Here is a 72,089-nt window from a genome sequence, read left to right on the forward strand (position 1 = left end):
CTAGTTCTTATCCTTTATGGCTTCTCTCACACTGACAGGATGCTCAGGTCACCCAGCAAGCAGTGTCTGCTGCCCTGTGAAGGCAATGGTCCCCTCCTGATCCTTCCCAGCTGCCCAGCACTGGCCAGCACCTCTTCAGCAGTGCCCTGGCATTACCTACTCTCCCTGAGGAATAAGAGGTTACTTGACAGCATCTCACAAGCAGCAAATTAAAAGTGACCTCAACAATGGCCTATTATCATGGACACGACATTTGTGGCCCTTTCTCCTACGTATGTAAAGAAGATATTAATAAAAACAGGGCAGGGACTATATAATGCAGGACAGAGCCACTAAAATCAGCGACATGAAGCCAAATGGGATGGACTGAGCATCTGGCCCTTTTCCAGTGACTTTTCTTTTTGTTCATTTGCCTGTAAAACAACTGCAACAAAAGGAAAATATAACCTGAATACAGGTCAGCTGCCAAACTAATACAGACTTCCCATAAATGACTGGAAGGATTTACAGACATAATGTGTGTACAGCAGAACTCAGCATTGCCATGGAAACAATTACATTCAAGGAGCAAAATGCAATTGATACCATCCATTCGGAAAGCATTTAAAACTTGTTACGCACTTAGAGTACAAGGAAATTAGTTTGCTAATTAACACACTGTTCCCAGCCATTGTGATTTTTTTCTTTAGTGGTGAGAGTGGTATTTGCTGCTTTGCTTTCCCTCCTAATGCTACCTCCAACAAACACATTTAGCTTAAATACAATATTTCAACATTTGTTTCAAGTCACGTAATGAAAGCTCAAACTGCAACTAGTCTTTATCCTTTCTTTTTCAGCCAATGCCTCCAATAGATCCTTTTTAATCTCCCCTAATGTTTCTAATGTAATGAATCCCATATATAATGACATTATAATGGTTAGAAAGTGCTTATGCAAGCCTTCCCAAAAGAAATAGACCTCAGACTCTTTAAACAAAAAGCTCAAACAACAATAACAAACCCCCTCCAATAAAAACACCTTTTAATTAGCTGCAGTTCTCAGGGCACTGCTTGATTACAAATTATGATTTCTAATATCCCAGTTCTGGTTTTGCAAGAGGTCAGTGACTAATTTCCCCAAATTTGCAGCAGAAGAGCCGTTTAATGACCCCAAATGACACCTAGCACTTGGAAATTAAATGCTGCTTGCATTTTAATAGAAAAAATTCTCTTCCTTATGACAATTTTAGCATAAGCTTCCAGAAACCAAGGGCTACTAGGAGAGATGAATTGTGTGGATGGCACTCTCTCTTTGTGCCTCCAAGAAGAGGGACTTTGGTGTATCACACTTGCAAAATTCCAGCATAGCCAGTGAACATACTTCAGGCCATGTAAATTCAGTGCTCTCTGTAGCTCAGGAGATCTTGTTTCATTCCACTGTCCTGCAGGCATCTAAGCAAACCACCGAAAAGGGATGTGCCTTTGCTTAAATGTCTCCTTGAGCCGCTTGACAGAGCTGAAACTCCAGAGAGCAATTCAGATCTCAGCTGGGCTCATGGGCTCTCTGGAGGTTCTTCTGTCTCTACTACCTAGAGAGAGACTGCCACATGATTAACTTCTGTGATGGGGGGTAAGTCCAACCTGAAAGACCACATTACTGAAATAAATAATATTGTCTCCCCTTCGTTTTGTGAGACTCAGGCTCTCAGAGATGCTGGGAGCTGAGTTTTATTAACCAAAGCAAAAGGAGCACATGTTCCCAAATCTCTCATCCCAATAAGTTTTGCAGGAATATAAGATTGCTATCAGTCATTCAGTTACAAATACAGGTTTTGGCACCAGCTGAAATGAAACCAAATCCCAAACCACTTTTATTTCTTCTTTTTCAGACTGCCACATCCCGTCCTGGGCAGAACAGTCTGCAGCAGCTTTTGAATCTGGGTGCAAAGCAGCAACATGTTTCATTTCTTTCTTTCTCTCTTGTCTCAGAGCTGCTGTCTGAGTGAGCATAAACCACTTCCAAGCTTCTCTCATCCATACACTGGTGAGCTGGAGACAGCTGCATTAGCCACATTGCCAACAAACAGCACTCTTAGGGACAAAAGCACCCTTCAATCCTAAATGCTGAAGGTATCCTGTTGGAACACCTCCTACCTGAAATTCTGTCCCACTCCTCACTGCAGGGAAAGAAGCACTGCCATGGGTCACTAAATACAACACTTCCAGGGGTACTACTGGCCCCTAAATGTGTTTAGAGTTGAATAAAATTCTCATGTCTTCCCAAATGTCCATTTTGCATGATGGAATCTAAAAAAGTTAAACATACATCCAAAGTTAAACCTACACCTAAGAGTTTTGCTGGACTGAGAGTTTGGTGCTTAGAGCACTAAGGCAGTCTTTTAGCAATTCCCAAACCAATCTGAGCTACTAGCTTCTAGGAAATGAGCCAAACTAAAATCCAAAGCAACAACCAACATAAAAGGAAAAGTTCACTTGCTGCACTTTGCTATACCACAAAGCCATAATCATCAAGGCAGCTTTCAGGGTTATACTAAAAGACAGGAAAGCAAATCAAGTTCCTGACCTGCACAAAATCCCCTTTTGATAAGAACTGTTTGCAGAATCAGGACTCAAGGCTAAAGAAATTCAGCTATTCAGTCTTAAAACCATAGACTTTCAAATAGCAAACAGAACTACAAGTAATCCTGCAATGTCTAACCATAAGATTACAGATTAGAAGCTCAGCATCACATATGTGATTCTGCTTTGAAGAGTAAGAAAAGGTGGAGTGAAAGTAGCCTAATAATTTTCCTTTTACTTTGGCCAGACTGCAGGAAAAGACAAGGATGATCTCCCACACGTTAATTTCAGAGAATGGAGGAAAACTTATAAACCCCCTTATAAAATCTTCATTTTCTGATTAATTTGGAATGTAACAGAAAATGAAGCCTGCCTCACAGAGAGACCTGCTGGCCATACATGGTTAATGACCATATCCTGACTGTCAGTTCCTCACTATACCTTGGTTGTGCTGTCTGGTCCCAAATTTATTCCAAGATCCCAAAAGCTTAATCTCCCACAGGGGACATTAAATGCAGTTCTCCATCCATCATGCCCCTAACCAAACAAAAATAAACAAGTGAAAAAAAAAGTCCTGAACAAACCACCACCCCAATACCCCCAAAATAGGACAGTAATTTTACTTCTAGCCTTATTATCCTTCTGCTGAGATCCTGTTCTTTGAAGGACAAAGTTTTAGCTAATCATAAGGCATTAGTTATGATCCTGTAACTCTCCCTCTACACGAAAAACCCTTGAAGAAGACTAGAGCATATTTGCAATATATTGTGTCTCTCTTTGGGAGTCAAAAGCTTCTCAGAGGTAACTTAATCACCAATTGTCCATAAACCTGGGGTCAAGCATTGCCACTCAATTTAATTTACTTGCCTACAAAGACTGCCTTCCTGGGGATATCAATATGCAAGATTGGAAACAGCTGGTGAAACCAGAGGAAGAAAACAGAATGAGAGTACATTAGGTGTTTAACTTGCTTATGAAGTACACTCATTGGAACTACCCAGGGAAGGCACAAACCCCAAACGTGGAAGCAGACCTAAAAGAGAAAACAGCTAATACAGGAAAAAGGAGGGATGCATTTAATGCCTCAGCAGCTTGACCTTTACAGTAGAATAACCACAAAGCACAATATCTTGCCTCAGGGAAGAAATAACGTGAGCTCTAAGCACAACCCAATACTCTGACCAGGAGCCTGATGACTCTTATATGCTAGAAGGCTGAAAAGGCCATTACAGGTCAACCAAAAAGTCCCTGAAATGTTTACATTTGACCTTGCCCTTGGGCTTACTTGCAGCTATGGGCCTGAATATTTATTTCTCTGTATTCTGTAGCCTAGGGAAAAAACCCAAATTTCCTTGCTTCCATCAATCTTTTAATTGGCTGCAGCATATCCCAGAAAGGCTGCACTGTGGGCTGCTCACTTCACACATCCCTGCCAGTGGCAGCTGCACAAACAACTCAGGGGAAGCACAGACATCCAAACTCAGCGCCCTGGTCAGGGAATTTGCAACTCACCAGCTCTGTGGATTTCAGTTCCCATCATAGGACAGAGGCAGGTTTTTAATAATTTTCTTCTCTCCCAAGGCAGAATTATTAGAGACTTGGAGCAGGGGCAGCTCCTGCTAGTGCTTTTAGCTCATCTGTAAAGCGCATTCTCTGTTCCTCTGTGAAGACTAAATTAATGCCAACGTGTCAAGCCTGCAGCAGCTCTTATTGAAAAGCTTCAAGGAAGGAGTCCTAAACTTCAAGGACAGAGAAATCATCAAGATTTCTCTAGCACCAAGAGAAGCTCCATCAGCCACTTCAATTCCCCCCCTTTGCAGCTGCAATATGGTGCAAAACACACACCTGTTGTGCTCCTTACCAGTGTAAAGAAGAATTTTCTGTTCTGACAATGGAACTTGACAGGAAAGCTGAGCTGTGCTCATGGAGCCTGGCACAGGACAAGGGTGGGCCAGTTCTGCAAGGGGCACATGGCAATGAACTGTCTCCAAGGTATGGAGGAGACAGAAAAAGTTGAAGCACAACACTAAAAACATGTAACATGCCACCTGCTTTCTTGGGACAGGACAGGTTGGTGGGCGGTGACTATTCTGCTCTCTCCTCAGCAATTTAGAAGAGTTAAAATTTTTAGTACAAGAAACATCCGGGAAAGGTTTTACTCAATTCCAAGAGGTGAAGAGATTGAGTTGACACCTGGGGAGAGGTGTTCAGGTCTCCACAGCCTTCCTGAGCTGCAGCTGAAGGAAGCACTCCACCCACGGTCTAGTTCTCAGTGGTACAACTAGACATGCAACTGAGTTTTCAAAATTATCTATGTTCTCTTTCTTAAACTTCAGATGCTGAACCTCAGGTATCTGCTTAGGCTCCCGCTAAAGTCATTGAAGAAACAAGACAGGGGCCTCCCCCATCCTCAGATTGTTGCTACACACATATTATGGCTGATCAGCACAATTTTCAAGGCACCAAATTGACTTGCAAGCCTCAGTATCAGGGACATCTCACAAGGTGCTTCAGAAAACAGCTCTCAAAGTAAAAATTTTTCTCCTAGTTGGAGTCTGGCCAGCTTGATGTCCTCTACATGGCAGGAAGTCCAAGGGCAGAGTGTCCTCTCCCAGGTAGCTGGTGAATTAATCACTCTACAGAGAGAAAGCAGCATTTATTCCTGAGGTACCCTGGGTTTTCATTCCATTCCCATAATCCCAGTATTCATACAGTCACAGATCTTCACACAAAAGGGACAACAGTGGTTTAAACACAGGTCAGTGCTTTGCCTGCCACCAAGCACTGCTCTTTGTTTTACTGAAGAAAGAAGACATCTTTCTGAAAGAAGACATCAATGACGCTTCTGGAATAAGTAGAAAAGTCTCGCAATAATATTTTTTATTAACAGTTTCAAGATGTGATAGGAGTAAAACTTATTCAGCATTTAAGCTGCAGAATATGCTATCCATGAGTGGGCTGAATGGCAGGAAATACATGATAAGTCAGAGGATATTTAAAGTTAGGTGTGCAATTATCACAATTATCAAGTTGGAGACAGCAGGATGGAAATGGGCAACTCTGCTTAACTGGACAACATCTCTTACCACCCATATTCTGTGAGTTAAAAAGTCAACCTGATCTGCCAGGGTATTGCTAAACTAATTCTCATCTGCCTCTTGAATAGCTCTTGAATATTTGAAAACAATGATTTCTCATATTATCAGCTATTGATTGCTCCTTTCCAGAAAGTAGTTTGGTATCTCAAGATACACATCTGCTGAATTAATATTTTAACTTGCTTTAATGCACTCATAGTCTCTTTACGCAGGGGAAAGGCCCTTTCCTAGCCCTGTATACCGAGACCATGAAAGTCATCTATGCACAAGATTACAACAGTGCCTTCACTTGGCCAGTGTCCTTCTCCTCCTCCTCCTCCTCTTTAACTATTTGAACTGAAACCATACTCTCTCAGCCAAAACCTATCGCACTTTCTTTGAAAGACTCAAAATATCTGTTCTATGAACCCTAATATTCATGATTAACAGATATTTTCAGTTATCTTTTTAAATCATTTTAGTAACTAATTCACAAAGATGCAATTGAAAACTGAAACACACAAAGCAAGCCACTGTTAAGGGTTATTAGAAGTATCCAACATTTGGAACCAAAGAAGAAACCTTAGGATTTAGGTCTCACTCCTACTACTCAGGATAGTGTGTTTGGGAACAGAAATTGCCCTGTCCTTCAAGAAGAATTCTTGTTATTGTATCAGAAGCAGAAAGGAATAAAATATCATGACAGCCCCTCTACATCTTCAAGAACATTAATTTGAGGTCTGGCCTTGGTTTAGGACTATCCTTGGTCATATCCCTGCAACAAGTTTTTGTTTACCTGAATGTTCTTGAAACTCCTTCACTGATTTTTGTCTTGTCTTCCATGTGATGCAATATGACCATGAACAGCGTCCATTGATATTTAAAGATCTTTCTTCCTCCTCATCATTTATTACTTGTTCGGTGAAAAAAAAATATATTCTTTGCTCTGTGGAGTAATGAATCCTTCACATTCCTGTAAAATAAAACAAGAGCTTCAGTGGTACTTCTGGCTGCTCCCTAAATTTCACTACCAGAGCCCATCTTTTATTCCTCTTCGCATAAATCACCCAGCTGATGGCCAAACACACACTGAAGAGCAAACAGGAGATATGTACCACAAGCTTCCCTGCAAGCTGCCTGCAGCTTGGATCAGCCCTCAATGTTAGCTCACAAGTAACTTCTGAAAAAAGAAAATTCAAACCTACTGCCACCTTTAGTGGTGCAAACACTCTCCATTAGCCTTAGTTTCACCACAGCAAACTTTGTCCATTAAAGCAATGTTGGGAGACCTTTCAACACTCAATAATCCAAACTATTCAAATTGTCAGAAGATGCTCACAATCTGTATGGATGTCTTTCTCAAAACCCCTGTCTCTCATCCAGCAAGCCTTGTAAAGGACACTCTGTGTCTCTTCTGTGCTTGGGCTGGGCTCTGGTGGGCATAGTGAGTCCCACACAGTCCCAAAGCAGCCCTTGCTCGTGCTGGAGCATAAAGAGCCCAGTGACTGCTAAACAAGGAAACACAAACATCTTAGCACTTCTTTTATTTAATTGGCTTAGGATAGCATAAACAGTCTGTGGGAACATATTTCAGGGTAAAGTTAGCAAAGCCTTCAGGCAAACTATAGCCAACAAGGGAGGAACACAGCCCAGCATCTCTGCACTGTAAGGGATAAACCATTAGGCCAGGACATCAAATGCCCATTTTGCATTTCAGCCCTATCCTCCACAAGAGAGGGTGTGGAAAGCAGCCTTTGCCTGCTGCTAACCCATGCTGCTTGGGGTTACCACAGCAAATGCTTTTGAGCACCTCTGCTCTGTCCCCACATCAAACGGGTTGTTTGGGGACTGAGAGGAAGAAGGGGCAGATTGCTGCCTCAACACAGTCAAAGGCACTTATCACACCCAAGGGAGTATGATGATACACAACCCATTTTTCTCCAATATTTGGAGGTAAAGGAGTGACGAACAATGAATGAGAGAAAATACCTTCCCCATTAATGCACACCTCAAAGTTATCTGTAACATACACTTGCATCTACAGAGGATAAACTAGACTTGCAATCTCTTCTAAGAGAGCAAGTCCTTGGGGAGCTTTTTCTTTTGTACTCTAAGTAGATATATATGGGAGGAATCACTCTTTCATGCCTAAATGTTTTTGTAGTATTATTTTGCAACAGGATTGCCAGAGTTACATTATTATTGTTCCTGAATTCTTCCTTTTCTCTCCTGGAATATTCCTCTGGGCAAGCTGTGGCTTACTTTGGACTTTTACAGAAGACATTCAGAGGCAGAGGAGATAAAAACCCAGTTAACTTAACAGGCAGTAAAGTGTAGCACTGAAAAACAAGCCTTAAGGAATGCAATAGTTAAGCCAGCAGAAAACAGCACTGTTTTCTGTAGCAATTTAGGACCTTCATAAAAGTCAAGGGAGTCTAATAATGTGCAGCAATGGAGAGGGATGTAAAAGCAAGACATCTCTAAGCCCTACAAATAGCCTCATCCAGCTCTGTGTTTGTAGGCAGGGTCAGCCTGGCAGGCCAGCCAATACCCAACCTCAGCAACAGGCCCACACCTGCCAGGCAGGCTCCTGGCACTGCTTGCCACAATGGGGTGAGCAGTGCCAACACCCTCCTGGCCCCACTCCTGCTGCATGGATCCAAGCAGTGGAGGGGGAAGGACGTGGCTGCACAGCCAGCAGAGCAGCTGAGGAACAGGGACCAGGAGCTGGGACTTGCTGTCCAGCAAGCAGTGAGCCCATGGCATCTGCCATGTCATGGGTGATTAGAGTTGTATCCAAATCTGGCTTCAGCTTATCCACTTGAGCTCAGAAAAGATGGTTATTTCATTGGTGAAAGCATTTTGTAAAGCCTTCATGGTGCAAACAGGGATGATGTGGACATGCTGAGGTACTTTGAAAGGACAGTATGGGTAGGCACAGCAGTGACATGGGCTCCAATAAGCCCATCCTTTAACATAAATGAAGACCAAACTACTAGGTAAAAGCTAACTTGGACATAGATATATATGATGTGCAATTCAATACCTACACCTCAGTGTAAACCAAACAGCAGAAGATCCCAATTTAGCTGCTGGTCTGTCACTGACAAGTTAAGTGTCCTTGAAAAAGTCACACCACTTTCCTAGACCTGTTTAAACTGCAGAGCAGGTACAGGAAAGGCAGTCTGCTATAATGGGACCTTGATCTTGACTGGGATTTCTGATGGCTCAATAATCCCAATAATAAACATTTCAGAATTACCTGGAGTCATCCTCAGGCACTTTACACATTGCACATGTATTTATTCTAATTTAGGCACCTACATGTTAACTGTAGGTGAAGGCATCACCTTATGCTTTTATTACCCAAAGTCCAAAGAAACTGCACATCCTAAAAGCCACCTCATTGGATGAAAGAAGCTGAAACACAGAAGCTGGTAGAATGCCTTTAGCTATAAATCTGCATGGTAAAAACTGGTCTCTCTCTCCTCCAGTCTGTTCAAATTGGCTTTTATCTATATACTGAGAAACCCTGCTCCATACACAGTTTGACGTAAAACATCCATGGTAGGCACTTGGAGCCTCCAGGGGCATTGATAACTGAAATAATTGGCATATTACCACCAGAGACTCAGAAAAGTCACCTTCCAACTACAATGGGTTGCTTCTGACAAAAGTCAACCGAGGCACATCATATCGTTGTTGCTCATTAGCTTTCCATTAATGATAAAATTTCTGATTTCAATATTTAATACACCTCAGAGATCACAGTGCATAATTTAATGTGCAAGCAGATAATTTGCTGATCAAGGTACATGTTTTGCATTAAGGAAAATTGTTGCACGCTTTGGTTTTTAACACACACACATATGAGAAAACTCTCTTCTACCAGCAAAGCATTGTCCTCTCTGGATTTTAGCTGAACCCTCTACATCTCATTCCTTTTGCATGCAGTATAAAAGCTCTGTCATCCCTACTTGAGCTGTTTTCCATCCTCTCTCCTTGCACATGCATAATTTCAGTATATCCTTGTTAAGGGTAAAGCAGCCCATGCTGAGGTTCCTGTGTCACATGCCTCCCAGAATTATCTCTCTCTCAGCAGTTTGTGGATCCACTGGATATACCTGGATCCACTCTTTGCTTGGAATTTTAGACATGGAGAGCAGTGATTTGGGTAGGAACTATGCTTTAGGGATTTCTGCACTTTCACAGCCAGGCATAAAGGCACCTGGCTAAGTGGTAGATACAAATTGCTTTTGAACTGGGATATTCAAGACTTTGTGGAGATGGACATGAACATCACTGTAGAGTTTGGCTAGGGCGGAATTCCAGGTAAAAACCAGAGACAGCAATTCAAAACCATCACTTCACTCCAGGGAGCAGCAAAACCCAGGTAGCAAACCTCACAGTAATTCAAAAACTGGATGGGTAAATTTTTCACTTTCCTGCTCTATTAATTCACATGCTTTTTTTTTAGGGTGAGCAAAGAGCTTAGTCAATGGACAAGTGTTCCTAACTACTCAACAAAATGCAGGGGAAGGAAGCAGGCTAGGGTAGCTAGTGCTGAGTTATAGCCCAGTAGCATTTCAATAGATCTCACTCCTATTATCTGGGCTATATAACTTACAACTGCTGCTGATCAGGGTGATAAACATCCAAAAAAATTTTATTTACACTGTAAAAATTGGACAGAATATCAGCAAGCTCTGGAAGTCCAGATAAAAGGCTAGTTTATTCCTGGAGGTAACATTCCTTCCCTAAAAACAAGGATTAGACATCACAGGGTTTATGCTGAAACCATTCGGCAACATTTTTCCCAATCACTACCCATTAAGAAGCAGGTAAGCCCCTGTGAACCACTTAGCAACTTTTCCCCCCCAAGTATGAATTTGTAAGATTTATCAAGACCACTGTATGCCTGAGATCCCAGAAGGTACCAGCAGCTTGAAGAGGTTTTTATATTTCCTCTCTGTCTTCAAGCTCAGTCAAATTAATAGGACTATATTGGCTCAGCCAATAATGCTGGCAGAAATTGAACTGGCCATTAATGATTTTAAACAGAAGCAGCCCCTGGGCTAGAAGAGGTCCCAGTGGAGCACTGCTCCAAATTTTAGCAAAAGGCAAACTTTTTGTAAATGTTTCACAAACTTTTTTTTTTTTTTTTTACCCTTTCACTGTCAATTCCCCCCCAAATGCTCTCTGTGGGCAGCAGTATTCCTTACCTTCTGTCTGCATGCAAAGTGACTGATCACAAAGAATCACAGATATATTGTCCCTTTTCCTTCTTTCTGCTAAGATATTTGGGAAACTTTTCTCTCCTGAGGATAGCTATAACTGAATGTTCTTCACACATGATTTCATATGACTATTAATCATGACAGGCTTTGTCCTTTTATTATCACACCACTTAAACTTCCTCTCCTTTCAAAGCCAAGGAAAGGCAATCTGTGTTCAGGAAAAAAAAAAAAAAAAGACGAGAACCTGGCAACTCAGCAAGTATAAGAACAAACAAAGGAGGGGGAATTAATTTCCAAAACCCAGGGACAGGTTTACAACAGCTCACTAGTCTGGATATTTCCTTTGTATGCCATCTAATTTTGGGTCAGATGAGGGGAACAGATCTGCTGTTCTTTGTTTCATATGCTGACAGTGCTGGGAAGCAGGCCCTAAGCTGTCCCACTCTGTGCCACCAGAGCATCCTACCTACCATATTACGAAGTCAGGTCCTTGTGCGTGGCCATCCCCTGCCCTCTCCTCCCAGTGACTCCTGAGCATTTTGCTGTGCCCTGGCATGGCTGTCATGCCAGACAGGGTACATTCCTGCTCTGCCTGGTTCCTGGGAGGGGAGAATTCTCCCTGTTTTGGTCTGACTGCTCAGGGTAAGGGGTTTCTCTCTCACCAGTAATGCATTAACATAAAGTTGATTTTTCTAAAGTAAGGCTACAGGCAATGCTCCTATATCAGGCAATCTTCCCATAAACCTCAACACTCCTTTATTTGTGTGGGTCATGCACCCAGATTGAGCTGCCACAGAAGGAAATATGCCTGAGATGGCATGTCTCCAACCTACAATGGAAAAGACAGGGAAGCACAAACCTACATGTGAAGGCAGAGCTTGCTAGAACACTCCAGGCACACAATCCTGTCCTAGCTTGCCAAGCAAATTGTATTCTATTTGCCATCTGTATGGCAGTTGTCTTCTGTTAAGTGGGCAGTTTTCCTTATCTCTTCCACACCCAATCCTTCCTCCGGGGGGGGCAACATCTGCTGATAACAGGCTATTGAATGTCACTGCATGACTGATAAGAACTGTAGCATTCCATTGTGAGATGCTCCACCCAGAGGGAGGAGCCAAGCATTGCTACCTGGATATAATCTGGAGATTCTGGAACACCAGCATGGCTTTTCCACTGGATTTCCCAGAGGAACAGCAGCTGCCGCTTCTTCCACTGGAACTTCAGAGGAAGACTACACCCTTCTACAGGATCCCTGCTCCAGCAGAACCACACCTGACCACAGGAACTGAGCAGCCACATTTCTAATTGGACTGCTACCAATACCCTGACCCACAGGGCGTCAGGTTGTGTTCTGACTCTGTCAGTGTTGTTTTGGTCTACTGCATTGTTTATCTTTTTATTTTCTTCCCTAATAAAGAACTGTTATTCCTGCTCCCATACTTTTTGCCCGAGAGCCCTTTAATTTCAAGTTTATAACATTTCAGGGATAGGGAGTTTATATTTTCCATTTCAGTGGAGGCTCCTGCCTTTCTTAGCAGACACCTATCTTTCTAAACCAAGACACATATTTCTGTCCTGCAAGAACAGTGAGAATAGAAAACCCAGAGATCCAATTCTTACCTGAGTTTCCGGCATTCAACCATTATAACTGCAGAGGCAACAATCCTTACCTACTTCAGGAGTGGCAGAGGGGATCTGATAAGCCCAGCTACATTTCAGAGCAATGCATCTCCTGCCAGTCCTTCCTGGTTATCTGGAATGCACCACAAGGATCATTCCCTCTAGCACACTTTGAGAATTGATGGAGGTACCTGCATTAAGAGCTTCATCTCCCTCTACCCTCTGCAGATTGAGGGTTACTCCAGCCCACTAAATCCCATGGATAGATGTGTTACATTTTTCCCACACCTTGCTCAACTAGGAGAACATCTCATTTATTACTAGTGACTCTATTTCCCTCCTACTAGGATGCTAGAATCAGAAAAGTAATTGTCCCACTACTACCAAGGTCTCAAAACCAAAGTCCAGATCCATCCAAATATTCAGGCATCTACTTTCCACTCAGCCAGCAGCAGACTCATTCCTACAGGAGATGGAGGGCACTGAAGCCCAACAGTGCAACCACCCATCCTCCTGAGCCATCCCTCCCTCCAGCTGTGCCAGCTTAAGTTCAGTGTTTTGCAGGTGTCTGCACAGCAGCCGTCTTCCAACTAAACCACTCTCCAAACCTCTTAAAGTCAGAGATTTTAGGTTTTGAAACCTTAAACGCAAAAAGTGCACTTCACAACAGCTCCTGTGGGTATGATAAGGAGCAAAAAAAATGCTTTTAAGCGCTCTTAAGAGAGAAGAAAATGACAATGAAATTGAGAGGAAATGGAGAAAAAGATAATCGTGCCACAAGTTGCTGCTCTCATCTCCCAACTACTTCCAAGGCAGCAGAGCCCAGGCAGCTGGCAACAGCTGCCACCCTATTAAACTTAACAATTTACAGGTGCTCGGAGGGAGCACTTGCGAGCAATTAGCCGAGCAAATTCACTTACTCCAAGATGCAGGGCCTGCTCTGCTGCCTGTGCCAAGGGGAGCTCTGCCAAGTTCCTCTCGACCAGGGGCTGGAGAGGGAATACACAGCGAGCTGGGAAAGCCTCGCTCAGCACCAGGATCCTACAATGGATTTTACATGGGAAAATCAAATGGGCTTTTCTCACTCTGCAAGTGCTCTCTGTGTATGGAGGGGGTCAGTGCAGAGCATTGAGTCTGTAGGAAAAACATCCCCTGCTCCCTCTCTGGCCTTCGACCCCAAAGCCTTCCATCCCACTGTCTTTTTCCATGCCTAGTATAACGGCCTCTCCTTGCTTCTAGTACTTGACAAAAATGTTAATCAATAGCAATAAGCATTGCCTGGCCAAGACATGGCCACAGTGAGGCCACATATTATCAATTCTTTGCTTACTTGAGCTGGAAAGAAACATGGGTAGTTTGCTGCACACAGTCCTCTGCAACTCAGTGGAACTACTTGCATTTATTCCTTCCTGATGAAAATCCATCCCAGTGATTTAGGAATCAGACAAAAGGAAACTGGGATGATTGTTTCCACTGTGGAATAAATAAATAAGAACACTTCATGCTATGGTGTCTCTCTTTGTGCTACTCTTTCTCTTCCAGTTAATCTCATTATTACAAATTAGGGAGTTTCTCTTGCAGTTAAAAAGGTGTATTCTAACACATACAAAGGAAATAAACAAAGTATTTTTCTTCAGATCTCAGCTGCAGTCCATTTATATTTTGAGCCTCTTAACTTAAAAACCGTAAGACTTTTGTCTTTGCCTGTATCAAAGTCACACACAAATTGAAACAGCCCCTGCTCACATCCACTCAAATTCAGTAACACCACTGCTCTCATTTTGCAATGACCTGAAAATACTTCTGTATTCTCTTTGTTTCTACCTGCTTTTTATTCACATCTTCCAATTAAACAGCAGAAGAATTCAAAGTGCCTTCTAATTGAGGGTAATCCAAAATGAAAGCTGGCTTGAAGGCTGAAATCAAAGAGCTGAACAGGATATCTTTACTTACACCAAACAGTCCCACGATAGCATCTAGGAGAAATGATGGCTTTCCTGCATAAAAGCCAGGGTCATACTTGCTGTATAGGAATACAGAGCCACGGAGCTCAGTGCAATAAAAAATGTTGGAGTATAATCCTCAGCTACTGAAAATTGGCATCCTACTCTTTGGTGTGTGCTCAGTGACAATGCTCCCAGTGCTCAGAAATATCCTTTTCCTCTGAGATTTCCTCAAGTTGGGCAAGTGTGGTGCCTGAGAGTAAGATGAGAGGGACTGATGTTAGAAACTCCTTACTAAATCAATGTTTTATTTAACAGGATAATTAGAGCAAATATCACAGAGATTTTGGATGATGTTGCACATTTAAACCAGCCTGGAAACACTTAAATTTCATGTTTAAAATTGTCAGCACTCAGGGAACTGGCTGTGATGCTGTTTTTAATGTCTTTTTAGCACCTTTAGGAGGAGCCTGGTTCTTGGTCGCTGTGCATGGTGATTTCCTCAAGGTACAGTATGCTCCAAGGGCAAACACCTCTCTGAAGCCAGCAGGGACATGGGCTGTTAGCAGCAGCAGAGCCCCCACACAAATCCATAAAGAGCCAAAACTAAGAATTTCATCTCCCTGAACTCCTACAAACTATGAAGAGGACAATGACCAAGACCTATATAAGTAGGTGCCTTCATTAGACACCTGAAGCTACTGGATGGATCCAGGTGAGGTGCATGGGAACTGCTAAATTTGGCAGTAATGCTGCCTGGCTGTGGAATAACAGGAAAGCAACAAGTGAAGATTTCTGCCCTTTCTGCTGTGACTTACTCAAAGAATTTTGGACTGCCTTAGCCATGGCAAGCAGTCAGTCACATACTGCAGGAGCACTTCCATGTGCTCCAGCTCAATTTATTATGAGATCCAAGAATCAGGTTTCTCATATTGTAACTCTTAACTGAGTGGTAACCCTGAAGCTTCACCTCCTATTTTCATTCTAGCTGCTGTTTATTGGCAGTATCCCAGCAAAAATCCCTTGCTTTATGACACACCAATTCATGCCTAGATTAAGCTTTAGGCCTCTTGAGGTATTACAGAAAGATAACATCCATTGAGAGATGTGTAGGCTTAGTCACCCAATAAACAACATTTTAACCAGCTGGGCATCATGCCCTTATCAGATTGTGCCTTATGCATTGTATTCTCTAGTCTGCAAGTGCTTTTCTGGGATCAATTAGAAGCAGCATTAAAGGCAAGAAAAAATCCTCACTGAGGAATTTCACCACTAGAAGGATTTCTTGGCTGCAAATCAGCTATGTTGTTAAAAACCAGGTATGCTTTAAGGAGACCAGCAACTCATATGATTTGAGTAGACATCCTCCTAAACTCAACTGGGCACTGCAGTTTATTCCAGAGCTCTCAATGCATGATATAATGTGTGTGCAAATAGCAGAGAGCCAGGAGAGGGTGCTCAACAATAAGCAGAAGATCCTGGACACTGATCAGGCCCTGCCAACAGGGATATTTGCACACAGCCACTGACATGGTACTGACATGGAGAACAAAGGACTTCATTCATATTTTAACATTTTCAAAGGGATTTTAATCTAGGTCTTCAAAAAAACAGTTTTGAATACCAACAAGTCCACTGGATAAGATTTTAAAAATGTGGGATTCTGCCTGCGGGACCTTAAGCATAAAGAATTAAGATTTCACCCAAATTCTGTGTGTCCTGCCAGCAAAGCCTATGAAAGTCTCAAGTCAGTCCACAGAAAAGACCAAGCATGGAGTTCTTGAGGAAATCTAAATTAGTGTAATTTGTGCTTAACTTGCTTGGACAAAAATATTCTGTCCTAATCCCCAAAAGTATGGAGATGCTCAAGGTTTTTGGTCAAGCAAAGTTTTCACTGCTTTTCTTTTTCCAATTTTGAACAAATCACTGCCAACTAGAATAAATCTATGGTTTTCAACATTTGATAAACAAGGTGGTACTTTTTCAGTGTAGGAAATATCACCTATTTGTAGGGAGTTTTTAAAATAGAGAAAAAAACCCCAATTATTGCTTCTGACATTGAAATATCTGATTAGAAATAATTACTACTATTATAGTCATTTTCTTTAAGAATTATTCTTCAGCAAGAAAGGCAGAACCTTCAGTGTGCACACAGCTCCTGCAGGAGGCAGGCAGGAACCAGGACTCCTGGTAAAGGTTATGTCTCTGCCATGTTTATCTGTGAGGCTGAGCAGGATGGGAATCTGGAGCTGTGGGGTTACTAACAGCACACATTTATCTTGCTAACTGCAAAGGTTATTTTGCTGTCTCTCTTGTTTCTAGCACAAAAAGCTATGGGGGATTATATTTGCCATAGCAGAATAAGACAGGAGGGGAAAAAAACCAACAAAGGGCATGTGAATTTATCAATTAAATTTGAAGCAGGACTTTTGCATGGAGTCTGCTGTCACAGCTGCTCAAAATGGAATATGGTAAAAATTCAGGCTCTCTGGACTGAGTAAATAACTATAATTTAGATTTAAACTACATAGGAAGCAAAAGTTGAGTTTATTTTCTGATTCTACAGCCCTACTTTTCCTCATTGTTTCTTCTTGAGCCTCCCACTGTTTATAAAATTAAAAAATCAAGCTGAGCTGAATGTCCAATGTCTTCACTATGATTGAATCTCTTTTTCTGTGCATGTGATTGACAGCAACACCAAAGAATGTTTTCCTTAGCTAACCAGCACTCTGGCTTCATTTCATCTGCCTTTGCATGGGATCTTTCAGCCCTTGAAAAGAGTACCACTGGGAATGACCTACTTGTTGGTAACCTCCTAGTAACCCAGACAATTATTCAAACCAGTTCTGCCAGATAAGTGATGGAAGAGTTTCATCCATGATGCTTGCAAGATAGCTCTGGAAAATGGCAAAACACCTCTTGAGCCTATCTGACAAAGTCCCTGTGCAAGGTTAAGGGTCCTTCTGCCCTTTATTGTCTGTGCAGGGGACATAGACATTGTTTTCAACAGCAGTTTTAACTCACTGTAACTTTCAAGTCCTCTGTGCCATCATAACTGTTTTATTTACATGTGTGGATAATAAGTGCACAGATAATATTGGTGCACTATCTGAACAGCATCCACCTTCACAGAATCTCATCTAATGACTTTTGAAGCCATAGACTGCAAAATCTGGTGTCTGTACCAGACTGTTTTAAACAGCATAAATAAGACCCAGAAGTGAAATAAGTTCCTATTACATATGCTAACCAGCCATTGTCTCCCAATTAAACCAGTTAAGGGTCAGGAAAGAAAGAAAAAATGCAAAACCAATAACTTAACATAAAAAACAAAACAAAAGTCCAACCAACCCCCTAACTCCAAAATCCAGGAATACTGCATTCTCTTTAGTCTCTATCATTTTTACTTAAGGGATCTCAGCTGATATTACTGCTGAGTGCTTTAGGAAATCTAGCTATTTAAACCTTTACATATGAACTTCCTCATATATGCTGAAATATATCCCTATAAAGACAGTGGTGGTGGAGTGAAAGGCTGATTTCCACAGAGAAACATTATTATGCCTTATTCAAAGATAACAGAGCTATCTCTGGGCTAACAGTACATACAAGGCAGCACAGTTACACTGGAAACCAAGGGAGGCAGAGCTCCCTTTGCTTTGGCAGCCCAGTGCCCAGGCAGAGGACTCAGAAACCCTGAGGAAGAGGGAACTGAAGCCCAACCACACTTTTTTTTTCCTCTGAAGAGTATCCAGAAACAATTTGATTCAATGTGCCATCAACACGAGGAAAGTTGGAAAAGATGAGGGAAATATTAATGGCAAGGCTGTATTTCCTCCTCTTGTTTTACTTCAGGTGTGTTTTACTGGGCTAAACGTTGTGGTGTGAGGAAAGTCCATGGGAGCACAAGGCCATGCAAGGTCAGAAAAGTGAAACAGGGAGTGCAATTTCTGAGTTGGGGAGAGCAATCAGTACAGAGCGTGGACATGAAAAACTGACAGGATAAGATGGTGGTGGCAAGACAAGACTCAAGGAATGGAAACTCTGCAACAGCAAGAAACAACCCTGGTCCAAGGAGCAATGGAAGAAGATGTCCCCACCCTACAGCTTGGCCAGTAAAGACTTTGGATATTTAACTGGAGTAGTAAATGGGTTAATGTTCAGACTGAATAGTTCCATTAGGGACATTAAGCTATAAGGAATGCTTTCTTTTTTCACTTCTGCATATCCTGTTTGTACACAGGGTAACCCAGAGAATGATAATTATGACACATGCAAGAGAACTATATACAAGTTAAACAGAAAAGACAAATATATGCCAGACTCATAAATAGCACATTCTAGATTTCTTGATAACCTTCAGATTTAATCAGATAGCAACTAGTAAGCTCTGTATTTATGTCTTCCTGGCAGAAGGCTCGATCAGTAGTAGATGGATATTTGCCATCTGTTTTCAAAATCTCTGAAGATCATCTTAAATACTCAGATCAACAGGATCCTTACCTGGTTGCTGATGTTGACAACCACAATTCTTTGATGCAGAGCTTTAATTGAATTAGATGCTTCAGCAGTCACTGATTCATCATTCTAATACTCAGAGCAACTCAGATGAAAAATCTGCACGTTTCCAGTCCTTCAGAGGTGGCTTTACTAGGAGAAGGATTCCGTCCATCCCAGAAGCTATTAAAGATACAAACATCATGGCACTGAATCATTTTTATGTGACTGCTGGAGCACCAGCTTGAATTAGAGCTGTATTTACATAAATCACTGTGGTAATGGTCTTCTCCACCTTCTTTTTTTTTTTTTTTTTTAGTTAAAAAGAGAGCAAGGAAGTGAAGAAGAGAGATATTGAAAAAGAATGGGAGCTGCAGTGACATTCAATGGAATAATTTTGTGCTGCTACAAATCAGTGTCTAACCACTAATGACAAGCTATGGATATATATACAAACAGCCCTAATAAAAAAAAAAAAAAGAAAAAACAAAAACCAACAACTCTATTCCAATCACAGTAAAACATTGAATATCCAATGCTACCAATTCAATCATAAAAGCCTTAAAACTTTCAGCCTTAATGGACTCATTACTCATAAGTGCTCTGCTCTTCCTATTGTCTTATGGTTGTGTTTCTGGGGTAGCTTTGCTCACACCATGGCCAAGTCCTTCAAAGATGCCTCAAAGATCAAGCTGAGGGTGAAAATTTCCCTCCTGTTCCTTTTACATACACTAAAAAAAAAAAAAATTCCAAAATTGGGCTTGCTCTTGCTTCTTTTTCAAGGCAGGATAGTCTCCAGCAGTTCCACCTGGGAACAATCAAAGCCCAGCCACCAAAACTCCCCACTTAGGTATCTGAAAGCAGATGCGCTGGGCACTGAGCCATTTCCAAGTCTGGCCCACCACCAACTGCAGGGCTATTCATGGCAATATGATTCATAACAATAAACGTTTTTGAAGTGCTTCTCATTAAATTATCCACACAAGCTGATGGTAATTCCTCCGTGATGTGGAACAACGCTTTGCAATGCCGGGAGCCTGCTAAGTGCAGTGCAGAGGAACATGCAGGCTTCACACAGATTTTTGTGGAAAGCTGCATGCCTTGTTTCCCACAGCAAGACCCTGAGAATCATGAGTCTGGGGGCTGAGATGATGGATCATTTCTCTAAACTTGTATCTAAATTCTGCCCCTTCTCTGCGCGCTTTTTTGTGAAAACCAAAAAAAAAAAGCTCCAGCAAACATTAGGCCCCTAAATACCTCTGGTTTTGGCATTTTCAATAAATATAAGCAAGGAAGACACTATTTGCCACAGGCTCATGGAAATGAAGTGTGGAATTCCTGTCCCCTCCATCATGCCTTAGTCCTCTGCACTCAATAAAACCCTATTTCAAGATCTTGCTTTAGACATAAATGCTCAGTCTCATAGCATCTTTAGAGGGATGTGTAATGATATATGCTCGCATGAAAACCTCTAAATTCCTTGACTGCAAGGAGTTTTATAGCTTGCAAGTATGGTACTATAATATACTGCATGTCATAGCAGGATACCAGAGTTTGAAGTGTTGCTACCAGCCTCGTCTAGCATAACATATTGGCCCTTAATCTGGTTCCCCCATGAGGAGCCCTACTATCATGTCCACATGTAATCAGACCTGTGCAGCTGCCTGCATGTTCTTTTTAATTGGATTGAAGTTAATCACAGTAGGATTAATTTGAAGAGATCAAGGAAACAGAGTGATATTTTGTGGAAAGCAGATGGTTTCTTCTGGATGGAATAAAGCTCTGAAAGCCATAGGAGGTGTTTAACTTCTCAGGTTTACCAAGATTAAAAGCTCAGGGATTCTGTAACTTAAATATATTTAATCACATTTATGCCACGTCAGTGAAAGAAACCTTTGGAAACTGTGTGGTTTTCAAAAGGAAGGGGCTTACTGACAGATACTGGCATCTGACGATCATCCAGCACTCCTCAGAAGGGAGAAATGAAAACACACATCCAACACTGGCATAATTATTCCCAAGAAAACTAAGGTTAAGCACTACTGTTTTCATGAGAACCTAGGGAATCCTGCCTCTCCAAATGGCATAACGTGTCATTGTAAAATATTAAGCATAATAAATGGACTGGTAGTTCAGCACTGACTCATGATCTTGGCTGTTTCCTCTTTGCCCTCCAAACAGAGTTTTTGGAAGGAATCCCACATAAAAGCACAGAGTAAATACACATGAGGTAACTAGAACTTAACCAACCACCTAACACCTTGGGAACTTTTAAAAATCTGGACTTAAAAAAGTTTAAACACACTTGAAGAAGTATTTCACTAACAAGCTGCAATTCTTTTTCCATCTCTTACACGTGCATATAAAATACGTTGGCACATTCCCATGCTCAAACACACACAGACATCCTGATTTCTCTACAATTCAGACCTTGCTGAAGCACCATAATTTGCATAGTTTGTATGTGACATTCATGTTAAGCAGGAAAGAAACATGTCACTACAATGAGGATGTAAACTAGATGAAACTGAGCCAGGAATAGCCAGAGCAGGTCTGCAGAGCAAGGGAAATGGGAATCTCGGGAAAACATATGCAGGTGAGGCCCTCAAACTTCAGAAAGGAGAGTTTACCAAACTCTCATTTCTAAGAGCACTGAACAGCAATGCTTACTCAGCTAGATTTGCCCTTTGGAAACAGAATCTTGACTTGAGAAGTCTGCCCACTTTCATGAAATCCAATTATCTTGTGTAGGTCTATTAAATAACTAGTATTAGCAGGGTCAGAATACCATTAGGGTGAAATGCATTCCTTCATCCAAAACATCTAATCAGAGCTTCCATATAATACAAGAAACTTTCCCACAGATGTGTCCCCTCATCTTTCACCTACATTAAGTACTGCAGCTTCCATTATCATAGGAGATAAGAGCCTCACAAATGGCCACAATTTTGCTCTCACAAAAAAAAAAATAAAAATAAAGGCATGAGGTCAGTAGTCAGTATTCACTCTTTAGAGCCAAAAAATAAGAGAGTTGAAATGGCAGCACCAGAGCAGATCCTCACCTCTTTCTGTGCCTGCAAAAACGAAAGAGGGTGGAAGAACAGCAGACTGGAAAAGGGAAAATGGAAAGTCACCTGTAGAGAAGGTGGCACAGCATTAAGACCACCAAGTTACATCTGTACACACAAAGGTTTGCAGTGCACACCCTACTTACAGCTACAGACAACTTTACCCAGAGAAGGCTACAAGGAGAATGAAATCATTGAGATGTATTTTAATCTGCTTTAAACATAACATAACTATTCCTTTGCTATAACCATGTCTCCTTTAAACCCCGGGGTCTAGTTCTCCTCCCATTATATGCATTTATTAAACATTTCATAATCTGCTAGTGCTGAGAGGCAATTTAGGGCAGGACCTCATAGTGATTATCACTTAGTGCAAAGGAGCTTATTACTTTACACCCACACTAAGGAACAGCCACTAGAGATATGGCAGAATTTATATCTGCTGAAAGTAAAGCTTAGTTATGGATATTAATAGATACACTAACATATTTTCCAGTTAGATTTACCTAACTACAAACTTGTTCTATTGTGAAGTTTTGCTTTTCATCATGTAATTAGAGGTGATATATATGATGCTGAAGGTAGTAACAACATTGTATATATTACCTTTTTGACATACTAAGAGATATGCTGCTAATAGCTAACTATATTTACCCTGCAATTGTTAAAAGTCCTGCAGGAAAACCTTTGGTTGTATTACAATTTAATTACATATATGAAAAAGAATAATTAGGTGGTTACCTTGTAACTAAAACGTAATTACAAGGCGAGTGTACAGATCACTTTGGGTTTATCCCACAAACCACAGCCCTTCTACTCACAGTGCCCAGAGCAATTAATTTGGAGGGTACTAGGATCAGCAGCTAAAAACATGGTACTTCCACTTGGCCCTGGATGCAAACAGCTACTTCAGCTGCCAGCAAAAATCCTGTCACCCCCAGCTCCTCTGTTCATGGGACTGCACGCTCTCTGGGACAGAGCGTGGTGTAGTATAAACCTCTACTTTGCACAGCTCAAAAGCTGAGGACTCTGCAAACTAGCAGTTAAAATTTCCTCCAATGGTACCTTTCCATATTTATGATTTCTTCTAAAATTGTGGCCCACAAAGTGTATCATTCCCTGTAAGTTGAAACAAACTGGAGCTGTTCCTAATGACAGTAGAGGGGCTTTCTCAGCAGATCTGCTTGTAGTCAGGCTGCAAAAGCTCTCAGAGGAGGATGAAAGAGTTAATTAGAAAAAAAGGATCAGAGTGAAAAAAAATAAGTAGAGTATAAATGAGTGATTAGGGGAAAAAAACGAGAGATCAATTTTATAAAGGGAATTGTATTTAAATGCCAACTTCCTCCAGCTGCCTGCATAATTCATGTAATACCTCTAGCCCATACATGTCAGTTGATATCTGTCCCTGTTTAAGGACATTAATCACACACCAGAAAAGTCAGTTATTGTGTTAAAGAAAAGATTGGATAGATAATTAAAATAACAGATACTGAGCAGGAAGAACATTGACTTTGATGCCAAGATACCACAGACATAGGTGGATGGAGAATCTGACCTTCATTCTGTACCAGAAAAAAGCAGTGTCATTTTAGAGGATGATATTTTATATATAGCCTCTGGGCAAATTTTTTTTTTCTAATTTCAGTTAAAAAAATAAAAATTAAACTAATTTGAAATTAATAACTTTTCAAAGTTGATTTTCCTGAGGAAAAAAAAATCAAAGTACTTTTAAAAAGTAAGTTTCAAAGTATGAAAATTAGGCATCCAGTGCTATTACAAGAAAATAAAATAATTGAAAATGTCCTTTTGTTTTCTCAAAAGCTTTATGTTGAAACAACAACAGCAAAAAAGAAAGAAAAAAAAAGAGGACATCCCACTTAATTAATGAGCATTAAGCCACACCTTTTGGGACAGTCAATGTGTCCCAAGTCCAGCAACACCCACAGATAAGAAAAATAATGATAAAAAGTATCTCTGTCACATTGTCAGTTTCTTACTATCCACAACGCTCCCATTTTATTTGTCAAATACATGAGTTAGGGTGGTTGGTAGTGCCAGACCCTGAGCTGCCTGTACTGTCTGCAGCCTGGGAGTGGACACATGGCCTGGATATGCTGGGATGCTCCATCCAGGGCTTGTACCCAGCGTCCTCAGAGGATGCAGCTTGTCCTGCAGCACCCCAATTGTCTCATCAGTACAAAAAACTAGCTCAGGTGTGTCTCAGAAGCAGGTGTGTTTCACAGAGCTCCCCAGGTGCTTACTCAGCTGCTTGTAAATTTGCCATCTCCAGTCCCCTGCATGGAGAGCACCAGGATCTCTCCATGTGAGCAAATACAATAGGACAGAGTAAAGAATTTAGTAGTCAGTTCTGCATGCTGCAACAAGTTGCTTCCCCTTGATTGCTCCTTTTGTGTTAAGAGCTTGTCCTTCACACATCTCCGACAGCTGAGAAATTCGCAGCTAATCAGTGTGCTAATGAAACAGTTGTTCTGTTAATAAAAATTTTTAGAAACTGGCAAAGAAAGAGGCAGGTTTACAATGAGCCTTCCCCTTCAGCTAGGGCTGCCATTCAACTGAAGAGCCACGAAGTAGCACTTCAGCAGTGCTTAAACTTTACTACTTCAACCATTCACGTCTTTCTCCGCAGGATCATAAACCAATTACAGGAATTTACCAAGAACAACCAAGTCAATCCTATGGTTATTATTGTAATAAGGTCACACCTGAGGAGCCCAAGCCCCAGCTGGGAAGGGAGCCTGCTGTGCCACGGACTGCCCAGCACCCAGCAAGGGTCACCTCTTCTGACAGGGACAGTCCGCACCTGCTGGAGACTCACCCATGCCTTGTGGTGCGTCCCACGGAGCCCGCGTGGTGTTAGGAAAATTAGTCCACAAACATTAGAAGGAGACAGGGAGTCCCTTTACTTTATTTGAATAAAGGGAGAGGCTAGGGGGCACTCCCCTGGGATCTCTGAAATTTTTGAAGGACACAGCCTCCTTTTTATCCTAATTTCCCATCCACGTTTCCCTTCTCTCTTTCCCCATTGCCCGAGGTACTTGACAGGTACAGATTTCCTGACACACCTGATACCAAAGATTTCCTTCTAATGTATAAACCTCCCTTTTAATCTTTAATTTGGCTGGAGTTCAGTGGTTTTTCTTCCCCATTGTGTTGTCATTACAGTGCAAGAGTTCTATAGTCATTACATTGCAAGGGGTCCATATTGCTAGAGTTTTGTACCTCCTTGATGTTTCTTGTAGGCATCTCCTCTAGCACTGACTCTTCCTTGTCCTCGCAGCAGCCAGCTGACTCCAGTTCCCCTCAGCCAACCAATCCACTCTTTTATAACACTCTTCTTATTATTTGCTACAGCTGCAGCCTGCTAACATCAGGCCTGCTCCTAATCCTTAATAATTGGCTCAGCTGCAACTCTTTAGGGGGTAAGATTACTTTCTATACTACCTTTATTTACTTATGTTCTATCCCCCTACACCACTGTTTCTTTCATCTTTCAATGTCTAATTTCATTTATCAGCAAAGCTAAAGTTTATTTGTAAAAGCAAATATCTTTTTCCATTCATCCATCAGTGGAATCCTTCCCATTGTTTCTTTTATCTCCCAGTGCTAGTTGTATCTACCAGCAGACCTGCAGCTTGCTTGTAAAGACAAATCCGCTATTCCTCTCACCGGGATGCAGGGCAGACACATCACACGGGCTCTCTGCAAGCCCATCCAAGGCAGGCTTGGAGATGCACTCCCCCTGCTTGGGGGTGCTGGTATTTTCAGCTTGCCAAGCAGGAACTGGGTCCTTCGAGCAATTTTGGGTGGTGTTGACACCAAACTCATCACAGCCGCAAGTCTGAGGCAGCCAAGACAACAGGGGAGAAATGAAATTGAAGAATATGCATTTGCACTGTGACTTCAAAGTCCTTGGTGATTCCCTGAAGAAATGAGACTCCAGATGTGGGAATTCCTCCCTTGACTACAGATGGGAAAATTATTTTGGTGAATATCACAGCTGCACAGAGCCCAGCATCTTAATATTTAAAAGCATGGGGGAGTAAGGGAGAAGCAAAAAGACGGATGGAAAACCAGGAAATGAAAAGGCCGTGTAACCACAGAGAAAACAAAGAGCAGGTGAGGGCAGCAGAAAATCAGTTTATGCCAAAATGATTATCAGTGACTCTCCCTTTATTTTTAGGGGATTGGAGATTGTTTAAAATGCATTGCTGGGTTTTGCTAATTCACCAGAAATTTCCTCTGTCTTACTGACCTTGATGCCAGAGAGCCCCTGGGCAATGACAGAAAAGCTCATCCTTGTCCCAGAAGGCAAAGCTCTCTCCTTGCCAACATGGTTCCAGTGAAATCTCTCTCTGCTAGATGACTTGGCCAGGACACTCAGGCCACCTGGACAGCAAGTTCTGCTGAGACTTGGACACGTGGTATGTCAACCTCAGGCAGCAGGCATGTAGGACCAGGGAAATCCTATTCCCAGCCTGACTCCTCTGACAGCAGCTCATGAAGCATTCAGTAATCAAGGGACTACATGTCCTACCAAAGTCCTTTGGCAAAGAAAAACAGAATTTGTACTTGGTATTATTTCAGATGTGAAGTTATAAGCTGCTTTTGTGCAGTATTAAGTAAATAGTTAAGGACAAAGCAGTTTTTAACAAAAAGAGGTAGTGAGATACTCACGGATTAGTTTTGCACTTCAGCAAGCCTCAAAGAATTGTCTATAATATCTCCCCACTCTCAGGATGTAGCTTTTTCTTTTCAATGAGCCTGTCACCTCCTGTCAGCATCCCCTCTGCCTTCCTTCATCCTCTTAATTAAGGACTGTGAGCTCTGCCTTTGTTCTCTGCATTCGGCTTTAAGCTAGAGAAATTAAATCGAAGGAATCCTCCAGAAGGCTTTGTACCTGCACATGAAGGTGTCATAAATAGCTTGTTAATGATTTAGAGAAGTGACTAATAAGTAGATACATTGGGTAACCTTTCAGCATGCTGAATATTGTGCTAAGAACGTAATCATTTAAATAGGGGATAGTTTAGTACCTAACCAGGCAAATTGAAACTCGTACCAGCAGTGCTGTTCCCCTGGGCCGCTGTGACCGAGAGCCTTCCCCCAGGTGTCAATACTGGGGCACAGCCAAGGATGAGGGGCAAATTAACTCAAGGGCCAAAGCCTAAGGCAGATGTCAGGCCTAAACTCATTAAGTTTCCTTAGCAGAAAACCCTGTGACCAAACCAATCCAGTCCAATACTTCAGCTAAAAATACTTGTCATCCTCAAGAAATGCCCCCTGCAGTGGTTTTAAGCCCAGCTGGAGATAAAACATCACACAGCCTCTTGCTCAGCCCTTCTGTCCTTCACCCCCCCTCCGATGGAATGGGAAGGAGAATCAAAACTTGTAGGTCAATGTAAGAACAGTTGAATGGCTGAAAATAAAGTAAAATGCAATAATAAGGGTAAATAACGATAATAACAAAGGGAAAAAAAATTAAGTGATGCAAACACAATTTCTCACCATCTCTAATGACAGATCCCCCTTCCCAAACTCAGATCAGCCACACTTCCAGGTAACTCCCCCAGCTTAGGTACTGGGCATGACATTCTATGGTGTGGAATGTCCTTGTGGTCATTTTGAGTCACCTGTCCTGGACATGTTGCCTCCCAATTTCTTTTGCAAACCTCTTCACTGGCAGAGCACGAGACAAGGAAAAGAAAAAAAGACCCAATTATTGACTTAAGATAAGCACAACTTAGCAAAAATCCACAGCATCAATACCATTCTCATTCTGAATCCAAAACACAGCACTGTAACAGCTCCTGAGAAGAAGTTAGCTGTAGCCCAGCTGAAACCAGGGCATCTCTATAACTAATAAGTACAATAAAAATTAATTCCTGAATTTTGTGCACCTATTCTGCCATTAAAACAACATTTCTTATCGTTTGCTTGTAGCAGGTGCAACATCATAGCAACGCACTAGAAAGTTCTCAAATACTTTATATTCTAGCTGTTTCTGCCAGAAAACCAAATAACTTTAAACATTGAGCAATGACAAGACCTTGGTGTACTTACTGTTCACATTCACGGCTGATTTTCAGAACTAAAGATTAAGGCAAAAATGTAATTAAGCAAATAATAAAAAATTAACAAAATTACTTGTTTGCAGAAGATATATCCCTACACCCACACTCCTCAAACACATTCATATCTCGTGCCTGAGGGGAATACATGCATTAACAGAAGCTTCATTTTTATAGATTTTGTGCATTAATTGGGACTGAAAAATGTGCTGCTGTGCCTCGCCACATACCAATTTGGGACACAGTGAGACTACAGTTGCACCAGCATATGGTTCTTATCACTTCTGGCAGGAAAGTGCCCAGCTCTAATTGTTAGCTAATAATATATTACCTGCAAATTTGGTAAGATTTTAGGATGTTCATGTCTAAATCTAACTCTGTGTAGAAGTAACAGAAATATTCTGGGAAGAATGAGCCCACTGAGAGCTCTGTGTCTATGTCATTAACAGACGTGACACTGTGCACAAAATAAAATGTTTCTATGACTAGTGACAAGAAATCATAGTGCTTCTCTTTCCAGACAGGACAAGAAAAGGGTTTTTTTCAATCACAACTGCAGATTTTACAGCATCAGCAAGCATGTCACAAATCCTTACCCTGAATCAGACTCCTTGCTCTGAATCTGTCTAACAATCTGTGACGAAACATCTAAATTTTTCCTTTTGAAAAGTTTACACATTTGAAAATATCCTTGAAATTTTCTTCTTTTCAAATATTTCAAAAGTCTTATTCAAAACAAGACAGTTCAACACGGGCTTTGGCAAAATATATATGTCAGGGAGAATTGAGGTAGAAAACATCTAAATATTTATTTCTTTGAGCATTTCCCAGCCCCACTTTTTCTGGATCTTTCAAGTCACCTGCCAAATCTCCAACTCCCTTTCTTTTCTCAGACATAGACCTCAGCTGGCTAAATTATCCCCACAACTGTGCAGCCATAGATTAGGGTTCCCAGCTCACAGCTAATAGCTCAGTGGTGTTTCTGAATGTGTAATGGTTGAATTCCAAAGAGTGAAAAAAAGTGATAATCTTCCTTTGGGAGCCTGATCCAAAACTATCAAAAGGAATGGCAGGACATTTCTGTGTTAAAATCCAGGGCACAGAATCTATTCCAATCTAAACACTGGCCTCAAGAGAAAACAAAGTGAAATACTTTTTTTGGGAGACATAGTGATTTTTTGGGGGGCTTTTGGAGATTTTTGGCTTGGGATGCTTACTTTGTTGTGTTTTTTTTAAATTTATTATCCTTGCAGAAGGGTGTTTGAAACCAGATTACAATTTCACGTTTAAAATACAAATACAAAACAGCAAGGAAGAAAATATTTGAGTTACAGCATGAAAATATCATAAGGGATTGCTTTTCTTATATATTTTTTTTTAATTATATGAGCCTGGAATCCCATTTAATGGTCCCTGAGACCCACACACTCAAAGGCCACTGGCAATCTGCTTACAAGGCATGATGCTGGGGTTCTTTTTCTGCTTGGGAATGTTGTTGGCTCCTTTGTTCCCACCCAAGTCATGTGTTACTAGCCTTGACTAACCTTCAGCTCTGTAACACTGATACATCACATTTACTCTCTGGTGTGCTTTGTAAACCTTGAGACCCAGCTATAAATGGGAAAACATGACTCCACTGTAATTTCTTCCATTTGCAGGAAGATGAATGTGTATGGCATCAATGTTTCTTGGCTCTCTGACAGCAGAGCTGTCACCTCCTGATCTGAGGCAAGTTTTAATGGCAAAAATCAGTAGTGCTTTCTGACTTGGTACTCAGAGAGAGGCATTAGTGAGACAGAGCTCCAAGTACTTTTTGATTAGTGCATTTCTCCAGGCAAGAGTCTGACTGATTAGTAATTTCCAGGCTGAAGCCCTTTGGACCACAGGGGCATCCTTTACCCGTCAGAGTAAAGTCGGTGGCAACTAATTTCTTGAATTCACTGGGCTGAGACCTTTCAAAACTCTGCTTCATAGAACAGACAACTACAACCAAGTCATATACAACAAACCAAACCCAAGAGTCTAATTTTGACACAATTTCTTATTATGCCAAGACTTTTGCACCTTTACATTTGGCAATATCTGTACTTTGCGGGAAAATAGCATTAGAGAGCCTATTTGTAGATTAATGTTTAAAAATACAAATGTTGTTCGCAGTGGAGGTAAAGAAATTCCACTTTTCAGAACATACAATACAGAGACAAATCTACCACTTGAGGTCAATCTTACCAATTTTAAGAGAAAGACAGTGCAGCTCACTTCAGCCTACATTTCTCTCATTTCAGCAGCCATGGTACACAGCTTATGCAGACACGAGTATAGCTAATTATTGCTTGATGTGCCTTGCAAAGGTAAAATCCCTATGGAATTCCCTGGGAAAATAACCTTTTTAAAGAATAGTATACTGGTCCTTTTTACAAATTAAGTCATTGGAAATTGTAATGTCTGGCAAACACACGAGTTTTTCTGATAAAGGACCATGGTAACAGAGCAGACAAGATGTAAAATTTTTATTCTTCCCAGGGTTTTTTATTGTATTTTTATTTATGCATTTTCTAAGGTCAAATATAAACTGTGCAAAATCCTTTACAAGCCTATTTAGCATCTGTTCCATACAGTCTGTAAGAGTCTGTATAATTTTCTTGCTTTGATGTATGTAACAAATGCTTCATAGTGTTTACTGGACACATTTCTGAAAACAAAAATCTATGATTCTACTACAAACATTGGTTTCACTTTTCTGTAAATAGCAGCAGCTTTATACTTTCCTGTAACTGAATAAATCACTGCTGAAACCCAGAAAAAAAAAATCAAACAGAAACAAACCACAAAACTAAATCAAACGAAATACTTACTGCTTTCTGCAGAAAATAGAGACCAGGGCTGGGTTTGCTAGTGAGTAGTTTTTTGTTTTTTTTTTACATTAAAATAGATAACTTAGGAAAAAATGCTTTTTGGCTTTGTATTTTTAAAATTCTGACATGAAAATGTAGCCACAAAACCTCCTCTCACAAAGCAATTTGATTTCACTTAAAATTTCATCTTTGAGAGCAGTTGTCAGTATATTGTGAGAGACTGTGTAAGTTAAAACCTGCTGAAAAAAATATTAGGAGAATAAAGCAAAATTTCTTGCTTTTGTGTCCTCCCAGCTTGACTGTATTACAGCCTGGAGGAGCAGGAGCTGTCACATGAGCCTGTGTGTGCTGTGATGTGCTGAACAGATTCCTCCACTAATGAGAAGCCATGAGCACACTCCCATGTCCTGCTGCATTTTACTCAGCCTCATCTCTTTGCAAGCATCTCTTCTCATCATTTCTCAGCAGCAATTTCTTTCTTTCTCAGAGGAGAATGGAGACAGCTTGGTGGGTGTTTGTGGGCGTATGGCTTCTGAAAGCTGTATATTGTAGAGAATAAGACTCAGCTGCTTATCTTCCCTGTCTCAGTCACTTTTTAAACAATATGAACTGTAACTTAGGGAGGTACAAAGATAATTGCGCAGAAAAAACAAAGAAAGCTGCAGCACTGGAAAAAGAAGATAAATATCACAGACACTGAACATACAATACCTGAAGAAATAATATGCATGCCTGACAACATGGACAAGTTATACAAGCCCCCCCCCTCTGTCTGAACAGTAACTAAACCCCAGGAATTTAAGGAAATAATCTGGAATCTCAATCCCAATCTTCTGCTCTCATCACTAAATTTTAAATTTTCTTTAACATCTGATTGCAGTAGATGACTTCAAATGACACAGTAATTCCTGTGTGTTTGGGTTTTCTAGAGTGAGAAAGTACTGAGGGAAGGTACAGAAGGGATCCCTTCTGTCTTTCATGGGCCTTTAGCTCAAGCACAGACTACAAGCATAAAACAAGCAAGCCCTCCTCAAACAATTAGACAAGACAGGACTTTGAGTTCTTGCAGAGAGAAATGCCTACTATAGGTCAGTCCTGCTATCACTCCTCTTCTAGGGAGCAGCAAAATCCAGTTTTTCTTCTACAACCAAGAAGGCACCTGCCAGCACTGCCTTGCCTGTCACCCTCGGCTGCTCCCTGAAGTTTGCAAATGAGAGATGAACAGACCCAAGAAGCTCAGCCTTCCCCACTGCTCTGACCTGAAGGAGGGAGTTCCAGCCTGGACCAAGCTCTAGGCTGCTTTGCTGCTAGTTCTCAAAGCAAAAACCTTTCAGGACAGCTCTGGCACCTCATGGCTGGACCATGACCCCAGCACTCTCACTTTGGAAGAACTCAGCTCTGAACTTCCATGGCTTTTGGGATGCATTTAGAGTCATTAATGAATTTCAGGGTTGTGGTTTGTCAGCTCCCCTTCTTTGAGTTACTACACAGGATAGCATTTCTCAAAGCTTGCCATGCTGCTAGGCAGCTCCCTGACTGTTTCTCCCCAGAGCCTGCTTCCAAATTGGAGGTAGGACAAATATGTAGGGCAAATATGAATTTTCCCATAGATGGAGAACAAGCAGGTTCAAAAATACTTAGCTAGAGGCTCCCACAAAGGCTGTCACTGGAGATATGTGGCTGAGTGTGTGGTGTTAAAGCTGTGAAAGCTGAAGCCTGTTCCAGCATCAGCTGAGAGGTCTGCCCTCCAACTAACTGATGGCACAGGTATGTGGGAAAAATGGCTGAGACAATGTTCTCTGACACACCTCACCATGCAGTGTAAGATCTCACCTTGATTACTGGCCATAACACATCACAGCTGAGGTACCTGGTGGCTCATGCAAGCACTCCCCATTTGTTTTGGTTCAGAGTAACACAGATTAATTTAAATCATCCTCAGCACTGAAGCAGATCAGAAATCTTGCACAGGTTTGGGAGACACCATGGCTGTGAGGACAGGCATCCATCCTGAAAGGATGAGAAAGGTAAGGAGCAGATAGTGGTACAACTTCAGAACTCCCAGAGGACCCACATGAGTATCTAGTCTGGATCCTAAAACATCAGGGGCCAACAGTGTTTCAGGGACCTGGAGTTTGCCCAAAGAAGGGCAAGAAAGCTGGTGAAGGGTTTGGAGCACAAGCGTTATGAGAAGCAGCTAAGGAACTGGGGTTGTTTAGCCTGAAGGAACCCTGTTTATACCACATTTCAACTAGGAAGTACCTAGCAAAACTCATCTGAGAGAGAGAGGGAATAAAGCAATAATCTACTTGGTGGAGACTGGCCACTACTGGCAATGAGTAGTCTGTAATTCCCTCGGTCCCAAAGAGGCTCCATTTGGTGCCAAGTTCCATAAGATGGGCTGGGTTTATTTAGCTTGGAAAGAGTCCTTGAGCAGTTGTAACTTCCAACTTCTCAGTTCACCTTGTAAGCTCATAATGAAATCATTAAACAAGCAAGCAATTCCAGCCTCCCTGAAAGACAGGAAGCTTCTTTTCTGCCTCCTCTCCTCAGCCCCTTCTCCAGAGATTGCTCCTTTCTTTCATTTCTTGCCTTCATGTTTCCTGGTGAATCACACTGTGAGAAATAAGTGGTTTGTTATCCCTTGTATTTTTCTTCTCAACTTTTCTTTCAAAGATACAAGAACCACAGGAAAAAAAAAAAAAAAAGGAAATCACAACAGCTCCTTCAGAGAAATCAGTTTCACATGTTATGAACTATATGACAAGGTTTCAAGAGAGAAGGTTCTTCACAAAGCAAAGAACTTGCCATCTACCCTGAAAAAAAGAGGTCATGGTCTTTGTCTGTGAGACAGCCCTCACACAGACCTTCACAGAGAGAAAAGACCACTTTAACCATCTCTCCATGATATAGAAAGGGAGAAGAAAAAGTTGTTTTACAGATCTGAGTAAGGATAAAATAAAGGGTTTGCCTGAAATTCAGTTAGGAGATACAGACTGGAATAACACCCTCCCTGCACAAAGCACCTGTTGACTTTGTTTGAACAGTTAGCTTTTCACAACTCTAGTGTCAATTTTTCCAGTAGATTGTTTGGCCTTTGGTTTCATTTTTTTTTTTTTTTTGAATGTTTGTAAACTTTCAGTAGCTAAAACATTTTACATCAAGAGTTTCCATGGCTGAATTACATAGTTCATAAAAAATACTTCCTGGAATTTCTTTAAGCCTTTGCATGATAGTTTTTCCACATTCTACTCTAATACTTCAGGTCCTGGAATAATCATAGGACAGTTGTTCTCTGCCAGAAACTCATTTCACGGTCCTCCAGCCATTGCTTTTCCATCTTGAAAAATCCTCAATTGCTTGATCATTCCCTGTGCTGAGGGTCTTCCATATTTTGATTGTCCTTGATATGTGCAGATATCCCTCTCCTAAAGGGTGAGTCGTCAAAAAATGTCCTTTGGAATTTTTTCCAGTAGTGTTACTCAAATGTAAGGCTGCTGGAAACATAGTGTTCAAGAGGTGGGAATCATGAATTTATAGTGCAGTAATAATGACTTCCACCTTGTTGTCTACTCCTTCATAATAATTCCTAATTTTACATCTGCTTTCAGTGCTGTTAGTGATCATTAAGCCAATGTTGAGGTACCACTGTCTGTTTTAACCCAAACATCTTCCTTTTGAAGGGCTAGAAGGAAACTGGTGAACCATTGCAGAGTGAGCTGTTGGGGTGTGTTTTTTTCCCCAATACCCTCAATTTTGTTTTGTTTTTTCTTTTACACTGAGTTTGATTTTTTTATTATCCAATTACCCAGAATTGTGGTGTTAATGACATTGCCCCCCATTCACAGGTAAAACACAGAAGAATGAAGATTATACAGAGATTTCAACAGAACAGAGGGCAAAAGATGGGTCTGCCACATCCTCAATTTCCCTCAATGTGAGAAAGCCCTATTCTTCTCAAGCTGCCTTCATGTGCCTGTATACCCTCAGTGTCTGAGGGGGGTCCACACAAAAGCAGACATTTTTCTTTGCTTCCAGCAGTGGGAAGCATACATAAAAGAGGGCAAAAAAATCCCACAAGTAAACACAGGGGTGGAAGATGAGATCCAAGAGATTTTAAGGAAGGAGGGACAGCCAAACAAGTCCTTAAAGTGCCAGAAATTGTTTACAAGGAGGAGGCTTTATGTCCCCAATGCCAAGATGTTCAAAAGCATCCATCAAAGCAGTTAGTCTAGCTAAATCTAAAGAACCACCTAAAACCTTGGTATCTTGGAAGCAGCTGGCTGATGAGAATGGAGTAGGGAGTATGGAGTCACTTGAGCCACAGGAAGGAGTCATAACTGGAATAGAGAGACCAGGAGAAGGCCCTGAAGGTGAGAATTTGAGGTTTTCTCTTTCTCCAGGAGAGCAGGTGTGTGTGCACTGCCAGTGTCCCTGGCAAGGCTGCTGTGGGCTGGTATGAGAAGGACAGGAATCCTTCCTCAGCTATGGAAGGACAGGAAACCTGCTCCTGCAGCCTGGCCAGGGAGAGATCAGCAGCTGTGCTGGTCTGGTGCTGCTGCACACCTTTGTGAAAAATCATCAGCTTTTAATACTGAAATTAATCTTGCTGCTGGCCCAGCTTCATGTCCAAAACCCCCTTCAGATACAGCACTAGAAAAGATGTGACAGCATTTGGGGAAGTAATTGAAAACACTGCGGCCTGGACACAGGTTTGGGAAGCATATGGGCAATATCCTGTGAATAATTTCCATTTATAGCTGTTATTTCAGACCAGATCTTGTCTATGGAATTGCAGCTTCTATTATCTCCTTTTCTCTCCTACCTTCTCAAAACTTCCCATCTGTTTGGCTCTCAGATTAACTGGGCATTTTACTACAATGGGCAAGCTCCTCCAATCTATTATCTTGAAGGGAAATTTAGTTAGTAATTTTGATTTGCTGGCCTGCATGCTAACTCTTAGTTTTCTGCCACATATACATTTCCCTAGAAAACAACCTGCTACATGCCACACATGGAGATTCCCATGAGATTTCAGGATGTGCAGGTGCCTGTCTGATACACATGCCAAGGAACAACGACCCAGACATCTGCTGGGAGAGCAGCACAGCTGGTTGTGAGCAGTCCAGGAGACTTCTAGGGGGTGTTGAGGACCTTGTCCAAGTATTGGACAAACCAACCAGAGGAGAAGCATTACTGGACCTGGTGCTCATCAGTGTAGATGAGTTCATTAGCAGGGTGAAGACTCTGATGTCATCTTCCCAGATTTTGTAAGGCCTTTTACATGTTCCCCCTTGATACCCTTATTTCCAAATTGGAGAGTCACGGGTTTGAAGGGTGGGCTGTTCAGTGGATATGGAATTGGCCAGATGGACAAAACCAGAGAGCTGGGGTCAACAGCTTGATGTCCAGATGGAGGCTGGTGACAACTGGTGTCCCAAAGTGCTTTGTTGTTGTACAGGTGCTGTCTGTACCTTTATCAGTGGCACAGACAGTGAGATTGAGTGCCACCTTAGCAAATTTGCAGCAGACACAAACACAAAGCTGAGCAGTACAGTTTACACAACAGAAGGAAAGGGCGCCAGCCAGAGGGACTTGGACAATTTTGAGAAGTGGAAAATGAGAAGCTAATGAAGTTCAACACATGTAAGTGCAAAGTGCTGCAGCTGGGTCAGGACAATACCAGACAATACAGACTGGGAGAACTCATTGAGAGCAGCTCTGCCGAGAAGGACTTGGGGGGTTTGGTGGATGAAAACCAACATGAGCCAGCAGTGCATGTGTATGGCCCGGAAAGCAACTGCATCCCGGGTTGCATCAGAAGAGGCAATGCCAGCAGGTAGGGGAAGGTGATTCTGTCCTTCTGCTCCACCAGTTCAAGACCTAACCTGAAGTATTACATCATGTCTGAGGGTCCCCAGCACAAAAAAGACAGGAATATGCTGAAGTAAGCCCAGAGGAGGCCATGGAGAAAATCAGAGGGCTGGAGAACCTCTCCTATGAAACAAGATGACAGAAAGGGTATTGTTCACCTTGGAGAAAAAGTTTTGGAGAAACCTTACAACAGTCTTCCAGTACCTAAAGGGTACCTATAGTAAGAGGGAGAGCAACTTTTTACATGGACAGAGAGTGATAAGAAAATGGGAAAGTTTTTAAATTAAAGGAGATATTCCATTTAGGTGTTAGGAAGAAATTCTTTACTTAGAGTGTGGTGAGGCACTGGAACAGGTTGTCCAGAGAAGCTGTGGATGCCCCATCCCTGGAAGTGCTCAAGGCCAGAATGGATGGGGCTCTGAGGAACCTGATCTGGAGGGTGATATCCATGCCCATGGCAGGGAGGTTGGAGCTGTTTGATCCTTAAGGTCCTTTTCAACCCATATCATTATATGATTCAATAAGCTCTGCTACTGTATGGCAACTGCAGTCCAGAGTAAAACTGAAAGTAACATGTCACTGATTCTTGATCACAACCATTTTTCACAGCTGAACTAAAGGCTCTCTCCAGCAGAGTCATTTCTGTCTTGCTTATAGGCATATTTATAAAAATGTTCCTAAGACAAAACCAGGGATGTTTAATATTTTCTAAAGAATATGAGCAAAAACCCATAAGCAGAAAAAGCTCTCATCCATATTGGAAATTCCTATCAAGGACACAATCTAGCCCAGGACAGAAACAAGATTAGTAGCAGATTCTCATGTCTAGAGGCAGACAAACACTTGGTTGGAGAAGAGCCCAGGGGCTTAACTAAACTGACTGAAATAAAATAAAAGAGTCTTGGGAGATTCTGTAAGTTGGGGCTAGACTCCATTTTGAGCTTCCTGCTCTGATTTTTGTCATGGTGTAAAATTTATGTTGCTCTCATACTCATTGTCCTGGGAAAAAAGACTTTCATAACCAGAAGTGCCTTCTGCTACATCTGCTTCCTCTGGTACCACACAGTTGCCCCAAGCCTACAAAATATATTGCAGCCTGTCTTTTTCATCTTGTCTATGGGTTTCCTGACTAGGGAATGTGCACAGAGTCTGACAGACTAAGACTTTGAGACGCTTTCACCACAAGCTCAAGTGGTGCCTACATCCCAAGACGGGTGCAGCACAGTCCCTTCCAGCCTGTGCACTGGCTGATTTGATTTTCTATGTAACACAGCCTAGAGGAGCCACCTATGGCCTGGAGCTCCAGACAATCATTAAGTTGTTAGTGGGTTGCCCCAGCATTGCACTAATTGATGATTAAAGTATGTACAGCACACCACTGAGGCCTGGCACGTGGTGAGGCCCGTCAGCTGCTCTCCTCCAAAGCCACACCAATTTTGTTACATGCATGGTTCCAGGATGTTAACAGCTCCCCTGTTCCCTAATCAGCTGGGGCAATTTACACAGGCTTTGGCTGTGTTTTACATTTGGTTTTCTGGTATGCTGCAATACCTTTGGAGACAACCATCCTTCAAATGCACTTTCCACACACATCATGTTCCTTCTTTACCAGTTTTAGAGGAAAAGGGCGACACACAGCTGTGTGGGCTAATTAAGAAAGTCCTTATATATTGCACTCAGCTTTGTTTCCTAACAATTCTCTTATCTAAGCCCAGAGATGATCTAGTAAAATGTTGATGATGAGAAGGGTCTCACTGAGCATGGGTTTGACATGGAAAGGATAAAATTTTGTCCTGTCTAATGCAAGCAGACACACAGGGATCTGAACACCAGCTTAACCCAGCACTAGCTGATCTTTTTACACACACAGAACAGAGGAGGAACTTGTCACATTGCTGTGGGTAAACTTGCATTGCTATTTTATAGCTCACCAGCTCTGAACGGATGTCTGATAACAATGACCTCGAATGAGAGGGGGAGCTCTCCTTCTTTCTGAAATACTGCCTAATTGGGGCTGGAGGGCCTCATGACATAGCCCAAGCAAATACATTTGTATCAATAAATGCTCACCCATAGGCAGATGGCTGGAATTGCACAGTGGGGTTCCTTCTTGTAATCTGCTGCCACTGAGCCGTTTGAGTTGGATCCAAAACCTCTTCAAGGCAATGGGAGTTTTTTCAATTAACTTCAATAGCAGTTGGGTAGGATCCAGGGAATTAAGTGACCCTGGAGATGTATTCTGGGTGCCTGCTGATGCTCTCCAGGGGGGGATTTTCAACTCCTTTGGGGTTTTTTTTCAGGCAGTTCTGAAACAATAGAATTTTAGTTTACATTTTCTGAAATTTATACTGCACAAATGTCCTATTCCTGTTGAAGTGAGAGGAAATTTTGCCATTTATAGGAATTTATACTTATGACTGCCATTTACTCTACCCCAGGAATTTTACCAGCTCAGGAAACTGCTCACATTGTCAAACAGATTCTTTCAGTACCAAACAAGCAAGGCTAAAAATAAGTACTTAATCATTGCTCTTGAAATGCCCCCTAAAACTTCCCTAGTATCTGGAAATGTTCCACCACTCCATTTCTTGGGGGTTTATAGCAACCCTACCTATGAGATCTATTAACAACAGCCTTTCCATTCCTCCCACGCTTGAACTATTTTAAGACATTCTGCAGTTAAGCTCAAGTCTCCATAAGTTTTGTGTTAACCTGGTCTACGCTCCTCGGATGTGGAGTGTGGCTATTTCCTGACTCAGGTTTACTTCTGACAGAACAGAAAGACTTACTAAGTACTGCTAAGAGCTATGTCATGGCCCACTGACAGTAATGCAACTTTGACAAATTTATGTGAAAAAAAAGCTGGGGAGAAAGCTTGGTCAATGGTGAGCAGAATTAAAATGGTTCTTTGAGGTGGCAGCTACAAAAAGAAAAGTAAAGCCTATGCTGAAGCCCAATTCCAAATTTTCCCTTTTTTTAAAGTAGAATACTCAGAATACCAAACTGAGATTTTTTGGATTTGCAAAGAGAAAATGCTTTAAAAATTCTCTTTCAGAAAGCAAGAATTTGAGGAGGGGTTTTTTGTTGTTGTTGTCTTTGAACCTGAATGAATATACTGTCCATTTTTAATTTGCAAACCTCTGGAAAGCCTGCACATCCTCTGGCTCTGGCTGGAAATAGTAGGTCATGCACACTTCTTCCTGAAGTCCACCTTTGTTCTGTGCCCTCCAGAGAGAGAGGAGCACTGCCTTGGAAAGAGACACGGGAGATTCTGTGGCCACAGACCTCTGGTAACAAGACCCCTACAGACCTCTACTAATTTGAGATTCTCCATCAGTTCAAGTCCCTTCTGCTTATTGAAGGCTAAATATTAGCAGAATGATACAGAAGAAGTTAATTTTCTGTTTGCTGATGTCATCAGTGATCTCATAGTCCTGGCACACAAGTATCTATGTACTGCATAATGCTCCACAGAATCTGAATTTGAACACTCCTAGATATGTGGTGACACACAAAGAGGCCTAACTTTGTAAAGAGTCAAACACTAAAAGGAGATTCTTCTGGAAGGCAATTTTGTCTTTCGCTAGCTTGTCCAATCAATCTCACCCAATCTTCCAAACCACATCTGAGCTATTGAATATATTTCTGTGCTGTAAACACAGGATAAAATCAGCGTAAAAATCGAGCCATCAAGTTAGCTAGTTCAAAATATTTTTCTGCATTTTGTGTTGACTGGAATGAGAAAGAATTTATTTTTGGAGTACCAGATCACAGAAATAAATTCTAAAACAAAATTCCTGCAAAACACAATTATTATTCAACTCATTTTAACAATTCGATAAATGCAGTGCAATGCCTTCTGTTAGCTATTCTCCCAGCCAAGGTCTACTACATCATTAAATATTATTGAGTTGGGTCTGCCATTTTACTTGAAATTATGCGCCTGGCATTTTAGTCTATGGCCATAAATGCTGGAAATGTCAGTTATATAAGCATCCATCTTTTTCACTACTGTCTCCCATCAAACATTAATGGTAGGAGCTTTAATCCATTCTACACAGTCCCAGATATCTACATTTGCTAGGAAAGGAACTGTAACAGAGTGCAGTGACAACTCACAGTAAGTAATTACTCTCAGAAATATCTCAGTAAACTCAATTTGCTCCCAGAAGTCTTTTAAATTATATCTCGTTAGAGTGCAATGTTTTTTCAAATGACAAGGTCACACAGAAAAGCAAAACTCTATTTTATCTTTATCAGAGCTTTACTCCCCCCACCATAAAACTGTTATAACACATAATTCCAACCAGATAGAGATATTGTGTTTTACTGTTGGAGCTCAGGAAAGCCATAAAGCAAGCAGAATTGTTGTTTACAGTCACAATAAATTTGGAATATCATATAGCATTCTAGGTGAGGCAAACACATCTACTGATGTCAGCTGAGTGGGAAGAAGTAATTTTTTATTATTATTTTTTGAGCCTTGCTGATAAAATAAATTTATTTTGGAGTTACACTAAAAAAAATTTCATGAATCAGAAAAGATTCATCTGAAGCTATATTAATATAGCAGAACATACACTTTATCTCACCACCCTACTTATCTGCCTTGGTGACTTTACAGCAAGAGGTTATAGAAAAGCAACATGGATTATGCAGTTGACAAACACTTCTAATTTTATTACAAGTCTTGATAGTTAGCATTCTTTCTTATAATCCCAGTATGAAGCCATGTAATTAGGAAAGTTAAAAAATATTACACCACAAAAGCGGCAATATGATCGCATTTTTTGTAGGTACTAAAGTTGCATCTTGTATTAATAGAGATTTCAATTTAACCAAAGTAGAAGCAGCCAAGCAGACTCTTCATTAAGTACCTCCTTAATTTTGTTCCCATTTGAAAAACTACGCCCTTAAGTGAATATGCACTTTTATTCTTAAATCCAAGTTATCTGGAACATTAAAAGAGTGCACCAAATTGAAACTGAGCAGCACTGGTATATCTTAGCAAGCAACTATCTCCAAAGAAATTCTCCAAGGAGAATATCAGAAGATAAGAGTCTGCCAATGCAGAAAATGCACAGCCTAGTTTGAGAGCCACTACACAGGGGATGGGATACACCATCATTCTGCAAGTCTTTCCAGAAATGTACCTAAATGAACTCACTCACTCACAGCAGAAGTCAGAAAAACAGAAATAATTTTGGAAGAATAGATATCCGCATAGTAGGGGATTTTTTAGTCCTTTTTGTTCATGAGTATATTCTACAGAAGTCATTTGGGAGAGGCTTGCAGGAAATTTAATGAGCATAGCAGAAAAACTGTCATAACAGTCAAGAAATATTCTAAGAAGCAGCTCCAATTCTATAAACTGGACCATCCTGCATTTTAATTATTTCCATTTTTTTAATATGACAATCACAGGCTGAGAATTGCAAAAGGATACCTCTAACAGACAAGCCCATCCTTCCCAGAAAGTTTACCTTATCTGAGCTCTGCCAGTGAAAACAGGAGCCAGTTTCTGACAAGGGATCTTCTAATGTTCTATTTCCTTGCCTTGCTAAGTCAGGACAACATATAAGGCAAATAACTAAATTAATGCCTAAAAGTACAGACCACAAAGCTTTAAGTATAGCTTGATACTAGATTAGAAGGGCTGAAAAACCTCGTAATTTCCTATATCCTTATACTATTTAGTCTATAATTTGCATTATCAGCAAATACTGTTCCAATCTCATCTCTTTTCAGTTCTTCTATGTAGAACAGCATAAACAGAGTAAACACCTTCAAGGATTAATTTTAAAAATGTCTGACCACGCTACCCTGCTCATAGCTTGTCACTTGCTGAACTCTGTGCTGACAACTCAGCAATGATTCAGACTGTTCAATAAAACCTGAAATAGGTCAAATCTGCCACTGATCTGCATCAGGTAACTTCATGAATTGAAGTTTACACCCCTGCAGATGTGGTCCACCTGACTTCACGAAGAGAACTGTGTCTTTTTATTCCAGACATAAATTTGGCTATCAGCAATAGGGGTGCTTTGATCCATATCAGCTAGGAGTTTGATCCCATGACTGCAAAAGACCTGAGCTAATTTATGTCACTGGAGAAAACTGGGGCAAACGCCTATACCTGTAAAACCATAGTCTGAGTTCCCTCTTTCTCCATCATCAAACATTTAAAAACCAACTCATAGTCTGAATTCTTTTTTTTTTTTTTTTTTTTGGCCCAGTTCTTTAGATAATACACACAAAGTGCTGATATATTTTAAGAAGGTTAGAACTAACTGATAAAAAAGTTAAACAAACAGAAATGGAAGCCAGATTTATCTCTTTCTCTAGAAATATGCCTTGTGCTTGCATTTGTTCAAGTTTTTTGCTGAGTTTTGACATTTAGCTCAGACCTTCATTTTGTCTTGCCCCAAACAAAATCAGAATTTTTCAAAGCCAAAACGAAAACAACACATTCAAGCTCTGCACAATGACTTTGGCTTGAGGAGAACAAAGGCTTTCATAAACCCCACAGCTTTCAGTAGAAAAGCACTAGGATGGAAAATTTTCAGCCAGCCCCTGCCAAATAACTGCATCCTTTCCTTCTGACATTTTTACCTGGCTGGTAACGCTTCACTCCACAGTGAATCCCATTGATTTTCTCTGAGCAAAGCAATGTCTGTGCAGTCAGCACTGCCAGACAGTGATGCCTGAGCCATGCCACCCTGGGAGCCCAGGCAGGTGATGCCAGGCTCTACAGACTCTTCAGGAAGGATTTCCTCTTGGTTTCTTCTCTGCTTTCTAAAATTGAAGATGAAGGGTTAGTAGCTCACCGCTGCCTTAATTTATCCGAGCACAAAGAGCGTTTCTAGTGCTTCTAAGATTCTTCAGCTTATCAGACACATCATTCCTACCTCTGTAATTTGAAGTCAGAATAATGAGAGTAATAACGAAAAAGAGATATATGCGCTCCCATTTGCTTTTTCTTTATACTGAATTTATAATCAGCAGATTATCCAGAGGTCTTGGAGGATCTTCTCTGAGACTATCCAGAGGGTGGTGGTCTCTGTCTCCTTAAATTTTAAAGATTTCTAGAACTTTGTAAATCCTGAAGTGTTCAAAATCGAACTGAATTCATACTCTAAGAACTTTGAGTTAGCTCAGGCCCAGGTTGTTAGACTTGAAGCAGGACTCAGTAGGGTAAAATTTTATGCATTCCACTCAGTTTAAGAGATCATCCTAGTCCCTTCTGCTTTAACAATGTACAAATCTGTGCAGTGAGCAGCAGAATGTAATCAAGCTTTGGCTACCCTTCCTCATTCTCCTAGTTGGATACTTTGTTGCAATTCAGCAGAGATATTTAAAAAAAAAACCCCAAACCCATCATAACAGCAAGTCTGAAATCAATATGATTAGATGAAATACAAATGAAACAAACCAAATGACCAAAGCTGCTGCTTTTCCCCCCATTTTTTACTTTTTCATTACTCCTGTTCTTTTTATTGTATAGATTCCAATTCAGAGCTTTTCAGAACCACCAGAAAACTGAAACTATCCTACTATACAAAAAGCTCTGCTGCAAAGTCTAGGCTCTGCTGTTGCTATATCCCACCCTCAGACATCCCTGCACAAATAAGTCTTTCAACAGGGTATTTTGTCATCCTTTTGCCATTCTCACTGTGAAAATTACCTCCAGGCTTTCACCAAACTGAAGGATGATCAGAATTTTTGTGGGGCACTGATAACAACCAAACACAGTGAGTATTTCATGATGGAGTTTTGACTACGGCTTGTATTTCACAAGTGCATGGAGAAAGATCACAGCCAGCTTGTTGCCCCTTCTCACCTCTCTGCATTAGTCAGACAAGTCACTATCTTCATGACCATGTGGTGGAGGAAATCTGCCACAGCCTGCAGCAGGTTTAGCTGCCGTGAATCAAACTGGTACAGGGAAAATCTGTAATGGGATTATTTTTCCCCTGATTTTCCACTAACCAGCAGTGTCAGAGTCAGAGCAGCGGTCAGGTAAGCACCCATGTAACCACTTTCAAACAAATCTCATGGACTTTTACTGAACTCAGAGAAAAATCTGTTGATTCTTACAAAACTTAATCCAGATTACATCCCACCACTGTAACAGGATGCTGACCCATAAACCACTACAAATGAAGTTGAACTTGTGCTACTTTGTGTTGCTCTAGCCAAGAATGGATTATCATGACTTTTATGACCAATAGGACACACAAACCAGCATAAATTTTAAAGAGAATGATAAAGCCAGTCTTTACCCTTTTAAATAATCTGCATCTTGACTAGCTGTCTGGTCTATTTTCTCCTTGCCAGTAATATTGAGGGGCCATAAACAGAAGGGAATGAGAATAGCCAGTAAATTAAAGTACAGGCAACTGAAAAGGTCAAAGTAGTATGCTTTATTATTGTCTGCCTCTGAGTATGTGGCGTGGCAAAATTCATACAGCAGTCTTTCAAGAAAATAGAAACAATGAGAAATCAATCAACACACATTGGCTATACTAAAAATTACGGGATTAAAATAACTTTTATCTCAAAATATCTGCAGATACCAAGAAAAAAAAAAAATCTTTTCTCTCTATTGCCTTAACAGATGGGAAGTCAGAGGCAAACAATGGAAGCTTGTATCTATTTCAGCAGTGCTGCTGAAAAAAGTGGGATTGCACCCTCAGCTGCATGTTGCTCACTTTTCTCATGGATGTCCTGCCATGTATCAGTATCAAGGCACAGATCCACAGCTCTGAGTGAGTCTGTTGTCGGTGATGGCTTTGTTGCATTCAGTTTCAACCAATGGAGGAAAATGCTAGATCTCAAATGGGATCTCTTGGCTTTCTGGCTGTGCATCTCAGGAGTACCTGGCATGGCCAGCACTGGACTTTGAAAGCTGCTTTAAGCCAGTTGTCATAACAAGCATCACACAGGATACTTTGGTACCAGTAATTGGGTAAAAAATTCACTGCTCCCTTAGTGAGAACAGCCTTTCTGCTTTTAGCCCCTCAAAATGCAGCTGCAGAAGGACACTTTCCTTTAATTACACAAGCACATAATTAGGAAAAGGGCTGGCCAGATGAAGTGTATTTCCAGGAATCTGCTAATTTTGAATGTGACTGTGAGTACAAGTATAGAAAAAGAATTAGAGGGAGTTGGCAGTTTTGAAACATGTTATTTGTGATCAAGTCCACCAAACGCTAATGAGACACAATGTCTTGCCTGCAGCACATGCTGATTTATTTTTTGTCATGTAATTATATATTACTGTGGCAGAACATATTTTCCACAATGATTTTCTTTCCACCTATCTATCTACCTATCATGGGGGAGTGGACTAACAATTTGCAAAAAACCCCTGTCTTTAAACAATGATAAAAAATAAGTAGTCTGTGGTCTTACCATTTCTCTTAAAAGCCTGACTAAATTTCAAGCTCACTAGTTTTTCCTAAAGTACGATATGGAAGCTGCTTTCATGGCTGCTGGATTCACCACCACCATAATTTTGTCCTCTTACAGAATCAAAAACTGCTATATTTTCATGCAGCAACCACAGTCTTGTGGTCACAAAATGGCACCACTGTTGTGAGCATCCAAGGGTGTGAAATGGCCAGAGAAGGCACCTGTGCCTGGTGAAGCAAATAAGTAGTGCTTACATCTCACCAGATTTCAAAGAGAAGGGAGTGTAAGTCCTCAGACACACCACAGTGTCTCTTCCTTTACTTGGAGGAAAAAAGACACAGGCAACTATTATTATGTTGTTAAACACACGGTCTTTTGTCATACTTTGGTCAGATGCAGAGATAATGTCACCAAATTCTAGTCCCTATACAACGTTTCCCCTCTCAGTTATTGCTGTTACAGATAATGAAATATCATTCAAAAGCACAGTTCTGCACTAAGCCTTACTGAAAATGAACTAGCAATCTTGTCTCAAGATTAAATGCTTTGGGGGTTTAGCTCAGGAGAAAAGCTGTCTGTGGAACACAGAATATGAGGGAGACACATCAGAAAGATAAAGCAGCACATAGATTTCTAGGGCTAGGAATATAAATCCTATAAGTATTATGTCAGAGGTCAACCTGACTTTCCTGTAGTCCCATTGCAAAAGGCCTTGACACCAGTCTTCCCCAGCATGGGTCAGCTCCCTCTTGGCCCTATTATCCTCAAAAATGCATCCAACAGGGAATACATCTGTGAAGCTGCAGTATATTTTCTGGAGACTTTCACAAGTTTCCCTTTGTCCTCAGCTGTTATCTCCTCATTACATGGAATATGACAGTTCCCAGAAAGGATGCATCCCTTTACATCCAGCACTGGATGAAAAGCAGAGATACAAAAATGTACAGACCAGCACAGGAGGTCAGGCAAGCAAAGTGTCATTTTTGGGGAAAGGTACCAAAAGGCATTTTTGTGCTCTCTTTTATATCTTAAAACTTCTCCATGCATTCCATAAAAAAAAAATAAGGATCATAGATAAAAAATATGAACTCTGGGTAATGCATGCTATCTCTTTCTATTACCACATATACTGTGATTATACTAAAAACACATGCATACAACTTTTTGTGATGAGGAATAACTATTCCCTCATAAAATTCTAGCTAAATTAAGTCTTTGCAACTTCTTATCTGAATCACACCTGAACACAAAACTGTAGTTTTCATGCTATTAGATGAAAGAAAATCTGGACTGATCATTACTCTAGAATCTGCCACTGGCTGGCCCCAGGTAACAACACTGCCCTTGCCACTCACCTTGTGAAAGCCAGACCTTTGCCTCTCTGCTCAAACAGATGCTCTTTCCAAATATCCCTTCTCATCCTTTATTCCACCTGAAATTTCAATGCCTTGAAGAGCCAGCAGGGCTTTGCTGGAGCTGCTGGTTACCTGTCCAAACAAATGAAGAGAATTATCATTGTATGGTTTGGATTGGAAAGGACCTTAAACATCACCCACTTCAATCCCCTGCCATGGGCAGGGACACCTTCCACCAGACCAGGGTGCTCTGAGTCCCACCCAACTGGCTTTGAGCATTTCCATGCATGGGGTATCCACAGCTTCTCTGGGCAACCTGTTCCATTGTCTCACCACCCTTACAGGAAAGAATTTATTCCTCATATCCAATTCAAATCTCACTTCTTTGAGTCTAAAAACATCCACTGTGTTCTGAATAAGTGGCCATCCCCAGCTCTCCTGTAGACCTTCTTTAAGTATTATAACACTGCTATAGGGTCTTGCCAGAGTCTTCTCCAGGCTAAATAACCCCAACTCTCAACATTTCCTGACAGGGTTGTTGCTCCAGCCCCCTGATCATTTTTGTGGCCCTCCTCTGCCCCTGTTTTAACAGGTCCATGTCATTTTTAGGCTTGGGAACGCCAGAGCTGGATGCAGCACTGCAGGTGGGGTCTCACCAGAGTGAAGCAGAAGGGCAGAACCAGGTCCCTCAACCCGCTGGCCACGCTGCTGTTAATACTGCTCAGAATGCAGATGGCTTTTTAGGCCCTGAGTGCACATTGCCAGTTAATATTCAGTCTTTCATCTACAGATTATCTTTGTTAATAATTAATCATACATTAATAATTATTGTTATCAATATTTCATGATGCTGCTGAGGAAGGACATAGTGAGCAATATAAAGTCAGGGCCTGTCATGACCGTTGCATACATTTTCTTCTTTTAGTTTGAATTCTAGCAAGGTAATAAGGTGATAGGAGTAAGTGGTATTCCTAAATAAGTGATGAATCAACAGCTTTCATGGGGTAAACTGTGCCCTGCTCTTTTCCTACCTATATAACCTATAAAATTTTCTTTATTCCCCTGTATGAAAAGGATCAGCTCACAACCTCTCTTCTTTTTGGTTCAGGATTGACAGGAGATCATTGAAGGCTGTGAACCAATAGGTCACAGAAAGAGAAAATCTGATGGGAAATTCTCCCAGCCTTAACAGGGTGGAATACAAATTCAATTCTATCCCAGCAATTAAAGCTTTAATTTTATCCCTTTGAAATCCCTCACTTGGTATTTGTCAGAGATTTGCAGGAAGTTACCTTCTTCGGACTGAGCAGATTATCAGAGGCTGCTAGAAAGAGACAGAACTTAGAGCATGGCTCCCAACAAAAGTTCCTGCTCTTTTCCAATTGAGTTTCTTGTCAGTCTGTGACTTGTATTTATCTTCTTTTCTTGCTTATTAAAGCTGCCATACTTACGACTGAAAATACTAGGAAAGGCTTTGGTCTAATCAAAGTAAATCCCCTTTTCAATCTCCTTTGCATAGGCGGTTGTTCATCAGCAAAGAGCAGGGCTAGGAGAATGTGACTGGGGAAGAAGCAAATAAAATGCATTTCCACTGGCTCCCAGGAACCTGATTTTTACCGATATATTATATCCCACTGCAAGAGGCTGCCCCACTCCTCACAAGTTGTTTGTCCTTGATGGTTGTAATCTAAATACCCAGACATCCTTATTAAAGAACCATTGCTGTATATATATATATATATATGTTCCATCTGGGGCACTCTTGGGGTTCTCTAGAAGACAACAGGTGAGAAAAAAACACTGCAAAATGTTTCTGTTGCTGACCAGGGAGGTGCCACTGCTCCCAGTACCAGCTGAATAATGAGGATTGCAAGGACACAAAGCAGGCAGGCACTTCCCAGAGCCTGCAAGCTGATGCATTTACAGACACATCCTGAAGATGTGTCCTTTCATGAATGAAAATTGGGTAAAACAGCCATAGTTACGCAAAAGAAATGAAAAGTACTAATCTTGCTTTTATATTTTTAAGACTTTTTTTCGAAAGGTTCTGGCGTTGGTAAGAATCAAGGCTTTCCTACTGTGATTGGTGGCAGAATTACACAGGCATTTGGGGGTCTCTTCTGTAGCCCTTGGAAAAGAAGAACCAGACTCACAAAGGTTTCTGCTTAATTGGAATCAGGTCAAAACTTTCCCTTTCTGGGTCAAACACTACTTTCTAATTCCAGATGTGAGATGCAAACAGTGCAGTACCTCTGACAGCCTCAGAAACAGGAGTCTTTCATGTCATGACTTGGCTTCATCTGAATCATTCAGCTCGGGCTAGTTCAAGTAAAGGACAAAGCAGAGACTTGATCCCATACCCCTACACACACTGCCACTACAGAAGGCACAATGACTCACTGCACATAACTATGCAGCAAAAAATTAGCAGTAAAACACTTGAGCAAATCCAAAAGCTGTCCACAAAGCATTTCAGTTTTAATGACAAGAATCTGTTTTGACAAATTCTCTATCACAAAAAAAACCTGTCTGATAGAGCCAAGGCAGCAAAGCTGCTGTGTTTTTCATCATCTGAGATGTTCCCCTTCTGGAAAGCACATCTGCTGAGATAAAGGGATAATTCTGTTGTGTTGGTATCTTACAACAAAGACCTATGTGAAAATTTTCCATCAAAACCGATAAGGCAAACTGGGATTTTGATTAAATAGGAAAAAAAGCACAATTTTCCACTAGAAGAAAAATTGCCCAAACCAAACACACCAAACAGAAAACTTCTCAGGGGCTTTGCTACTGCAGTGCTTCAAAGGAAAATAAGTTCCTTCTCCTCCCTGAAATCCCACTCTGCCCTGTTGGCCAAGCATCCCAGTTGATCTGTCCATCTCACAGATTAGGAATTATCCCTTGGACCTCTCTCCAAGGGATAATCACTGAAAAAGTACCTCAGAGAAGGCTGCCAGCATGGAAGAAGATGGAGGTACAACTTCAAGAAGATAAAACCAAATGTGGAGGTTCATCAGCTCATTTTACTAGCATCATTCTAGATGTGTTCTGAGCTCATTGGAAAACTAATTTCTCTCTAATCCCTTCTCTATGTATTTAAAAGTTGTGAGTAGAATAGGTAGCGGAAAAAGTATTTCAAGCATCAGAAAAATGGACTGATAAAGATGTAAAGGGCTAGTGGTAGATTTTTTTTATATGTTCCTGCCTTGGAGTTGGATTCCTTTATGTGTTCCTCCTGACTTGCAAGCAGTTTACTGCACTTTTCTATGCTTGGCTGAGCTGAGTGCCAATTCTCCTCCTCAGTCCTGCATTCCTACATCACCTACTTCTTGTGTGAGCCAGTATCCACCAAGAAATGCTCCCTTATGAAAAGCAGCTTCATCCTGGCGTGCTCCACCTAAATCAGGGATGAACAGGGAATATTATTCCTCACCAGGACCTCACAAAATATTGTACAAAGACATGGGTCCATCTAAGCTTGTACCTAAGGAGCCTGTCGTCAGTGCTGCTGCAAAGAATTGTATCTGTCAGCACTTTCAAGGGGATGAAAATCCACCTGATGATCAATCCAGCACACCAGGCAGGGGACAAGGCACAAACCTGGGGGGAAAAGCCAATGACCTCTCTGCTTCTGCCCCCTGTGCAGGTGATGTTTGCAGTCAGCACCATTCTCTTGCACTCTGCCTGTCTTTAGCTCATTGCTTCCCCAGACCAGGAACTGCAGACACTGCATAAAAAAGCTCAGTGAATTATACTTTTTGCCTTTTTTTATATTTAAATGAGATTCATGTTTAAATCAGACTTTGGAGAGAGGTTCAAGGTTAATTTATTTTTTTAAGTCCAAATGTGGCTCTCCCATCCTTCATTTCGACCTGCAAAGATACCTCTGTTCTGCTTTTTCTGGCAGTTCTGGCTTTATCTTCACCAGCTGCTGAGTTGCTTTGGACATACTTAGCCTGCTCTCAGCTAAGAAAGTCAGCCTTAAGAAACAACCCCCCCACCCCAAAAAACAAAACAAAACAAAAAAAAAACCTAAAACCAAAATAACCCACCAAAAAACCCCACAAAAACCCCAAAACAAACAAAAAAACCAACCCCCCTCAAAAAACAAAGCAAAAAAAAAAAAAAACCAAAAACCAAAAAAAAACCAAACAAACAAACAAAAAAAAACCAAAAAAAAAAAAAAATAAAAGGGAAACAGGTGAAACAATGCTGATCTCAGGCCTTTTTCTGCCCCAGCCACTGATGCAAGCTCAGCCCATTCTGAGAGAACAGCTGTCTAATACCCATTGAAGGCAGCTGTGCCATTAACTATTCCCTGACTGATTAATTTACCTCAAGTCACCCTGCCCACTGGACCTGCTCTGCTGCATTAACCAAGCCCTCTGCTGCCATCAGCCTCTTGCCCACAGCCACCAGTCCCACACCAGTCTGAGCTGTGACACCTCTGCATCCATGTGCCACCAGCAAGGATAGGGAGGTAAAGTCACCCAACCCAGCTGTACTTTCCTGCTTGCTGGAAACCCTTCTAATTTGCCCTAATTTCCCTAGCAAGCCTAATGAGAGTATTTTGTTAGGAAAAGGCAGACACCCGACCATCCTTCTCTGAAATGAAGAGGCCAGAAATGGTGAACAAAGGATTCCCTCCATACCCATGGAAACCACCAAGACAAGCTGCACACACACAGGAATGCTCTGGCCACAGAATCCCTAACTCTGGGCCCTTACAGCCACTGCTGTGATGAAGGCATAGCACAGCAGGGAAAGTGTGCTGTGAGGTGCTGCACGCACCAAATCCCTTGGATTTGGTTCAGCAACGGAATAGATTTACTTTTGACTGCAAATCAGGCTAAATTAGGTTATCTCCTTCATCCTCAGTTTCTCTCCTGTCTGAGAAAACCTAATATTCTCAAAAATAAAAGGAGAATTATGCCACAATCTTGAAAACTCTAACTGTAAGGCATTGTCACAGGTCCAGATGGTTGCTGCTATGGCACACAGAGGACAGTGAGGTAGTTCAAGACAGCCAGCATGGCTTCAGCAAGGCCAAGTCCTGCCTGACCAAAGCAGTGGCCTTCTGTGATGGAGTGGGACAGGGTAAGAGCTACTGATGACACCTCTATGAACTTCTGTGAGGCCTTTGACATGGCTCCCCCATCACATTCTTCTCTGTGAACTGGAGAGAAAGGGATTTGGTGGGTGGACTGTTAGATGGATAAGGAATTGGTCAGATGGTGGCATCCAGAGGGCACCATCCAATGTGCATCCATGACAAGTTGTGTCCCTCAGGGGTCTGCACTGGGACTGGCACTATTCAGGATCTTCATCAGTGACATACGGAGGTCAAGTGCACCCTCACCAAGTTTGCAGTCAACATTGAACTGAGTGGTGCAGTTGACACAGCACCACTGAAGGATGAAATGCTGTTACATACATGAAAAGATATTAGAAAAGAAAGGCCTTATAAAATCAGGCCTTGCCCTGCTGAATTACCAACAGGCTCATAAGTTCCCATAAGGAAAAATTCCTGGAATGAAAACCAGTTAACACAAAAAACTATTCTTGTAGAAACAGGACCAGCAAAAACAAGAACGAAACACCTGCACAAACAAGAAATCTGTCCCATAAGAACCAGTGAAGAAAATATGTAAACATATCTAGAGAAAGAAAATTTGATAGACATATTCAGTAGCCCTTACCAGTCAATGAACTGAGTTTCACTGTATTGCTTACCAATGAGGTTTAACACAGTGCCTTTGGATATTTCCTATAAATATGAATGATGTGAATAAAGAATTAGCTCTTTCTGCATGAAATAATAGTAATAGTAACAATAATAATAATATTGAATTAGCTTCAGCTAAAAAATAAATAATAAAGAATTTGCTTTATCTGCATGAAAAAAACTATGTCCCAACTGCTTATTAATGCAACAGAATGCCATCCAAAGGGACCTGGACAGGCCCAAGAAGTGAGTCCATGAGAATGTCGTGAGATTTAACAAAGCCAGAATCAAGGTCCTGCAGCTGGGTTGGGGAAATCCCAAACATCAACGCAGGATGGCGGATGTACAGATCTAGAGCAGCCCTTTTGAGAAGGACTCAGTGCTGGGGGATGAGAGGCTGGACATGATCTGGCAATGGGCACTCACAGCCCAGAAAGCCAAACGGGTCCTGGGCTTATCCAAAACAGTGTGGGCAGCAGGGAGGGGAGGGGAGGGGATTCTGCCCCTCTGCTCTGCTCTGGTGGGACCCCACTTGCGGGGCCGCATCAGCTCTGGGGTCCCAGCACAGGAAGGACATGGACCATGGAAATAGTCCAGAGGAGAGACACCAAGATGATCAGAGTGATGGAGCACCTCTCCTATGAAGACACAGAGAGAACTGGTATTGTTCAGCCTGGACAAGAGAAGGCCTTGGGATGACCTAATCATGGTCTTCCAGTACCTAATGGGAGCCTACAAGAAAGATGGAGAGACTCTTTGTGAGGGCAGGCAGTGACAGGACAAGGGGGAATGGATTCCAGCTGAGGAAGGATAAGGTCAGATGAGATACGAGATTTTTTACAGTGAGGGGGGTGAAACACTGACACAGTTAGCCCAGAGAGATGGTGGATGTCCCAATGCTGGGCACATTCAAGGTCAGGTAGGATGGGACTCTGAGCAACAAGAACCTGTTGGAGATGTCCCTGCTCATTGCAGGGAGGCTGGAACTAGATGACCTTTAAGGGTCCCTTCCAACCCAAACCATTCTGTGACTCTTCTACAGAGACAGTCCTGGCTCAGCCACAGGGAGAGGAGGGCAGCTGGTGGCCACATGATTTTTGTGGGTTATGTCAGCAAAAACAATGAGCACCTATGAATTAAACTACTGTAATAATGGATTCCTTCTTAGGTAGGGCTGAGCTTAGTCCAGCAAAATGAAGTTGCATAAGACTTAAGTATTTAGACTGAAAAATGTGAATATCTGTGCTATAATAAAGAAGCAATTTATGTGAAGGGAAATTGCATTATGCTTATTCAAAGCCAAATTTATTTCTTCCCCTTCTTATTAAGGATCTAATTTTTAAAATCCCAGCCTCAGGTCAGGGTTATACTTATAGGGCTGACTTCATATGTGGCAGTGCAGAATTCAAAATTCCTACAACATTCCTTGCTTCAGTCAATCAACAGCCTAAGCCCCCTACTTGGGCCAGGAATTTTTTTTTATTTTTCTTTTAATTAAAAAATAGCCAGAGGGCACAGAAGGCTTAAATTACTTGCATAGAGAAAAATACTTCTCTAAGAAACCTATTAGGAGATATGGCTTGAGAGCAACAGAAGCCCTTCAGACTAAACAGAAGTTTAATTTTTTTAAGGTAATGGAGAGGAGGAGATATAATCTGGAGAGTTTTCTTCAGCTCATTTTGGACTGTCATTTTCTGCCCTTAAGCCATAGTTGAGTTACCTCTGAGGAGATCAAGAGAGTGGGTTTGGGAAAGAGTCAGTCACTTAGCAGAATGGGGGGAGGACTTGTCTGTGTGGATCTAGGCCAGGGTGGGTTTGTCCAAAATACGCAAACCTTGGATTCAAGTCAGTTCCAAAAATACAACCCAATGGATAGCTATGGCACTTTGGTTTGTACATCAGCTGGCATTTTTATGGCACACATATTGTCAGCTGGCATAAAGCACCTGCAAGCTCTAATGCAAACAAGAGTGGCAAACAACCTCCTCTGCCCCCTAAAAAAATAAAAAGGAAAAAAGCAAAATCCCAGAATCACACATGCCTTTTGGGTTCCTGGAGCTGCACAGCCCTGAGGACTGGGAGTCCCCATTGCCTGCAAGCACAGTGACCACAGGCTTCAGCATCCTGTCTGCCTGCCCTAGAGGGAGGTACAAAAGCCCTGTGCCATCTGAACACAGACAGATTAGAGCCAAAGAGGACTATGATGATAATTTTTAGCTGGTAAAATTGGGCGGCAGCAGCACCAGATTGCATTGGGTCAGCTGAAGCCAAGGGCACTTCAATCACAGTCTGCATTTACAAGGGAGTAACAAAGTCTGCATTTACAAGGGAGTTGGGGAGTGCGTAACTTTCCCTGGCTAAGCTGGCATGCATTTCCAGCAAGACAGGCTCTGACAGACAGGCTGTTCTGCAAATTCTGCAATTTCTCTTAGGGAAGCATCAGAATATGGCATACTCTACTCCACCCCTCCCTCTCCTAATTTCCTCCTGATATCCCTCATTTTCATGTAAATGCCACAGAATCCTCCTGCACTTCACACAGTAGTAGCAAGTCAGGAAAAAAAGTGCCCAGGAATGGTAGATTAGGCTCAGAATTATCCCTCCTTTGAGAGGCAATGACCGCATAATAGTGTTACACTCTAGTTAGGCTTAAAAGCAAAGCACGAATTAGAGAGCAGATCATTTCAGTGACCAGACACGAGGCTTAAATGACTGTGAATTTCATGCAAAAATATGGATATGCTCATTTAAATACTAACAAGCTGTTGTCTTGGCCTATCTGCAGAATAGCAAAGGGATGGATGAAGTCTCAAACAGCAGCTGTGACTTTTGAACTACTCTTCTGCAAATGAATGAGGGAGACAGCGAGTGGGACAGACCGGCCTGATATGCGTAATACTGAAGGAAAACATAATGTCACACAGAAGGAAATATTTCTCCCTCATCACCAGGACAGCAATTTCTGTCTTCCCAATTTTCTAAATGAAAACTTCCCTAGCTTTGTGGCAAGAGTCCTCTGCAGCTCCCTGGGCATAGATGAAGACTAAGGAGCACCAAGTCCTGACTCTTATTTTGCTAAAGAGTATGAAGTAATTCAGCTCAGTTGAACAGAGAGCAAAACAAAAGGAATTAAAATTTTGTGTTAAACTGTTGCTTATGCTTTACACCTTGTGACACTAATAGATTATAGCAGACTCTGTCAATGTGTGGATCAGCTTTTGTCTCATCTGCTCACGTGTGATCGGTTCTGAGTCAGCAGCAGGTAAGTCCCTCCAGGCCAGGTGCACAGGCTGCAGTCCCAGGCTGGGAACATTCCCTTCCCACTCCAGCACACTGGAACTGAGCAGCGAGCAGGGATTGAAGACAGCAAGGAGCTCACAAGCCAGGGTAAGCACTTACAGGTTGTGACTTTACCTGGATCTCACAGTCCGGCCCCGGACCAGGAATCAGTGTTGCCAGCTCCGAGAGAGGATGGAGCTGATCCAGACTGCTGCTGACACTTCTATTCCATTCCTTTCGGACTTTCTCAGTTACAGGCAGCAGCATCGTGTGGACAGCAGTGATGGCTGAAAAAATAAAAGAGGCTTGACTTCACTAGGTGTAACCTTGGCACAATAACAAAGAAGAAGAAACCTTTACTGTGACCCTACCAAGACTTGTGTCCTCTTGCCAGAATGGATAATTTACACTGGACATAATCACAAGTAAAGCAGCCCATTAGGAGAAGATGAAAGCTACTACATTCCTTAACCGATTTCATGATTTGTGCCACTTGCACACCAGTTGTCTGCAAGATGGCAGCAGAAAGTTGAGTGATGGCAAAGTTTAAATCTCTCTTTCAGGTGAAACTGCCACCACAGCAGCAATGGTTTGTGCTGGAACATTGAATTTCACAGAGAGAGAGAGGAGCTGCACCACAAGCCCTATTCAAAGGCAGTTGTAAGAAGCTGTCACCTCTTCGTTGTTAGTTACCAGCTCTGATCTTGCTCAGTTGACCTTAACATTCACCAATGTATCAAAATAATATAGATCTGACCCGGCAAGTTTGATCCCGTGACTGCCAAAGCTGGATTCTCCCTCCACACCTCCTACTGCTAACAACCTCTGGGATATAAAGAGCATTTTCAATGGCTCAAAGAAGCTTTTTCAATACAGAAAAAAAGAAAAAGGATTTCTCAAGCTGAACACAGAAATCCTGCAATGGGCCGAAATGTCTTTCATTTATATGTATTTTTTAACTATGGCCTTTAGCCATCTAACAGACCCTGTACAGATGAGGTAAGTGTTACCCTTTCCAGACAGATACCTTGCCATCTCTCAAGCTCTCTGTGCAGTCTCCAGATCTTGCCTTTTTAAGGCCTTGAACCTGCTATATAGTGGAAATGAAACCAAGCTCATCTCCAAAAGCACAGGGCAGCCCCTTGTGCAAGATGAGGCAGAAAATGTGCTGGCAGCAGCCACTTTAGAGACCCATGGCACACACCTTATCAGTTAGAGAAGAAAATGCTATATTCTGCTGGGTTAATTAGGAGATTAAGAGAAGGCAACGCAGTCATGTTTCCCTGCCTGTCTGAGGGAGTGGAAGCCGGAGAGAGAATTTAATGTGGGGTTTCACTACAAGAGATAAAAAGTGACAGGGACATAATAAATATAACACCTTCTGCCTGAGTTGCTGGGGATACAGCATCCAGGAAAGAGAGACAGAGTGGGTGAAGTACAAACCAGTCCCAATTCTCACAGCAATCACCGCCACCAGAATGCATTCATGTTGTGCCATTTTCCATCTTGTTATAATCTTTGTCACAAGAAGGAGGTTATTGGACAAGAAGGGCTTTTCCATATTGGGTTTAGCAGTATTGCTGCCATTTCTTTGATCTTTTCAATATTCTGTAATTGATCGGTTTGCCATCTCAATTTTCCCTTGTTTACAGCCTCTGTATCTTGTAGCTTACCAGACAATTCAAGTAGATAAAGGACCACTGAAAAATCCCTGCCTTGTAGCACTCTCTTCTGCCAGAGTAATCAAAGATCAGGGGTCACATACTTCAGCTGGTGTAAATAGGTGTAGCTTGAATTATGCCAGTTGAGTTTATCCCCTGCTACAGGCCTTGAGCAAGCAAAGTACATTTTGCAGTCTTTTCAGTAGGTCTACAGAAATGCCAAAATAACTAAGATTACATAAAAAGCTGCAGAGTTACAATACCTTGTTCTTTGTGTATGGTACTTTTGGAGAAATAAAAAATTCTCAATAGATTCTACCTAAAAAAATTACAAATAATGAAGAAGAAAATCTTTAAGAGTTAAATTCTTTACAGCAGTTGCTGAATTCAACTTTGCCTATACTGGATGCAGAGTTCTGAACCTCTTCTTGGCAGTGCTGAGTGCTTTGCAAAGGCACAGAATCCCACTTGTTAAAACCTGCCACACCTTAATGCTGCCATTCCATCTACCTCACTGGGTCTTTAAAGTACTCCTTCGGTCTGCAACTCCATTTTCCTCCTGTAAAAAGGAAATAATGGCATTTTTTCCATCTTATTTCCCTACATAAGGAATTTTCCAGGCAGAGTCTCCAAACTCTAGCAAGCCTAACATAACAGGCAAGTCATTTAAGAATTGCCCCATTGCAGCCTACTACCCATTGCACTACCCACTACCAGTGTTAACAGGAGTTGTTAAAAAAGGCTTCTCCTTTCAGGAGCCAGCACTGACAGAGCCCCTCTGGCAGCACAAACTGCATCCCCCTGCTGTGTGTGCAGCACCACAGGGATATCAGTGTCCTGTGGAAGCAGCTCTGCCCAAACAGATTTGCACAGGGAGGGCTCTTGGATGCCACATCCTCACCAAAATTGCCACCACAAGCGCCGTGCATTGCCCCTCTCAGGCAATGGGAATGTCATTTGTGCCCGGAGAGCAAGGGATCCAGAAGCTGCCCTGGGGCTCAAACCTGCCAGCTGATGTTGCAATTATCAGGCAGCTTGCAAAGACTGTATGGAAATTTATAGCAAAATAAGCAGCTGGGGAGAGCAAAGAACTCCCCGAGTGGGTGAGACACTTCTGCATTGATTGCATCCTGTACGGACCCAGAACAGCAAAGGTCAACACAGAGCTGCTCTACTGAGGCCTCTTGTTTTGTCACTCTGCAGAAATGTGTTTTCTCTTTCCAGTCCTACAACAAAGTATTAAAAGGGTTACACTGTGTAGATGTACAACATCCTTTCCACCACAGGATAAAGCATAAATGCTCAAAAAATTACAATATCTTTGAACCTTCCAGATCAATCTGATTGAACCACATACATCACTTGAAGTTTACAATACACTTCCTGACATCAAAGGAGGCGGGGAAAAAAGCATAGCCTGTTTTTTCAGTCAGGCTGATCAGAAGTACTGCTATGACATCTCCTCTATGGAGTTTCAATAATTCAGTGATTTTCTTTTAAATTGCAGTATTTTGTATATTTTAATCTCGTTTTATTTGGCTGCCTTTGAATTTGTTTCCAGGGAGCTCTTGTTAGATTCCTGCTGCTATTTTTTGGTAGTGGTGGTTTGGCATTTTAGGTTTATAATGTCTATAACAAACCCAAACTAGGAATGATTTGGTGTCATATTAGTAAAATCAATTGCTTGAAGGAGATTCAAAAACCAAAGAATTACCCCCAAAAATCACCTCGTATCACTTTATCTGAGTTATTATGGACAATTTCTTTCCCTCTAGAGGGAACTTTTAGATAATTTTCTTTATGCCTAACCAGCTCACATCCACTGAATAGCAGCATGTAATTTAGGATCACTGCAAAGACTTGCCAGAAAAAAGCTGCTTTGCTTTCTCCATCTACAATGGCTTAGTCAGAGGGGAAGCCCTTGATTTAGAGGGCTTGTTTATTACACTTATTTACCTCTTGTAGATCAATTTATCTGCCTTGATATCAGCTGGGCTATGCCACTTTTCATAAAATCATGGAGTGGTTGGGTTGGAAGAGACCTGAAAGATCATCTGGTTCCAACCCCGTGCCATCAGCAGGGACACCTTCCCCAGACCAGGTTGCTCAGAGTTGTCCTACCCAGCCTTGACATCTCTAGGGATGGGGCACCCACAACTTCCCTGGGCAACCTGCTCCAGTGCCTCACCATTCTCACAGCAAATAATTTCTTTCCCCTATCCAATGTGAACCTACTCTCTTTTAGTTTGAATCCATTCCCACTTGTCCAGTTACTACATGCTCCCGTAAAAAGTGCCTCCCTCTCTTTCCTGTAGGCTACCTTCATCAGTTAAAACTCAGTCCCTGGGTTTTCCTTCAATTTCCTAACAGTTTCAGTAATGTGCAAATTATGCTAGAATACTAAAGTAGCACAGCTTCTTTTCTAACCCTGTGCAGCAAGCAGAGGTCACTAGGTAAGCTTTTTCTTCTTTGCTTTCTGAATTTTAATTGTGGTTATTTCACAGCCTGGGTCTAATTTCCAACACTAATTTATAATGAAATCTCTGTATTTTGCTTAGCTCCTGGCTTAATATTTCCTGCTTGCTGGGTTGCACTGGATATTGTTAGTGGACTCCCTGCTGAGAAACTACACATAATTGCAAAAAAATATTTTTCAGTGCCCTTCCCCAAGGGGTTTCCAGGTAGAGTCAGCTAGCATCAGACTTCTACCCCAAAATTCAATGCCATTTCTTCTTTTTGCCTCATCTTTGTTTAAAACAGAGAACTAGCCAAATGCACATACCTTAAAGAATACCTAAAACTTGCAATAATAAAGGACCTCATTATAAAAAGAGAGTTGGCCAACTTTGGGATCAGAGCAGCCTGCCGGAACACTCACTAAAGGCAACAAGATGTATGATGGTGACATTCAGAAGGACCATAAGCCATTAGAGACAGTCAACAGTCAAGCAAGCTGACTGCATGAGGCACCCAGACACTTCCATGCAATCCCTCACCAACAGTTCCCTTGTTTGGGTTCATTTGCTAGCACAGAGGCTGGAGCCAAACCCCTTCCCATCTCCATTCCCTGTTGGAGCTAGGAGCAGCCAAAATGCAAGTGGCAGGGTCCTTTCTGCGAGCTGGGAGCTATTTGCTGCAAGAAACAATGCCACAAGCTGGCTCCAAACCAAGGACATTTCCAACATTGGCCCTGTAAGCTTCACTTAAATGCAGTAAGTGCAAGCCCAGCCATCACTTAAAAATGTTTACAACAGAATCCAGATAGGAGTTGTGGTTATTAATTGTTGCAGTGTTGTTGTGAGGGTCCCCGGGATGAGGTGAGAGATGAGAATTGACTCCAAGTTCTCAGAAGGCTGATTTTTATATTATGATATTATATTAAAAGAAAATTATATACTAAAACTAAAGAAAGGGAAAAATGAGACATCAGAAGGCTAGAAAGGAATGAAAATAAAAACCCATGAGACTCAGAGTCTGACACAGCTGGTTGTGATTGGTCATTAATTAAAAACAATTCACATGGAACCAATCAAAGATGCACCTGTTGGTAAGCAACCTCCAAACCACATTCCAAGCAATCAGATATTTATTGTTTACATTTCTTTTCTGAGGCTTCTCAGGAGAAAAATCCCGGCAAAGGGATTTTTCATAAAATATGACAGTGACAAGGAGTAGCAATGTCACTGCCTAAGCAGGGATGAGATATCCCCTTCACCAGCCTCTGCAGCGTGACAGGGCTGCAAGGCAACCGGGAGCACTCGGCAGAGCCCGCAGCCACCTCACACGTCACTTGTTCCATCTCCATCATTCCTTCATGGCTTTAAGTTAAATGGATCGTTGCTGGAGCTCCAGCCTAGCAATCCTTGCATCTGCTAGCCAATGGAATTATTCCCACAAGCAAGGCTAAGCAGCCTGGCTGCAGGATTCTGCCTTTTGCTCTAGCCCAGCACCACCATTGTGTTTGATTTATGGTTAATATTCCTGTCAGCACCACGGGCCTTTGACACTCCAACCACATTACTCAATTCCACCTACCGCTGCCAATAACAAGCGCTGAAGTTTCAGTTCCCAGCAGTTTGAGATGTGAAGCTGAAGAATAGTTAGATTATCACCAGTTACGCAGGCAGCACATTTGACAGACTTGCAATGATGTTTTCAGCTGTCAGTTGTTGCAGCTACAGCGTGGAAACCACAAAAGGGGCATACACTGAATATGCACTGCGAAGACATCGACTTTGGAAGAGGCAGGCTTCTGGATAAATACTTCTTAAAACACAATTGTGGCAACTCAAAATCATCACCTCTTTTGTCTTGGCAGAGAGGTGGTTTTCCACATGCAAATTAATTATGGTAAGCTTGTCTCAAATCAACACTAAGAGAACGTTTTCAGCAGTGATTCTGCGCTGGAGCAAACTCTCACATGACAAATGTCTGTAGTATTACAGCTCACCTCTGCAGGCAACACTTGTAACTGAACTGCAATATCTGGTTGATTAAAAGAAATAAATCTTTTCCCATTTAAAAGATTTGCCGATATAAAGGGAAATCAAAGTTATAGAAATCAACATTTCAACTAATATGGACACATCTGCGATTTCTCAAGACAGGCAATCCACATCACTGATCTCTCAAAAATGATGGTTTAAGTTGGTTATTGTTGGGGGAGAGGAGGGGCTCATGTTGCACATATATTGACTCTGATAATTTTAATGAAAGGGCAATACAGAAGCTTTAAAAGACACACATTATCCTGATTAACAAATTCATTGAAAATAGCATTATTTCTTTGAATGCTACCTTTAGGGAACACAATCCAGTTTGTTTGCCCATACTATAAAATAAATAGCATTCATTTTTTACTGCTAGTCACTGTCTTTGCATAACACATGTTGGTAGGTTCCTATTTCACTAAGCTGTCAAATGTACCCAACTACTACTTTCATGTAATTTTTTCCACTTGTCTGATAAAACTTGGAACAAACATGCAAACAGCAGTAGCTCAGGGGAGTTAACAAGGACACAGCAAGCTTCCACTGGGTGCTCTGCTCCCATAAAATTATTTTGCAAGTATTTAAAAAAATGGAGTGTATTTTATTTGAATATCTACCAAGCCGAGTATGGGAAGCTGTGTTTAACTTCTGAGCTTATTGAAGGCATAAACACAGATATTTGTCTTTGGTCCTGAAGAAATTTGGACCATTTCAGCACAGACAATAGAAGAGCCAGAGAACTGCATAGCAGAGTAATTTTCCCCCCCTCTGCTACTTATCCTGCAGCACAGAAGAGTTATCCTGAGTTAGGAATAACCAAACATTAGCACAAACATCCAGAGTGGCTGTAGGATTTTATTTCTTGGAAAAACTCAAAACTCATTTGGACAAGACTGAAGAAACCTGCATTTTATGACCTATTTTGAGCAAAGGGTCAGACCAGAGATCTCCAGAGACTACTTTCAAATTACATTATGCCCAAATTTTAGGATGATTTTGAACTCAAGAGGGCTCTCTGCTACCACTTCCATAAATGCTGGAGAATCACAAATCATCCCCATCCCACAGTGAGCATTCCAAGACAGGTAGATAAACAGCCTGTGCATTACTCTTCCTGAGACATGTTTTCCCCTGTGAGGAAGTGCTCTGATTTGCTTCAGATACTCAGGAACAGAACCTTAGAGAAAAGGCCCGCAACCAGCATTATCTCACTCGTGCTATTTGCCCACCACAGTGTGGATTTTAGATTAGGACACTCCATAAAGGTGAAGGTAAGTTTCCCATTCCTAGTTTCATCCAAACTAATAAAGAATGGGTATTTTTAATTTGTGAATGATTGCATGCATTTCTTTAGCTGCTACAGTGAAGATTTTTGCAAGAAAGAAAAAAAGAGGCAAGCTGCTTTTTCAGGCAGCATTTCAGGGTTTTTTCCAAGATATTTTTTTTTGATGGTCATCAGAAAAAAGCCCACCAATTTTATCACAAAAGAAAAAGGGAGCTTGGGGCACAGTAATATAAACCAATGTTTGGGATTTTAGGTTTTGTGCTAATGGCTCTGCCACCCACAGCATTTTGTCCAGCAGGCCCTGGGCTTGTGGCACTGCTCATGTGACTCCATCAATAGCACACACAGTTGGAGATTTGCACAGTGGGGACTTACCTCTTAAAAAATAAAACCAAAAATCAAACAGGAGCAGCTGATGCACCTATTGATATTGAAAACAACATGAAGAGCAAACATGCTAATAGCACGGGCAGACAGGTGTACAGCACAAAGAATAAAATAGTGCAGCCCTCTGTTGAGCAACGTGTATTCAAGATTTATTGATTCTATCTTCCACCAAATGAGAAATAAGTGAAGCAAATCAAAGCAGAAGCTAAACGGAGCAGAGCAATGTGAAACCTGTGCGGGATGAGCAGCTCTGTGCCCACTGCCTGAGGCAATCTGCTGCTGAAGGATAACGTGCCAATGCTAATCAGATGATGGGTTCCCCTTCCCATTAGGCATTCTGCTAACTCAACAGATAAGCATTCACTCTCCCATGGCTCCTTTAGGAATGCCAGCTCAACTTGGGAGGCAGCCCTGCTTCCCTTCTACATTTCAATATTGTTGTTATTATTCCTGGGTCTCAAGTGCAGTCCTGGAGATGCTGACACCACCACCACTCCCCACCCCATGGTGCTGAGCACCAGCCAGCCTGCAGCAATGCACTGCCAGCCCTCCAAATGCTGCCAAATGTCTTGCCCTTTCAGGAAAAATATGGGATCTTGCAGAGCATGGGCTGCCAAAAGAGTGTGCGCTGGTCCCCTAATAGGTATAAGTTACAGCAGGGACAGTAGAGTAGGCAGTGATCAGAAAGGTGCAATTACTTCTTCGACAGGCTGAGAACCTTTCCTGTGCTCAGAGCCCAAAAAGTCTTCAGGCAGCTTTTGCTGGTCACATGCATTTTTGTTTTATCCAGCACTAAGGCATTAAAAAAACCAAAACCAAACAGCACCAAAAAGACAAAACCAAACCACAACAGACGGTGGAGGAAACACAATTGTAGACTGTATCAGTTTCAAGGCCATGAATTTCCCAGCTCATCTTATTCAAAATAAATACAGCACGGTTTTCTGGCAAGGAAGAGAGAGGAATGCTCTCTTTGGGACATCTCATGGGACCACAGAGCAGGAAGACACAAAACAGATTTTCCCCATGTTTTATGTTGCCTGTTGAATGGCTGGGCTGGCTCAAAGATCCAAAGCTCTTGGAAGTCAGTGGTTTCCCTAAGGCTTTGAATACATCCCAGTAACTGATATGTAAAATAATGGTCCTGAGAGGGAAATGATGTACAGAGTAGAAAAAAACCTTTTGCATACTGAATAGGATTGATTCATTCTGGTATGCACTCGATCATCTGCTAACAAAAAATATAAATGTGTGCTTGTGTTTATATTCTCTATTGAAGAAGATATATTCCAGAATGAATAATGTTATTCAACTGCCGAGTCAGACATGCCACTCACCGTGTCAGATATATCACATACAAGCTCTGACACATTGCCTGCTAAATGAGACAGATTAGCTCTTCCTCTGAAGACATCAGCCTTTAACTGGCTATATTAACAACTGGGTCAGGCAGGCAGCATGCTCAAAGTTACCACCTGCAGATTCACAGAGATAATTTAGTAAGATGCATCTTCACAGAGTGCCTTTCCCACCAAAATCTAAAATGAGGTAAGCTGATATAATTTGCCTGCCTGGAATCAAACTCATTGCTGTGCAACAGCCTTTAATGGAGAATATACCACTTTCGAAAATTTGGCTTTCTGGGGACACACTAAGTGTATGACTGGGTGAAGTCATTGTCAGAAAATGTTATGGTCTACAGTAGTTGCACAGGAATAGTATTTTTAATTCTAAATTTAAATCAGCAATGCTGATTATTACTGTTCAAACAAAGGCGACACCAGCCAAACTGCTCAGGTAACCAGGGATTCAGCACTATAAGAGCAGAAGTGCTCTCTCTAGCATAGGAGGCCCAGCATCAGCTTTTTGTATCAGACACATCTCTGGAAAATTTACCAAGCAAGCAAACAAAAAGATTCCCCCCAGGCTAAGCAGAACTCAGACAGTTGGTCACTGCTGATGGCTGTACTACAGGGTATGGTACTTATTTATCCATGTGTTTAAATGCTTATTTCCTTAGAGCTCAGCCTCAGACTTAGATGGTGCTTTAGTTCTTTAGGGAGCACAAAATTACCCACTACATGAGATGACCTGGGGTTGATTTATTGCTGATATTAGCTTTTTGTGAGTGAGATAAGGGGGATTATAGGATAATATTCCCCATTTACCTTTACACCCATTTCCAGCAGAGCCACTGCAAATACACCTTGGGAAGCAGGCAGAACAGAGAGACTAGGAATCAATAGGCTGCCCAGCACCTGCATTTCTCAGTTCTGCATGATTAGAGGTGTTCATCTCCTTTTTTGTACCTATCTAATATAAACTACCTAATAAAGCATGCTTTCTTTGCTTCCCAAGCCACTAGCTGAAATTAACAGTTACTGCCATGCAAACAGGGAACATGGGACTAGTACTTTCCTATACATTACCTTTATCCAGTTCAAACCATCCAAGAATCTGAGCTCTTCATGGAAATACCTGCCAGGTGAAGCCCACCTGATCCATGCCAGCACACTCCCTTTCTCGTGGCACCAGGAACTGATCATACCTACCCAAACAGTCCCACATGCTGTGGCTGTTGTTTTGTGAGGAGCAGGAGAGAGAACTGTTCCTCATCATCCCCCCAAGCAGGAGGGAACAGATTTGTAACACCTGGGAATTAAGTCACAGTCCCCAGCACAACCAGGGCATTGTTTTGATCTTGCAAAATCAATGAAGCATAACTGTATCTGCTGTGCATTAACACAATACTGATCATGCTGGAAACCATCAAGGGGCTCAGCTGAAAGGTGCTGAAAGAGAAACTGTATGTTCATTTTAAAGAAAACAATCAAATATATGCTTTTCGAGGAAACTACAGCCCTTGCTAAAATTTTCAGGGCTAGCACCAGGGATAGGACTATTCAAGATAAGATTGCACCCATGCTGATGGACCCATTTCACTCTCAACCCTGGTGTTTAGAGAGGACCCACTCCAGCCACCTCATCTCATGTCAGCAAATCTCTCCTAGGTCACACACAGCATCACCTGTGCTTGTTGTCACTGTCTGCATCTCATCAATTAATGATCAGCTGAGTTAATCAAGAGTGAATAAAAAGTTGCAAAATGGTCAGATCTAGAAGCTATCTATGCCAGTTGCTCCCACAGAAAAGCATGGGAGCAGGGAGAGGTTAAGCTCTTCAGTGCCTCTGTTTATACAATTGCTTAATAGAAGCTGAGCTCCATGGAAAATCTAATTCATAGTCTATGGTTTAATCTTGTCCATTTATTTCCTTTCAGCAAGTAATATCTCTTTTGTTATTTTAATTTAGTCTTTGAGGTTTAGTCTTTTACGTTAATTTTAATATTCACTCCATAGAAACAAACTGGTATGTCAGCTGTTAAGCACATGGGGTTCCCAGCTAGAGAGTTTTATAGCTGAGGTTTCTCTAAAACACAGAACCCTGAATAGAGGCATAGTAAAAGCCATGCAGGTGAAGTGAGAGAATGCAAGAGATGATGACAGCACAGTTTTGTGATGAGGCCAAACATTGCTAACACAAATAGCACTTGCAACGGCAGCAAAAAACCAACTGCACTCGGCTTTTCTTTTCGTTGGTTTTGTGATATTTGGTTTCTTCCTCCCAACAGCAGCACAGTTAAAAAACTTCCAAAAATTCATTTTAACACCTCTTCCTTCCCAGAATGGCAGTGCAGAAAACACCAAAGCGTTTTCAGCAGCCTTACTCTGAAAGTAAGTGACTTGCATGGATGCCTGGCAATCAGCCAGTGTCAAACCACAACACCTGGTCACTAGCCCCATTTATCTTGCCTGCAGAATCATCCAGAACCATCTACCATGTTCCATCCATTTTTCTTACAAAAGTTGGGGAAGGAATCTGTAGAAATGGAGAAAGTACAAAAAGGGATGTCCCAGGTGCCATCACCTCTTTTAACACCACTGTTTTTTCAGTCAAACTACTTATCATAGGTCAACTTTCATGGCTCTAAGGGTGGAAAACTCCATAATCTTCCTACTGCAGAATTTGGCTACACTTTTTTACATTTTTTCAGGTGCATAAGACTTTATTTGCTTCACATCCAGAAGATGCAAGTGATGCTTACAGTTCTGCATCTTCCTAGAGAGTTGCATAGCCTACTGCCAAAATGAGAAAACCCTTTCAACCCCAAATACAAAATTGCTGGCATTCCCACACAGCCCAAGAAGCAGGGCCCATGAACATTTTGCTTGGGTTTCACCATATATATTAGGAATGAACTGCAGGTCAAATAATCTAGCAATTCACTTGCCAGTTTAGCAGCTTGAGGCTCTGCCTCAGGGCCTTTCACACCAGCAGCTATTAACTACAAAGAAATGTCACCTGTGCTGGTCATTATTGTTAATTACAGAATTCCTCTATTCCAGCATCCCTGTACTAAAAGCTTTTCCTATCAGACTCCTTCCTCCACTATTCAGGACCAGGTTACTGTGATTATCACACTCGTAGTGCACTGTAGAATCTTAGTTTTCAAAAAACCAGACTGCTGCAATTTTATCTGCACTGGCTGCAGTAATACCAACTAGACAAAGGGCTAAAGCCCTGCCCGTTGCTGTTTTGCACTCTCTTGTTCTCCAGAGTTACCTGGGATTCAGGCTGCCCACAGTCTTGAGGTCTGCTCACCTGAGCCCATCTGGGGCAGATGAGAACTTGGGATCTGGTTAAAACACAGGATGGATGGCATTTATGGACTCATGCAAGACTTTTCCTCAAATAGCAAGGGTGGCTTGAAAAGAAAGGAAAAGGGACAGTAAATCTTCCATGTTCAGAGCAAGCTACCTACATCTCATGGAGAAAAGTTTTCTATTCCATGTGATCTGTGAGCTGCCTAATGTGCTGTGCTTGTGTTTACAACACAAGCAGACAAGGGCTGAAGCAAAAAATGGGATGAAGTGCACTTTCCATGAGTAAATAAAAGCTGGAAACAGCCACAGGGTAGCACAGAGCCCTGATGCATACAACTACCACAGTAACTGATATCTGTTTCAATTTTGCAGGTTTCCATTAAACCAGGAAGGCCCAAAAGACCATCATCTTTCCTTAGCCAAAGACATTTTTGATTCATAGCTTTCAGCTCACCCAGATGGAAGATTTTAAAGCTCTTCTCACTCCTGAGCCATTTCTCCACAACACTTCTGCAGGAAGGGAACCAAAGTGGCTGCTACTCAGCAACATCTGCATATGCTATAAGCAAAAAATATCCTCCCACTTCCAGCAGGAATTGCTGCAAGCTGCAACTATCCTTACAGATAGTTATCCTTAATTGGCCCTGGAGGATGCACTCACTACTCCTTAGGTATCAGTCAGCAATTTAAATCAGTCAGCAATTTAAATCCAAAGTCCTTATTTCATAAAAACTTGATTTGTTCTGGAATCTGTAGTTTCTTTAGGAAAAACATTCAGGAAACATGTCTCTTCATAAATCCAGTCTAAAAGGTCCCTGGGAGCTAATATGATTGCACACTGTAGCAAATAATTTCTAATAATTTATGTCTATTATGACATATGGATATAACAGCCAAGGAGTTATCCTGAAAACTATCTGAAATGTATGTTCAGCATGCCTTTCACTTCTTGAAAGTTTTATGTGCTCTATTAATGTGGGGTTGGACTCAACAGGCTAAATAAAGCTTCCTCTTGCTTGTCCAAACTGAAACGTAAAATAACACAGGGGAAATAAGCAGTTCTTTTCTACACAGCAGCACACAGAACATTTTTTCACTGAAAAAAAAAAAGAGCTACAGCAGTCAAGCCTCTGGGTCATTCTCCTCTCTATGAAAAGACTAGTTAAAAGTATATGTTAATGTTCCCTGCCAGTTTTTCTTCTCTTAGCCTCTTCCTTCCAGGGCTTTCATTATGTTCCCCCTTCCATGTAGTTTTAAAAGGTTTCCTTGTTTGACAATTTTGCTGAAGGCAATTATGTTACTTGCTTTCTCCTGAGCTCCATATACAACAGCAGAAGTGGTACACTGTACATATGGTTAAGATCTGTTTGAAAAACACTTGCAGATTGCTATCAAATCTTGCTGTGTGGCTTGTCATTTGCGTTTAGCAGATTCTGTGAAGGAGCTCTAACACTGCTGTGGGATAGTCCCTTGTTTGAAACTGAAGAAATGAAGCTTCTATTGTTCAGCAGAAGAGATGATTCTGCATTAAACTGAAACAAGAAAAACTTATTTAGAAACCAGGAAGGAAAATATACATCTTGGAATGACAGCACAGCTTCATTGCTTCATTAAGTGCTCATGAGTCAAGACTATTCACCTTTCTGATGAGAAAACCTTTCTTATTTTCACTTTTTAATTACAAAAAAAGGCATACCGAAATCATAAGGGGTTTCATCTCCAGGGCACTCCCCTCTGTGCCTAAGAGTTTGACATTCACCTGCCATTGCCAGACTGCAGTACAAATCCTGCTGCAGGATTCAGCTGCTGTGGCTAAACCCAGCCTTTTTACCGGCTTTGGAGTTAGCAAAGCCAGCATACAAGTAATTACACAAACAGAAGACTTTCTGACATTTCTGAGTTCTCTCATTGAGCACATCTCTCCAGCATGTGGATCCCCTGGTGTACAGTAGAACAGTTGAGCTCAAACTTCAGGTTTTTTTCGTTAGTGGGGCACTGATAAGGTCTGAATCCTCTACTTGACCTAATATTTTCAGAAAGCAAGGAGAAACTCAGCATGGTCAAGACTCCTGCTCTCTAAAATTAGGTTGAAATCAGCTAATAAGTTAAAATATTGCCAAGGTGGAGCTGTAACAGGGGATGGGTTCACAAGACAGCAGTGCTGTGTCTTCAAAATGAGTCACACTCTCCCTCTGCTGCTGTCCTGTGACCATCCCAAATAACACTTCAAGGAGGGATTCTCTTTCTCAACCACCATCTCAAAATATCCATTCTACTGGGGAAAAACCCCACTGTGCCTACAATATAAATACATCTTCTTTGCACCTTTTTGGGAAAATATAGTCAGTCAAAAACTTGGCATCACTCTGGTCCATTATAACCTCACAGGTGGGAATGTGACACAGACATCCCCACCTCACTTGAGCCCAATAAAAAACCCTGGGTGAATTCAAGAGAATTGAAGGAAGTACAAGAAACTAAATTGCTTAAATTCAGTGAGTTTGTAATGATTAATTTAAAGGCACATTAGCTTTGTTTTTATGTCAGTTTTTGCTTCTTTTAAACATTTTCTTTGTCAAACTGGCTTTCCCTATCAAGGGAATATAAAATTATATGCAAGTCATTTAGGTACGCAATATATATTACCACAACACAAAGGACATTTTGAAATCTGAAATTGGATGAACTTTGCAAGAAAAGAGCCAGCTTGGGGAAAGTGATTTCTATGCATCACTGCCAAGTTTAAGTAATATAGTAATGACATGGGACTGGACACATAAAACACCATCTGGATAATTAAAATATACACAAAGGTGGTATGCAGACAAGTAACATCTGAATGGTAACAGAGTAAAATGGTAAAAAAATTAACCCTTCATGGAGATTTTGATGTCAAAAATTTTTTTTGAGACAGGTGTTTCAGAAGAGTAGGGAAATCAACTTCTCTAAGACTTAAAGCAGGTGCAGGTCACACCAATATTTTAGCTGCAATTCTGTAGTGCATTTAATGC

General features: G+C 41.6%; 1 long non-coding RNA gene across 1 annotated transcript; it reads right to left on the bottom strand.

The window, feature by feature from the left end:
* Positions 1-19,033: 19,033 nt before the first annotated feature.
* LOC134419003 (uncharacterized) lies at positions 19,034-56,835 on the bottom strand. Its single transcript, XR_010027928.1, has 4 exons — positions 56,727-56,835; positions 47,588-47,719; positions 38,889-39,124; positions 19,034-19,115 (listed from the first exon to the last, which is right to left on the bottom strand). It is a non-coding gene; the product is annotated as an uncharacterized LOC134419003 (long non-coding RNA).
* Positions 56,836-72,089: the final 15,254 nt, after the last annotated feature.

This window comes from Melospiza melodia, chromosome 5 (genome assembly GCF_035770615.1).
Source record: "Melospiza melodia melodia isolate bMelMel2 chromosome 5, bMelMel2.pri, whole genome shotgun sequence".
Taxonomy (NCBI): domain Eukaryota; kingdom Metazoa; phylum Chordata; class Aves; order Passeriformes; family Passerellidae; genus Melospiza; species Melospiza melodia.